Here is a 72,089-nt window from a genome sequence, read left to right as displayed (position 1 = left end):
CCCAATCCCAAAATGGGCAGAAGACCTAAATAGACATTTCTCCAAAGAAGACATACAGATGGCCAAGTGGCACATGAAAAGCTGCTCAACATTACTAATTACTGAAGAAATGCAAATCAAAACTACATTGAGGTATCACCTCACATGGGTCAGAATGGGCATTATCAGAAAATCTACAAACAGCAAATGCTGGAGAGGGTATGGAGAAAAGGGACTCTCTTGCACTGTTAGGGGGAATGTAAATTGATATAGCCACTATGGAGAACAGTATGAAGGTTCCTTAAATAACTAAAAATCGAATTACCATATGACTCAGCAATCCCACTATTGGGCATATACCCAGAGAAAACCATAATTCAAACAGATACATGCACCCCAATGTTCATTGCAGCACTATTTATAATAGCCAGGTCATGGAAGCAAACTATATGCCCCCCAACAGACTAATGTATAAAGAAGATGAGGTACATGGGCTTCCCTGGTGGCACAGTGGTTGAGAGTCTGCCTGCTGATGCAGGGGACACGGGTTTGTGCCCCAGTCCGGGAAGATCCCACATGCCGCGGGGCGGCTGGGCCCATGAGCCATGGCCGCTGAGCCTGCGCGTCCGGAGCCTGTGCTCCGCAGCAGTACATATGTACAATGGAATATTACTCAGTCATAAAAAGGAACGAAATTGGCTCATTTGTAGAGACATGGATGGACCTAGAGACTCTCATACAGAGTGAAGTAAGTAAGAAAGAGAAAAACAAATATCATATATTAACACATATATGTGGAATATAGAAAAATGGTACAGATGAACCGGTTTGCAAGGCAGAAATAGAGAAAAAGATATAGAAAACAAAAGTATGGACAAAAAGGAGGGAAAGTGGGGGGAGGGTTGTTGGTGGTGATGGGATGAATTGGGAGACTGGGAATGACATATATATACTTATATGTATAAAATAGATAACTAATAAGAACCTACTGTATAAAAAGTAAATTAATTAAATTACATTAAAAAAGAAAAATTGGGTTTTCTTTTTTAACTTTTAATTTTATATTGGAGTATAGTTGATTAACAATGTTGCATTAGTTTCAGGTGTACAACAAAGTGATTCAGTTACAAATATACATGTACTATTCTTTTTCAAATTCTTTTCCCAGTCAGGTAGTTACATAATATTGAGCAGGGTTCCCTGTGCTATACAGGTGGTCCTTGTTGGTTATCCATTTTAAATATAGATCAATGAATTCTTTTTCAGTAAGATCATCTCCCTGTTGCAGGGTGAGCTAATGTATGGGTTAATCCACCCATGAGCTCTGTGAATAGGCAGCACACCCTAAGGGGCTTTGTTCACCTGGATGTTCTTAACGATTAGAGAATCTACATCTAAACCATTAAATTCAGTATTATTCTGCGTTTTTAAGCAAGTGCAGCAAAAAGTCAGCACTCTTTTGGGGCCACGGATCCTGTGTCCAGACCCACTGTTTTGTCTGAGCAAACCTACCAACTCCACCACTGTAGTAATGGAATGGTGCACGCTTGCTTTTGTAAAGTGTCATCTTTCAGACACTTGGTGGCTATTCAGATACACATACGCTTGATGGCCTGCGCAGTTTCACAGGTGTTCTTAAAGTGCACACAAAGATTTAAAACTCTTGAAATGCATGATTTTGTGGGATTTTCTCAGTCAAGTGCATAGCAAACAGTTTTCAGATATCACCTTAGTCTACTTGCAGAAAGAGCAGGATGAAATATTTTTGAAAAATATACTTGTAGTATGTCATCAGAAAACTAAAGAAATGGTGTTCCGTTGAGAAGTCTTGGATAAAAATATGTTTGGTTGCCAGATCCTTGTGAGTCAAAATCCACAGATAATAATTGAGAACTATAACTTCCTTTAGATCAAATGAATATTGGGTATAGAATTTCTCAGACTTGTCTGTAAGCATGCTGATGTGGGATCTCTTTGTTGTGGTCTCTTTTCCTCTCCTCTGGGTCTCACACATATTTCATGGTTGGCTCCATACTTCCTGCTCAAATCTGTTCTCTCACCTATTTTTCCACTTTCATTGAAGTACATCAATCCATTCAATCCATTCAGCTAGGAAATTCTGTCATCCATCTCTCCCCATCCAACTGGCCAAGTCCTAGTGATTTTGCTTCTTTTTTAAATTTATTATTTTTAAAATTATTTTTATTTATTTATTTTTATTGAAGTATAGTTGATTTACAATGTTGTGTTAGTTTCAGGTGTATAGCAAAGTGATTCAGTTATGCACATATATATCTATCCTTTTTCAGATTCTTTCCTCTTAACAGGCTATTACAGAATATTGAGTAGAGTTCCCTGTGCTATACAGCAGATCCTTGTTGGTTATCTATTTTATACATAGTGGTGTGGATTCTGCTTCTTAAACCTCCCTCAACTCTTTCCTTTCATTTTTAGCCTCTCTATGATAGCTTTAGTTAGGCCCTCATTTCTCTCACTTAGATTTAGAAATTATGTTAGTTTATCTCTCTGCTTCAGTCTCTTTCTTTCCAATTCACCTTCCCTATTAGCATAAGTGTTTTCTTTCTCAACTACCTAAGTGATATGTCATTCCCTACTTAAAGACTCAAATACTTGTATGGCTCCTTATTGCCTGTGAGAGTGCTGTTTATATTTTTTAATGTTACAATATGCTGTAATAAGGGCTAGAGTTGACACATGCAAGATATATCAGTGTTGCAAAAGTGGGTAAGATCAACACTAATCTGTTATGATGCAAAACTTCCTTTATCTTTTTCACTACTCAAAGGAGAGATCACACCCTTGGAATAGGGGATGATTTACCAAAAAACTGGATATTTTTGTAAAATTAAGATACTTAATTTACTTTTCAGTAAATTAAGCTGAACCTAGAACACAGGTTTTGGAGTCAAATAGTCATAAATTCAATTTTCTGATATACCATATAGGAGATGTGTATTTGGGCAGGTCATTATACCTTTCTAAGTCCAGTTTTTCACCTGTGAATTGAGGATAATTATGCCTGTATGAGAGTTTCTGTGACAGTTCATTAAGGCAATTGATTTAATGCCCTGGACACAGTGCCTAGTACATAGTATGTAACCATAAGTGTTAGTTCTCATCCCTGTAAAGACATGTAGGGATACAAGAGAATGCCTCACTGTGAAAAGTTATTTCAAGCAGGAAAAAGCACACAAAATGGCCTGTCCATGGGGAACAGTGTGGCCTATTTGAGGAACTCTAAGTGACAAAGAGGCTTGAAAGAGAAAAAAAACAGAAGATGAGAAATGAGATAAAGTAGTGGCTTGTTCATAGAGGGCCTTATGTTCTATTTTACCTTCTGGGCTTTCTTCTCTTTGATCTCTTCAATCAAGCCTCTTCAGTTTTCTTGTCATTTTCATTACCTTCATAACTAAGCTTATGAACTTTGTAGACCATATTCACTGCTTCTTCTTCCTCAACCCACTTCAGTCTAGAATCTAGCCCTATCACTCCACTGACATTATCATCATCAATGTCACCAACAAATTCTTAATGGTCACATCAAATGGACACTTGTCAGTCTACAGTTTTCTTGAACTCTTGGCAAGATTTTGATATATTACTCGCCTTTTGGAAGGTCACTTCCTTCTTGACTTTGATTATTTTTTTCACTCTCATGGTTTTATTTTGATCGCTCTGTACCTTCCTTTTCCATCTCTTTCAAGAGATCTTAATCCTTTGCTATCTCTTAAATATGTGATTCTGTCCTTGGATCTTTTCTTTCTTCATTCTGGATTCTCTCATCCTCAAAAGTGACATCAGGTATCCACTAAGTACTTATTATTCTCAAATCTAAAATATATCTGTCATCCACACCTCTCTACTTATAACTTCCATCTCCCCACTAGACTAAGTTTTATAACAGCCAAAACCATATTTTCCTTGTTCACTCCTTTGAACAACTATCTGACTGTGGTAGACTGTACTTCTCTTCTCAGTTCTTTGTCCCTTGCTGTATTCACATCTATGTGCCTTTACATTCCCTCCTTTAGAGACAGCATACTTTCCCCCAACAAACTGATATAAGACTTGGCCAAATGACTTGCTTTGGTCAATGCAGTATGGGCAAAGTGACACTATGTCAGTTCCAAACCTACTCATAAGAAATGTCATGTCCATCATTAAAAAGTCCACAAACAATAAATGCTGGCGACGGTGTAGAAAAGGGAACCCTCTTACACTGCTGATAGAAATGTAAATTGCTTCAGCCACTATGGAGAACAGTATGGAGGTTTCTCAAAAAACTAAAAACAGAGCTACAATATGATCCTGCAATCCCACTCCTGGGCGTATATCCAGAAAAAAGCTATAATTTGAAGAGATACATGCACCCCTATGTTCATAGCAGCACTATTTACAATAGCCAAGACATGGAAACAACCTAAATGTCCATCGACAGATGAATGGATAAAGAAAATGTACATATGTACAATGGAATATTACTCAGCCATTAAAAAGAATGAAATAATGCCATGGGTGGACCTAGAGATTATCATACAAAGAGAAGTAAGTCAGAAAGAGAAAGACAAATACCATATGATATCACATATGTGAAATCTGCAATATGACACAAGTGAATTTATCTATGAAACTGAAACAGACTCACAGAGAACAGACCTGTGGTTGCCAAGCGGGAGAGAAAGATTAGGAATTTGGGATTAGTAGATGTGAACTATTATATATAGGAGGTATAAACAACAAGGTCCTACTGTATAGCACAGGGAACTATATTCAATATACTGTAATAAACCATAGTGGAAAAGAATATGAAAAAGAATATATATATAACAGAATCACTTTGCTGTACACCAGAAACAAACTCAACATATATATAACAGAATCACTTTGCTGTACACCAGAAACAAACTCAACATACATATAACAGAATCACTTTGCTGTACACCAGAAACAAACTCAACATTGTAAATCAACTATACTTCAATAAAATAAAGTTAAAAAGAAGTGTCATGTGTTCCCACCCTCCCTTCTGGGAGTTTTCAGACTCTGTTGTGAGAAGAGCTTTCTCTGGGAAACTGGTGCCCCTTCAGCCTGAAGCCCAGAGTGATTCTGATGGAACAGAACCATCCCAGCAATCCTTCAGGTGTGCAGAGTGAAGCAGAACAGCTCCAACCAACCCACAGTTTTGTGAATGAGATAATAAAGGAGTATTTTTTAAGCTGCTGAAATTGAGTGATTTGTTATGCAGTATCTTTGTAACTATAGCCAACAGAGACACTAGCTGCATTTCAACCCTTGTGATGGAAAGATAGGGAATATAGGAATAAATCAGATGGATTTATAGATTTAATGCTGTGGCATTGGAGTTTTTGCCTGATTACTTCTACTTCCTCCATGTAGAATGAGAAGACTCAGTTACTTGAGAAGTGGACTGGGTGCAGAAGGAAGGGTGAGAAGAAATTGAAATTATAAAATAAAAGTCTTAAAGCATGTGGAAATGGAGTATGGGAAAAGGAAAACTGTTGGTTCTTCAGGCAGTCTAGTACTTTTATTCATAAGTTTACTAGCTATACGAATTTTGACTTTTGTGACTCATTTTTTATGTTTTCTACTTATTTTTCAAAATCTGAGTCATAATTTTCTTTTGAATTTGTGTGAGTTTCTTCATGTACCAAGGTATTATGCTTTGGCATGTTTTTTATAAGTCTTTTTCCATTTGGGAGGTCGTCTTATATTTTTGCTCATAATTTTGGGCATAGAGAATATTTTATTTTATTTATATGGCTTAGAGAATATTTTATTTTATTTGAGTGGTAAAATCTATCAGTCACTTCCTTTGTTTTATTTTCCATGCTTCTAACGAAACTTCCATAAAAAGTTCAGGAAAATAAAGATTTTTTTTTTTTTTTTTTTTTAGCACTACAGAATTTTAGAGCTAGACGTCATCATTTTCACATGAGAATTTCATTGAGAAATATGTGGTTTAGAGAGGTTAGAAGACCTCGAAGCGGTACAGCCTAGGGCAGAAAGCAGTTCTCCCTAACTCCTGGGCAGTTTATGATACTAACCGATGATCCCAATCCCATCTCTTTTGATAATATCTAATATTCCAAAGCTAGGAAGCCTCAAATTTCACTTATGCTCATATGGCATAGAGATGATAACAGAAAGCTACTTTGTTCTCTGGATGGTCTAGAGCAGGGGTCCCCAACCCCTGGGCCATGGACCGTTACCGGTCCCCGGCCTGTTAGGACCCTGGCCGCAGAGCAGGAAGTGAGCGGTGGGCGAGCAAGCCAAGCTTCATCTGCCGCTCCCCATCGCTCCCCATCGTTCATATTACCACCTGAACCATTCCCCACAAAAAAGTCTGGAGACCGCTGGTCTAGAGAATTAGGCTTTTTGGGCTGTGCCTCTTTCCTGGTGCTGCCAGACTGCAATTCTCGTGTATGACACCTGTGCCTTGTTACTTTTTGTGTCTCTACGAAAGTGTCTCACGGATTCTTTTTAAGTTGAACCTCAAACTGGATCAAAGATACTCGGCTTTTGTTTGAACATGGGATGGAATTCAAATATTATTAAAAGTTTAAAGCATAACAATAGAGTGGGGTTATCTGCTGTAAACACAATTTTAATATTTTTGGCTGTATTAATGAAATTCTATGCAGTTTGTGCTTTTGGAGGGAATCTCCCCTATATAATAGTATTTTCCTTCAGTTGCTAGTGCAAAGAGGAAGAAAAAGGAAAATCATTTTTGAGAATTTCAGCATGTAAAAACTAGCACAGAGAGGTTGGAACATAGTCCTAGGAGCAAGGAGGCACTTTTATTTAGTTGTATGGATTTCAAAATAAAAATTTCCCCTCAAAATCTTTCCTAGATGAAAATTATTCAGATGTTAAGCAAAATTTCTAATTAACTAGTCACTTTGCAATGAGATCTTTAAGAGAACTGTTGAATCCGATGTTGTAAAGAAAAACTTTTGTATTCAAATTGGCACATCGAAAAGAGGAGGGGATCATTCTAAATATTCTCAGTTGTTATTTTCCACAAATCCACTCAATGCTAGTCAGAAAAATTTTGTTACAGCTGTTAATCCAGGCAGGCATAACTTTCTCCACATGATTATGTGAATATTTAAGTCTCTGTCCCACTAACAGGAGCACAATAACACTTTTACAAATAGCTAAAAACATTTTCAGTTGGCAGAAGTTCTTACCAGGCATGAAATTTTTACTAGTCCTGCTATGTACATTGTGATAATGATGACACATCTCTTAGCCATCAGTATCTGTATCTTGAGCATGCCCAGTAACATTCCCGTAGATTATTATTTACATTTTTATTAATACCCTTCTTGGAGAATTTGTCTTTTAGTAAAAGTAGCCTTAGTCTTTGCTAATTTGCGTAACAAGTTGTGTGTGGGTATCTGTGTGTTTGTATGCATGTGCATATCTGTGTGTTTTACTTAAAAACCTTTGGCCTAGGTGAGCTTTGTTCTCTGAGTCTCTGAGCAGCTTGTTTTCTCAGTTGTGTACATTTTCTTGAAAACAAGAGCCCTCAGCTGATGAGAAATATACAATATCTTAGAAAGGAGCAAGTCCCCATCTGCTAGGCTTTGTATTTTTTCTGATTTTCCATAGCAAGGGAGTATTTTGACTTTCTACCCCTGATATTGAGTAGGCCAGCTTGAATGCTACAGAAAGTACTTACGTAGCCAGTTAGAGGTGATGGGTGCAGGAGTAACTGCTACGTTGTGGATTGAGTCCTACCAGGTAACATGTAAAACAGTGAGTTTATGAATAGCTTAGCAGCATGTCTGCATCTATATTGTTGTATTTCTCAGTTGGAGTATGAATGACATTTCACGTAAACCAATTCTTTACTAGACTGGATTTCCACGAATACACAAAGGATATTTACGTCCTTGGTCACTGCCAACATAATGCAAGTAACACACCGCAGTCATTCTGATGATCCGAAATGCCCTCACACATTTTCAGATGCTTCAAAGAGTGATAGGTGACACCCCAGCTTGAGAACCATTAAATGAAAGATTTCATAAAGATATTATAGACACATTTAATAAAATGTTCCTGGCACCCCCAGCTAAGGAAACCAGCTCCTGATGCAGGGGACAGAGAGGGGAAATGACACGGATTTATTCTATGCTGAGGCTTCTGCAATGGTTCTATTTTAGATCTGAACTGACTCCTTGAACCAGGAGTGGGTTTTGTTTTTGTTTCTGTTTTGAAACTAACTCAATGTATCAAGTCCATAAACTTGTTCTATCTACCTCTACTTTTTCATGTGGGCAATGAACTGTACTTGGGTGACTTGAGAAATATAGGGAACCTGAAATTTTAGAAGAATATAAATGCATCTAATTAGATATCACAAAGGCCACATGAGATAGTATTCTTTAGTTTTATTAAACAGAACAAAGGTGGCTTTCTTTAGAAAGAAATAACTTAAAAAAATGTGAGTATAGAATTTTGATACACACACATGCATACACACACACACACACACACACACACACACACATACACACACACACACACACCCCTGCATGGAAACCCAAGAATATGAAGAAAATAAGTATAATGATTCATAGACCATCTTCTCTATGCCAAGCACTTTGCTAGGCAATGAACCTATAGAATCTTTAGTTCTGTAAAGGTTACAGATCACTAAAAGTAAGGTAGGTATATTTTACAAATGAGGAAACTGAAGTGGAGAGAGTTTGAATAACTTGGATATTGGACATGCAATATTTTATACAGCCAGGACTCCAACCTAGTGTGTGATTTCAAAATTTATAGATTTTAATATATTTTTCAGTGCATGTGGATTAGATTACAACAGGAGTAAAGGTGGCATTATTAATTTTATGGGAGTGATTTATCCCAGCTAAAGAAGAATGTTGATAGTACTGTTTTCAGATATTTCACAAAATTAAGAATGACTGAGAAATTATGGAGGACTTTGATTCTATAGATATCAACCATGAGTTCCTTAAATTATTGATAATACTGGAACGCTCAGAAGGTAGATGAAGACATAAGTGGACTACTGTGGACATCATTAAACAAATAAAGGACAGTTGATTAGTGAAAGAAAGTAATAGGAACTTTGCAAATAATCATGTAATTTTGAGTTTAAATTGGTAGGGACATTTATTTCAGAACTTTTCATGTGGTTAAAAATAAAAATTGGAAACTAGAATCTTCTCTTGTATGGAAAGTTGAACAAATTGTGATACATGAAAACCCTGGAAAATTACACAGTCATTCAAAAGAAAGCATTAGATCTATGTCAATTGTCTGGGACAGAGTCCATGATTATAGTGAGGGAGAAAAGCAAGATGCAGAGAGGAATACATAATGTGATCTGTTACTCAGGTTGGATTCTCCAGGAAGCAGAAACTGAGATGGAATTTAGACTGTAGGATAATTATTAGGAATATTTAAGAATCAACACCTATGGAAGGGAGGGGTAAAAAGCAAGACAGGGCAGAGGGTGAAACTGAACTGTGAAACAGGACTGATGAGAATCTTTGCTGACCCAGGGGGACGGTCTAGGACTAAAGTGGGCCATCAGAATAATGTCCCTGCACTGGGACAAAATGACCAGGAAGTCATACTCTGATCTGTATGAGGCACTTACTTGATGTGGGCTGCTCAGGAAATCGTGTGATCTTGGGTGAAGCAGCTCTCTGCAGCCAAGGCAATCCCTGAAGGAAATGAGAGCTGAAGGCATCTGCTGACAGCACCCCCATCTTCTAGTCCTTCATTGAGAGGAGATCTGGGTGGTGCCTCCACCCATCACAATACCTGAAGCAAATTATGCCCAAACTCAAAAGGTGCAAACATATTTGTAAGTGACCACATATGCACAGGGAGAAGTAGAATATAAACCTTGGTGATGGGGAAAACAATTGGGCTGAGGGTAGTACAAGTAATCAAAACAAAATAGAAGATAAAAATATTGATAACAAAAAAGATAAATCTTATTTAAGTAAAATAAAAAATGTATTTATGTAATGCTGAGAAAGAAATATTAAAGAATGGTCATCTGATAGTATTTCTCTGGGTTGTAACATTACCTGTCCATTGTGCTTCTCTATGCTATTTGAGTAAAAATTATTTAGATAATTTGAAAAATTATAAAGCTATTTAAAAATTAATAGCAAATTATGTAATCACTAGATATACTTAAAATACAGTCTTCAATAGATTTTAAGACATTTGGGTCACATAGTAAGATGGTCTAAAAGCTTTATTCAAATATTTCTTAAGTGTTTTCAATGAACCAGGATCTGTTCTAGGATGTTGGGTGATATCTGAAAAGAAAGCAAACAAAAATTCCCACTCTTATGGATCTCACATTCTATACGGAAGAAAGAGAAGATAAGTAAAAACAACAATAAATGAGTAAATTCTATGATAAGTTTAAAGTTGTTGAAGGCCAGCTGCCAGGGAAACAGACTATCAGATTCTGTAATTTGCATTCAGGAGTGTTTTGGAGAATGCTCTTGGGAAGAACAGCTAAGATGGGGGAAGGAAATAGGCACAAGTAGCCCCAAATGACCAATTGGTAGCCATAGTTTCAAGATGAAGGCACACTCACTGTGACTCCTGTTAGATGTGTTCATCTGGGAACAAGTCCACTAGCCTAGTAGAAGCTATAGTTAAGGTACCTTCAGACTATATATCTGGATTCAGGGCAGGAGAGTTATCACAGTGCTGGATCAAGACTGTGAAACTATACTATAGTCCATTTGAAGTGAATACAAATATATTCATGCTCTCTGTCCTGAAGAGGTGGAGAAAAAGCACTCTGGCCAGACCACTTACTCTATACCATGTAACCCGAGGAATTGTTAACCAGCTCTGGCAAAGATACCACATCTAGCAAAGCAACTACACTTGGGATTTCTAGGTTGAGTTTTCAGTCGGCAGTCCACTGTAAACCCAGGATCCATCTGAGTTTTGTACAGACATGACTAGTGAATTAAATGGAAATGTAAGATGGATCACTAATCCTGAATCCATTACGTCTTTAACAGAGGCCATAATATTTGCTCACTCCCTGGTTTCAATATAATATATCTGAAGGACAAGTTTCAGAGACTTTCCCACTTTGATGGTTCTTAACCTAAAAGCCAAGCAGCTGATATGGGGTATTTTCAAAAGCTAAATATGTCCATTTCAACTGTGCATTCAGAGACCAAGTAAGTCTGAAAACTCAGTGGTCCCAGTGAACACTCTGTGAGCCGCACCTGGGACTTGACTCCATTGATTAAGTACCCTGACTCCTGTGCCAAATAGAAGGATCATAATGATGCTTTGGTCCTCCAGGTAGCTATGTCAACTTGAACCCTGTGCAAGAGATCTTGAGAGGTTTGGACCTTCTCTCTGACTCTAGTGTAAAATTAGCCAAGTAAATGGCAAAGTCCACTTGGAAGGGACTGGGCTAATAATTACTGTGTGAGTACTGGGTACCCATTCCATGGTATTGCAGGTTTCTTCTTTCTAAAGTACAAGTCTCTCCTTCAATTAAAAATTTCTAGGTCTGAAAACTGGCTCATGTCTGGAATCTGGGTAAGAGATGGAAACATTTTTTTATTAGGGTAACTGCCTTTAGTCCCCTGATCATCCATCCTTTATTTTGATTGTACAGCTTGAGCAGAACCTTTTTTGGCTGCCCACGTATCTTGCTCTTAGAACCATCTCTGTAGCTCTCTGGAGGTCCTCTCCTGACCTCCACTCCAATGTTTCTGTTCATTATAGTAATTGCCCTAACTGGTTTCTGACAGTTTGGCACTGTCACCTTGCCTCTATTAACTAGAGAGCCTATGAGTCCCATTGCTGTCAGTGAGCCCAGTTATTAACAGTTATCTCCTACTGTTATCTCTACCCTCTAGAGAACATCTCAGTAATGCTCACATTCCTCTCACCAACACGTTGCGTATTCCTTTGGTAAGTGGAATTTTCTCTCCTGGAACTTAGTGGTCTGGTAGGTTTTCTGACCTATTTAGTGTATTCATTCAGGCATGCCTACCTCTGTGAGCTCTTTGATCCCTCTACAACTGTAAGGTACAGCAGTTCTAGCACTTCTGCCTCACAGAGTATAGTCCATCACTTTCTCTAAGCTTCTGGGAGCCATCCCAGCACCCCGTTTGCCCCTCTCCCAGGACTTTGCATGGGTTTTAAATCTTGTAACCTGAGAAAGTGCTCTCACATCAAAAAACCCTCTTTTATTCTACATCCTCAGAATGGAATCCCACGTATAGTCTCCTGGATCTAGCCAGTATATATTGATCAGTTCTTCCTTCAGCTTACAATCCTTTTGCTACTTTAGAAGATTCAGCACTACCCTAGATGACTTAGTTTGTGACTTAACCATAGTTGTTGGCTTAGGGCCTAGAAGAGAGGGAGAGGGAGAAGTGGAGGCATATACTGAGAAGAGCATATTTGGTCTTGCAGAGAAGACACCTCAAGCAATGGTAGTCTAGCCTATTAATTAACAAGGAGGAGTGTATCACTTTGACAGTCTCAGAGGGTTCAGGAGTATCTGGATATTTAACATGTGAAAGTTCTGCAACCCAGACAACCACATCCCAGTTTTCAGGGCTCTACTCCTTCCCAGTCTGGGAACTGACTTTGCCATAACAGACCTCCTGGAGTAGAGCATTCTACTTTCTAAAGAGCTCTACTCCTCTTTAGTTAAATACTGAGCTGCCAGCTTTCGTTCTTTGCTGACCACAGGGTCAATCATAGTGTTGATAATAGACTGTAGGAGAGAAGGAGGGAAGAAAAAGACCAGTCATGATGGTCTCTAGGTGAGAGATGCTGGCGGTATGAACCAGAGTGTTAGTAGTTGAGGTGGTAATATCTGATTCTTGATATATTTTGGTAATGGGGCAAATAGGATTTGCTAATGATTAGATGTGGACTGTGAAAGATAAAGAGTCAAGAATGACACCAACACTTCTGATATGAGTAAGTGGAGTGATGTAGTCACCATTAATTTAGGGTCAGTTTTGGTGGCATTAGGACGAGAAATGTTCAATTTTAAATAACTTAAATGGAATTTTCAAGTTGTTACATATAACAGTCCAGATAAGAGATCTACATATTGGAGTCTTTAGCATATAGGTGTAATTTAAAGCCATGAGATTGGATGAGAACTGCAGGGGAGTGAGTGTAGACAGATAAGAAAAAGGTTCAATGTCTAAACCTTGGATCACTTCAGTGTTAAGAGGTTAGCAAGGCAGGAGGTAAACCAGGAACATGGTTTCCTAAAAGCCATGTGAAGAAAATGTCAAATGCTGCTGATGGGTCAAATAAAAGGGAGACTTCAAAACTTTGTATTTAGCAAGGTACAAGTCATTGGAAATCTTCACAAGAACCCAACTGGAGTCAGTTCAATAGATAAAAAGGACATTGTGACATTGCATACACACCATTCTTTCAAGAAATTTTTCTGTCAAAGGAGAGAATCACTCTAGGTTGGGGGTGGGGAATGGAGTTAACTATATATATATATATATATATATATATATATATATATATATATATATATATCTCTCTTTGTATACTGATGGTATGATGGTAATGGTACATTTGAGAGAAATGTTGATAATTTGATGATGAAGAACACAGGAGAATTGCAGGAGTGAGGTTCCTGAGTGGGGACACAGCAAATGAGGTCTAGTGAAAATGTGGAGTTTGACTTTAAAAAGGAACATTTAGAGTTTATTCTAACAGGAGGAAAGGAAAAAATGTCTGTACAGACTCTAGAAGACGAGTAGATGTGATGATGGGAGTTTATAGAATTCTTATTCTCATGGTTTTCATGAATTCAGTGAAAGTAGAGAACTGAAATAACGAACAGGGAAGAGGTTTTGGAGGTTTGAGAAGAAATAGAAATAGAGAGGAAATAGAGAGGAAAGAGGAAAAGTAAAAGTAATACAATTATTCTGTATCATTAAATGCTCACTTGAGCAAACGCCACAAAGTTAAAGTGAGAAAGAGATTTGTAAACTTTTTTTTCCAGCCACATTTAGCAATTTGGGTACAGGAATGAAGGAGATATAGAGCTGTTTTTAACCAGAGTGAGGGTTTTGCTTAGCAAGTTTAGCCAAGTGAATTGAGATCTATGAAAGATGGTGTTCAAAATAATTGATCATGTAAAACTGAGAATGTTTGAAAGAGAATGTTTGTAATACTTGACTAAGGCGAGCATATAGGGAAGCAAAAGCATGACGGGTGAGGGGTGGTAGGATCGGTGGATTATAGGTCTGGTGGGAGGGGTTGCGTTGAATGATATTTGAGAGCCGAGGATTTGAGAAAGTGATCTGGAAAGACAGGATGTGATGAGTATACAGTGGGTCTAGATTGTGAACATAGTTTAGTGACTGAGTCAAGGTGGAAGAAACTATCATTGGAGGGAGATGGTCAAGGAGGCAAGACTACTGGAAGAATTTCATACCTAAATACTGAAATGACTCAGACTCAAGGAAAGAGTTGTGGTGGAGTAAGCTGGGAGCTAAAGCTAAATTTCAAAGATTGAGGAGAACCCCAAAGTCCTTGAGATGAATGAAACAAAAAACAGAAGTAGATGGTGTAGCGTGATGACATTTATGTTAGAGCAGGAAAGGCAGGTGTTGGGGAGCATAGAATAGTATGTAAGTGGCAATGAAGGGCAAGGATGAACTTTCCTTACCTTCACCATTTGAGATACAGGGCATGCAGGGCCTCTGAAGGAACCACATTTCAGCAAGAACAAGAAGATAAAGGGAACTTGCAGAGAAGCTGTTGAGGACAATGGGGGGGGGGGTTGCTAATGACAATCAGTTTCAGAATTCAGGGAGCTGGCTACTGAAAGGGAGAGAGCTGTATAGAGATGAGAATGCGGAAAATGAACTATGTTCTGGGAATCTAGGTTGTGACTGACAAAAGTAGTGATAAAGTTAATAAATAGATGAGTCCTGATGAGGAGGTGAGTGTTTGGAAATACGCAAAGTTTAGAATCTATGGACCTCTCTTCATCATCTTAATGGAGGTGTGGGGACTTCAATCAAGGGATGATCTAACTGCGTAGTTATCCATATAACCATAAAGTCTTTGACTTTTTTCTTTATGGCCAAAAGTCCTTACTGACAAATATGTTGGCTTCTCTAGGGGGCAAGCTCAAATACATAGCAGGCACCTCTAAGTTTCCATTTCCCCACCTAAAATAAATAATAAATTCCCATAAAATAAATTATAAAATAACCATAGTTTTGGCACATGAATGAGCAGAAGCCAATTGTGGAGTTGTACTCAGAGCAGTAATAGTAGTGGAAGTCGGCCATCTCTTCCCAAACCAATTAGTGGTGAAAATAAAACTGCTCTGAATACAACCCTAGGATTGCCCCTGGCAGCTTCTTTCAGGCCTTTCTGGATCTCTCAGCATCAATATTTCTTTGGACCACTCGGCAATTTAAGAATACCTTTCCTTTTGTGGGAATTTCTATCGCTATCTCCCTTTTTTTTTTTTTTTTTTTTTTTCGGTACGCGGGCCTCTCACTGTTGTGGCCTCTCCCGTTGCGGAGCACAGGCTCCGGACGCGCAGGCTCAGCGGCCATGGCTCACGGGCCCAGCCGCTCCGCAGCATGTGGGATCTTCCCGGACCGGGGCACGAACCCGCGTCCCCTGCATCGGCAGGCGGACTCTCAACCACTGCGCCACCAGGGAAGCCCATGATGACTCTTTCTTGAGTCACCTTCCTTGTCTTCTGAACCTCATCTGTCCCTTAAATAAACTGTCGGCATTCCTAAAATTTTCTACTTGTTCTCCTTCCTATTTTATTCTGTGGCAGGGATCTGGATCTTAAATGCCCTCAAGGGACAAAATGTCTCTCCTTCCGCCAAATCATCCTCTCCAATGTAAATGAGTGACTTTTTCAAAAACCAAAAACTGATAGTAAACATCCAGTACTCAAAACATTTAATGGCCTCTATTTACTACTAAGCAAGTCTTTTTTCCTTAGCTTAATGTTGAAGGTTATATGCAAATTTGACTCTGTTCTTCCTGGGTCTCATTTTCCATCACTTTTTCTCTTCTTAGGGGTCCCTTAACTGTCACATTTATCAACACACAAATTGTGGGTTCTGCTATACACTTGTGTTCCTTCAGTTTTTCTTACACTATTTCCTTTACCCCCAATATTCTTTCCCCTCTTCTCCATTTGTCAGTCAATCCAGTTCAAGGAAGACTTCTTTTGTGAGGTCTTTCGGAGGAGCATCTCAACTCTCCAAATTGCCCAATACTTCCTGTTTGCTATCATGACACTCTATTTACACTTGCAATATAGATGTTTTCAGAGTCTGCTTTTTGTTACACTTTACCTATTCATTTAAATTCTTCTTGTTAAAAAGAAGTGAGATAATTGTCATTAAATCTGCGTGTGTGTGTGTGTGTTTGTGTGTGTGTGTGTGTGTGTGTGTGTGTGTGTGTGTGTGTGTGTGTGTGTTTTCTCCTAGTCTGAGTACTCTCTATTAGATTATTAGTTTCTCCAGGGCAGTTTCTCATTCCCTCAGTACTTTATACTGTGCTGTGCATATAACTGGTGTTAAAGAAATGTTTATTCAATTAAAATATGACAGGGAATAATCGAGGCTGGCAAGGAAGAGTGAATGGCCATCAGCTAAATAAGGAGATGTCAGTAGAATGTGAGTTCCACAAAGATAGGGATTTTAAACTGCTTTGTCTTTTGGGAGTGCTGTAAAAATTCATTGAATGAAAAAGACTAATATAGGAGATTTCACACATATCTCAACACTTAACCTTGAACAACATACAGGAGTTATATGAAGGGTGAGGTTTGCTACATCCCAATTCAAGTGCACTTTTCAGAAATGATGTCTACTTTTCTCACAGTCAACCTCAAAAAAAAAAAAAATCTGAATATACATAAAGGAGAAAAATGTTTTCCCAAGCATAATATTACAATAAAAGAATTGTTCTTTTTACCAAACTTTTAGGTTTAAGGAATGCTCCTTAATTCTATTCAATTTTTTAAATCAATCACTCTTGTGCTGGATATTTTTAAATGAATATGGCACTTTTGCATGGATCCATAAATAAACAAAACGTGCACAGCTTTGTTTATGTTAGGAACCTTCTGCTAAGTGTTGCTTCTATTTATTTACTTTTAAATTATGCCAGATTTCTGCAAATTTGAGTCAGTTTGGGGATCAACTTGAAATTTTAAAGACTGGCTATATACTTTGCTTCTGATACCTTGCAAATATATTAAAGTAACAGTTTTAAGGGCCAGCAGAAGTTATAAGAGGAAATTATTCATGATGGACTTAATTATGGAAATAGATGTGTCATACTACAAAATTTTTACCATTCCTCTTAATTTAATTTATTTTAACTTCTTCCTTCTTTTTGTTTCCTCCTCTTATCCAGAGTTTTTAGTCCCATCTCTTATATCTTAAGGTCAGATGTTACCTGATTTGTGTAGCATAATATACAATTTTGAGAAGAACCTGAAGGATTCTATAAGGGTATGTTGATATATCAAAACTTTGCCCAGAAAGTCATGTTGCTAAAAACAAGCTCGACTTACAGACATTCATGGTTGAAATTATAATTCACTAATTCATTCATGATAAAGAGCTGGTGTCCATAAACTGACTCCCTCTTGTCATGTGTAATTTGGCATGAGTCATGAGATTTAGAGCTGGTTAGCTTTTCTCAGAGAGCAGAAATGAGAAGATGGAGTTGAATAAGGCAAAAATAGACACTGATACTTGTCTCACAAACATCCTTCTAATCCCCCTATCTGCTTCTTCCTCTCTCTTAACTGAACCACAATTATGTTCAGGTATTTCCTATCCTGCACACTGGCATGTGCTTTAAGATGATCTCATCTCTAGCTCCAGGGATAGTACATACTTATAAAACTAAGTCAATCTCATTGTCTTTGAGAGTGGTTGGTTTAGATGTGGGCATGTGACCTAATTTTGGCTAATGAGATCTTCGTTGAAGCCAACCTTAGTGCTTCTAGGAAATTTTATCTCTAGAGATATAGACACAAAAAACGATAGTCACTTTCTTTCCTTGAATGCTTTTTGTGCCTGCATATGTTGGCTGGAACTGCTGCAACAGTACCTGTGAGGGAAGCCTGCCTGAGGGAAGAGCCAAGATGATGGAGATGACAGAGCAAAAGAGTGGGAAGAACCTGCACCACCCATGACACATTGAAGCTTCAGATTGTTCCTGCCTGGAGCCTGTCCTACCTGGGACCTCCTCATTTAAGCCAGTTTGAGTCATTTTATCTTACTTGTAGTCAGTAGAAATCAGACAACTTTCCTTCTCGCTATGGTTAAAGAATAAATTTATATTATGTTTTGTATAATGAAAAGATACAGATACCTGGATTTCTTTTGGAAGTACATTAGTGACAGTAACATAGCTAGGGATTAGCTTTCAGTGGACAATGTTCAAATTTTGGACGCTTGAAATTTGGTAAGGAAAGAAGTGTAAATCAATTAGTGCTGCCATTGGGTAACAGAATTGTTTCTTTTTCACTAATATAAGGTAGCCGAAATTAAAGGAATAGAATCGTTTTCAAAACAAAAACACTCAAAAGGAAATGCTATCAAATCATCATGCATCCTAAAAGAGCCAAGTTACAAATAGGTAAAAACAACTGCTCTTTTAAGCAGTGCTACCATTATAAAATGTTAGCAGTTAGCAAGAGACTAGGGTGTGAACAGTGGCCTCCTCTTTTAAAGAGTGGTTTTTCCCAGACAAAGAAATATAACATTATTATGACTATCCAATATACATTACTGTTCTAGTCATTTTAATTTTCAATTAAATACAGCTCCGTTTCAGCTGCAATGAGTTAAAACAATTAAAATTTTCATATTATGTTCATCCTATTTGTAAAGTAGTTCATACTGGAATGTGTTTTAGGTGAAAAAGGGTCCACGACAAAAAGTGGGTAAGGATAAACTTGAATATGACTTTTAAGCTCAGTCTAGATATAGTGTTGTAGGATACAATTTCAAAAATTGTATGCCAGTTTTTCAATACTAATTAAGGTAGCTGTGACATTCACTGCTCTATTTAATTGACTTATAGCTGGGATACCGACCAGGCCATTTCTGGTCCCTAGAATGCCTTTATGCAAATGAGACCCACCAGAACATGGCTTGGCAAGCAGAGCAGTAGGCTGGATTCCAGCCCCTTCTTGTCCATTTGGCCAGGCATTGTTGTGTGGTGAACAGCCAGCACAAATGTACTCAGAGGCCCTGGGTTGCAAATTCCAGTGTTTAGGTGGACAAGTGTTAGATAATAGGGAGCGCTGAGAACGGGCAAGCTAGAGACCCCATCTAATCATGGCTCCAGCTACTGTTTTCAGGAGGGAATGTAGACACAGTGTTTTCACATCTCCCAATTTTTGAAAGAGGCTGGAAGTCTAATGCACTTTATTTAACACCATGGACACAAGCGAAAGGAGTGTGAGGCCCAAATTTAAATTGTGGACTGGATGCTTGTGACTCGGGCTTAAAGGAAGTGCATAGCCATAGCTGCTTACTCAGATACCGTGTTTATCCTGATCCTGTCGGGCTCAGGAATGTTTGAGCTCCTGGAGGTGATGGTGCAAGTGAGGGATGTGGGGCAGAAGCCATTTGTCATCCAAGGTAAGTCTCAAGTAGGAGAGACCATAGATATAGATATGGAGGGCAGGGGAAAAGGTAATAAATGTGATATTAACTGAAGAAGAAAGAAAAGGAGTGTATAAAATTAAGTACTATGTAGGGAGGAGGAAGTTGTGATTTTCAGGTAGTTTGCCTTTTATAGTACTATGCTACTAAATAGCTCCAACACTTTGCTAACATTAATTAAACCTCACAAACCCTTGAGATAGGTAATGACTATAATTAAACTGATATTCTGGATCCGTACAATGAGATTTAGAGTGCCCAAGGTCATAGCCAAGATTGTGTGGCCTAGTTTGGCAGACAAACTACATGTTCTTACAATGTATTACTCCTCTGGAGAGAGCTTTCTAGCTCTCTCTTTCAATCTCTCTCTCTCTCCATGTTTAGATTAAGAAGATATAATGATAGGATAAATAAACTTGATCACTGAGAAGTTAAACTGCAAGTTGATTAGGGAAGCTTAAAGACAATATGGAAATATAGCTAAACGAACAATCCATAGTTCTAAACATTTATAATATGCAAATTCCAATTAATTACATTTATTTAAAATATTTCCATTTAAATTGCTGGTTTAGCTAAATGCATCAAGAAATCAAGAAATCAGTGCATGTAAAGCTTTCTTTATACTATACAACAGTTTAGAAAAGACTGTCATTAGTTTGAAAAGAGAACACAACAGACAGACAGAAGGAACTCTTCTTGTTGCTATAACTACAGCATAACAAAGGTCAGCACTGGGGAAAATTAAAAAAAAAAAAAAAAAAACCTTCCTGGATTGAACGTTAACTACTGAGGGATATTATCCTGAATTTTTCCTCCCAATAGAGAAAGATAATAATCCTTTATACTGAGAACGGTTAATTGAAGATAAACCAAACAATGGTAACCTACATTTTTAAAAATCAAGCATAAAAAATTGGCTTTGATTTGAAATCTTGGGAGTAATATTAGAAAACTGTGCTCTTGCAAATAGGGGCATCCTGGTTACTTTGGAAATCAAAATCTAAGCACAGGAGAAAATAATAAAAATCACAAACATTTTATGAAAAATCTTTCTTGTATTTAAAATGGCAAATCAAAAAATTTCAATTAACATTATTTAATAGAAAATAGTTTATGATAAATTTAATTTCAGAGTTGTTTGACAGAGCTTAAAAAGTATGACTTTTATAAGCCAAATTTTATGTCTCTAAAAAGTAAATTTTAGAAATAACTTTATTATTAAAATTCTTTGAGTTTTTTTGTTTGTTTGTTTTGAATAATTGGGCAAGTCCTATCCGGTAATTTGAAGATTCAGTAGCCTATTTATAAAATGTCCAGCTTCTGCATATAGATTCAGTTTCCACCTTTGAGCTAAGGAGAACATTAGTTACTTGAGTTACTGGGTTTGAAGTTTTGACTGAAAATAAGGAGAGGGATTGAGAGGGGAGACTCTTGTCACTCGCTTTCCAGTGTTCTGTAAATCCTGTCAGATACAACTTGTGTGCAGGGAGAATGGCTGAAAGCACAAGGAATGATGCTGCCACATTCTGGACTGCTCTCTTGGAAACAGGGATGCTGTGACACTGAAAGCATGTTGACAGAGCTATAGGAAGTGTTTTCTGGTCAGCTCTTAATTGTCAATTTCATAAGATTCCCAAGCTTCGTATTACTTTATCATTATTGATCTATCTTAAGAGATATACTTTAAAGAAAGCATACAGGTGATTATATGCCTAAGGCAAATTTTCCTGTGAGAAAGGTCAATGAAGGGTGCCTTGATACTGTCAGGCAGAGGAAAGAGAGACCGAAAGGAACTTGGGGCTCAAACTGCAAATTTGTGTTTATATCTGTGAGTGTCTGGAAGCTACTCACCGTGACTTGGTGGTTTTGTTTTGTTTTGACCAAAATTGGCGCATTATTTCCTTCATGAGTAAATACTTTGAAAAAATCTGGAATGTTATTGCTTGGGTTTCCTAATAATCCAATGAACAAAATATACCGAATATTTATGGTAAAATACAAGGAAGCCCATATCTTATCAAAATCAAGCCAAATTAGGGAGCCTATAGAAGAAGTGTTCTTCTGGAGGCTTTTCATTTCTAGCCTATTGTTATTTCATTTGTATGGATTTCCGCATTTGGGGACAACTCCTATTATACTGCCATGGAGTATTAAAGATGTAGTTTTATAGAAACGAGAATTTGTGTAATAAGAAGGAGTGCCGTGAAGAAATAAGAAATGGCCTAGACCAAATTAGATCTTCCAAAGAACAATTCTAAAAATTAATGCTCAGGTTAGCATTTGGTAAATAGCGGTCTAGTGTCCAAATTGTATGTAAAAACAGATGAACGTATGTACTTGGTTAGCGTAGTTGATTTGAATACGGTGCTAATGAGGCCAAGGTAATGGGTTTAACCCTGTGAACCTATTATTTTCATTATCCTCAACAGTTACAGATTTTATCCCTAAGAGTGGTCAGCCATCCCATAAACGCATCCTGCTAGTCATTAGAAAGTCAAGGCAAGAGAGTGTACTAGCTTAAGACAAATTTGTTGTTGCTAGAAAACAGCTCAAAGCACATGACCTGCTGTTGGCAGGTTAAGAGTACCAGCTTCGAATATGAAGGTCAACACTGTGATAATGATGTATCGATATTTAATTAAAAGTGAAAGAAAATAACGGGTGTGAAGAATATTGATTTTAAGGACTAATTTAATCAAATTTCACTTTGTTGAGTCACTAGGAAAATCTCTGAAAATTTCCCTAAAATGTTCACTTAAGGGATTTAAAAATATTATTACATTATAAAAGAATAATTCATTATAAGCAAAAAGTCTCTTTTATGTAAATAATAATACCTTCATCTTAGCTTATGGTTCTTTATTAATTACTTTTTTTTAATCTGGTGATGGTAAGGTGATGGACATTTTCTCAGTAAAGTGGATCTGCTGGAGTAGAGAGTTCTTGCCAGGTGTAATAGGAGACGAGATTCAAAACATGGGGCCAATTGGAGAAGAGCTTTGAATGACATTTTACGAATTTTCCATTTTTATCCTAGGGACAATGGGGAACTTACTTCTACATTTTGTGTATGCTACTTTCTTCAATGAGCATGGCACAGAATGTTAGAACCTTCCATGTGTCAGGCAATGTATGAGGTGGGACACGAAGCTGAATAAGACACAATCCCTGATATCAAGGGTCTCCAGTTCTGGTAAAGAAGACAAATAAAAAATCCCAGATAGCTATAGTTAGCGAAGAATTGAAGACATTATTCTGCATTTGTCTTATTGGCATATTCCTCCTGCGAAGAGGGTAGTTATTGTATTATTATCTACAGCATGAATTACTATGGAAAGAGGCAGTCCTCAGATACTGTGAACAGGAATTGGGAAGCTGGATTCTAGGATGTTAGGTGAGAGAGCTTCACACACCTTTCCTAACCTGGACAGTGAGTAGTTTTTATGACTAACAGGGTACACATTATTGGTGGAGGGATTAAAGCTTACCTCTGGGTTTTGAAAACACCAGCAGACAAGCTGCTAATGCCTAAGATTTATCTCTAAGTCAGTTTATTTTAGATTTACGGTATTTCCTCTGCTTGTGTTACTTCTGCTTTCTTTATTCTTTAGTAAATTCTTGTTTGACTATTTTATCCATAGCTTGGCTGTCCTACAGGTATTTAAGGAAACATAGTTTGTTCAGAGTTGCCAAACTGTCCCCAAAGTCATTAAGACTGCTTTTAGTGGTAATCTCTAAGGGTGGTAATCAGCAAAAGTGTTCTCAAGGGAAGAGGATGCTTACAGTCGATTCATGGCTGTGTGGGCCAACTTAACCTCTCCAGCAGGTTATTCTCCTTCCAGTGTTACTCTTGGGGGAAAATGCCAGCTGTCCACCAAAACTCTCTACTACTCCACAGTAGTAGAGTTTGCATCTAGGAAGTAACTGCCCCGCCATCTTTGCAGCTAGTCATGGCATGTGACTGGTTCTTGACAATTGTCAGTGAGCCGTGGTGCTGTGGGTCACCTCGAGACCAAGTCTTTAAGAAGGGATCATGCCCCATTCATGCCCTTCTGGTCATTTGATGTAGTTGATGAGCAGTCCCTCAGGGATGGCAAGGTCCCAAAATGAATCCGTGGATCCATGAATGACTCATAGAGGAGAGCCATCCTCTGATCCGAAATTCCCACCCTGGACTGTGACATGAACAGCAAATATACTTCTATTTTTTGCACTGACACATTTTGAAGTCTATCTGTTACAACAGATAAACTACCTTTTTAGAGATTCTGGATAATGATGACAATATTGATCATGATCATGATGAAAGCAGCCATGCTTTAGAGATATTTCACAGCACAACACAAAATTTCTGCAGAGTGGGGACACTTCTTCAAGTGATACTCAAGTTGATCTTTTCCATGAAGGTATCAATGAAGCCCCTGTGCTCCTACTTCAGGTCACAAAATATACAGAGTAAAGCACAAACCATTTCCAGGGAATTGGAAGCTGTAGCAGGCATTTTGCAAAGAGAATGAACTTTAAGTTTTAGTACTTTGTAGAACTATGAATTCCGAAGTAGAGTTAATACAGGACTAAGTGTCCTCAACGATTTACCTAAAAAACCTGACACATCATTCTGGAGGACACAATGGAGAACGTGGAGTAATGTGAGACATGGTAGATATGCAAGTGGTAAAACTAGTATATATAAAAAAATAAAGGATATGAGGTATCCCAGACCAGAAGAGAGATGTTTCCCTTTATCACATTTGGCTAAGGATGTAATCAACTCCCTAGCAGAAAGGCAATGGACGTTATATCCGAGGTATGCAGTATATTGTCTAAAATATATTCTGTATGTCATATAAATGAGGGGCTTATGATCATAATTAAAGCTAAGGTTCTAGTATGCAGAGAGGGTTATTGATTAATTAATTGTTGATAGTAAGACTAGAGTAGAGGTTATAAGCATAAAGTTTTGGAGATGCTGGATTGGGTACAAACTTCAACCCTATTACATACTAACTTTTTGACCCATCTAAGTTATCTGATATCTATGGACCTATTATTTCCAGTGGAAATAATACTAACTACTTCATAGGGTTATTTCAAGGACAAAATACAAACTACCTGCAAATTACTTACTACAGTATCTGACACAGATGGGTCATTAATAGTTGCTCTTATTAATCATTAAGACTGAGTGTTCTGAGTTTTCCCTTTATCAACTGGAAAATAAAATTCTTTGGAATTTAGAGCTTATTTTCTCTCATTTGTTTAACGTTTCATCTTGAAAGTGAGCTTGAAGCATTCTGAAAAGAAAAGCAAGTTTGGCATAAGAAATCATGATATTTTTATTTGATTTTAAAAATTGTTTATTTACAAATTCAAAACCTCTAACATTGGACTACTTCAAATATTTTGAAAAGATGTTTAAGAATCTACCATCTTTCCAGTATAATGAGTGTAGGCGCTCATTAAAAGGTGCCTACATTTTGCTGATAAATTTCTTATGACGTTCAGCTCAAAAAAAAAAAATCCAATAGAAAATTCCTTTCTTTGCTTTCACAAAGCATTGACAAAAGTATAAACATATCTTACCAATGAACTTAAGTAATTATTAACCACCCAGTTTTTTGGCTATAGATGCCAAATAACTGATTTGATTGATTTTATAACCAACTTATTCTATTTTTTTTAATTACAAAACATGCATCTTAATCAATGAGTCACAAAACAATTTGCCCCCTATTTCAATAGTTGCCCACTCTTGGTACAGCACCTGCATTTATGCACACCACGGTTCCTAACATCTTATCAATAATCAGTCCTCCAGAGTTGGCAGAATCTTGATATGGTCAAGGTCGGTCTTTTGAAATTCAAAAACAAAATGATTCAAAATGTCTTTTCAGCGTGTTGTTATTATAAAAGAAACAACTCATTATTATACTTTTCTTCCCTCTCTGAAACTATATTATTGTATTATTCTAGAGTACAGTTTTAATTTTAATACAGAACTTTTACTTTGCTTTATAAGACCAATTTAAACAATCTGAATTTTTTTCCTTCCTACTTCGGTAGCTTATTATGAATCACTGTTTTTTTCTTTAAAATTATCCAAAAGATTCATATTTTTAAATATTTCAGATAACTATGAGCACACTTCATTTCAATAGTAGGATAGCATGTAGCCAGGAATATCTCATTTTCTTTAAGGCAGCAGTGAAGAAGTTAATTCATAGCTGCATTTATGAGTGAGTTTTATTTATTTTTGACCTGTGGTAAAAAGATTTATCTTTCAATTATGAAACTATTTTTCCCAAGTGTCAAGAAGTCATACTAGTATAAAATAGATTAATGTAGCTATAAAAGTAGTTTTTGTTTAAGTAAGTTTGTAATTAAAAATAGGGTAGTAAGTTAAAAATTATATTTAATCACTGGAACTACCAGATGGAATAGTAAAAGAATGGGGTTGGGGAAGCGGGTGGAGGAGAGAGAGGAGAGAGATTGAGATTGATTTTGAGATCGGTCAGACTACACACATCACCAATTTTTTTTTTGCATTCTGGCATAATAATATTTAAAAGATCCGGAGAAGCAGAACACCAATCCGTTTTCCCTTACTTTAAAGATCTAAATGATCATAATTTTTAAAAGTCTTCCTGGGTACATCAGGAGTATTATTTAAAAGCCATGCGGTAGGGTGTGAAATAAGAGTATTCTTCAAACAAACACGACCTTTTCTGTTTCTTGTACTGCTCTTCTCAACCCAGCCAAAAAACCCAGACAAGTTTATTTACACACACACCCGCACACGCACACACACACACACACACCCCACACGTAGAGAGAGCAGAGAGAGAGAGAGAGGGAGAGAGAGGCGGAAACGCCCTCTTTCCATCCCTTCCAAACAATTATCTCCGAGAGCAAAAGAAAATAATCAACAGCCCTCTGTGCTGGGCTGGGCGGCTGAGCCGGAGAGCGGGGCGCCAGGAGGGAGGGCGATCGGCAGGCGAGCCGGGAAACGTGGCTCCTCCGGCGAGGAGAGGATTTGTGAAGGGGAGCGCCGGCCCGCGTGCGCCTCTTGTTCCCCGTGTAATTTGCAGCCAATCATCAGTAGGTGTCCGCGTCGCTGCGTCCTCCTCACCTCGGCGCCGATCACCCCCCCGCCCCCGCCCCCGCCCCCAGCCTCCCACCTCCTCCCTCGCCTTTCTGTCTCTCCCTCCCCTCCCCCCGCAGCCGCACACACGCACACACACAAACAGAGAGAGAGAGAGAGAGAGAGAGAGAGAGAGAGAGAGAGAGAAGGGGGGCAGAGGGAGAGAGAAGAGACCGAGAGAGAGAGAGGAGAGGAGAGGGGGAGAGAGAGAGAGAGGAGAGACTCCCCGACTCCCTCCCACCCTCGCACACAGCGACTGGAGACGGACGGAGAGCAACGCGCTGGGAGAGGAGAGACCACCGAGAACAGCCCCGCGCTCTCACACATACACTCACACTCGGCTCTTTCCTCTCCCCCCACCTCCTCCTCCTTCCACCCCCACCACTAACACCATCTCCTCCTCCTTCTCTCTGCAACAAGAAAAAAAAAAGCCATTTACAGGTATTTTTTTTTGATCCGCATATTTATTTATTCCCCCGTCCCCAACAGTTTGTTTACAAGTATTAAAGTTGTAATTGGGAGCTGCCAAGACACATCTGGATTTGTGTTTCTTTGTGTTAGGGGGTGATGTGCAACTAATTAAAGGCAGACTGGCAGCGTCTGCAAATTCTAAGGCTCCCCAAATAAAAAGAGACTGGTAAGTGATTGTTCTTTCTCTTTCTCTGGCTTTTTGCTCTTAAATGTTTGCTGTCCGTTGGGATTGTAAAAGTAGATTATTAATGCTGGACTCCAGCGATAAAAGGCGTCGCTGTATTAATTTATTAATTAATCTGCACCCGCCCCTCCTCCTGAATGTTAAATATGACCTTTGATCTCTATGTCTCTGGTAGACCAGACATACAATATTAGGCATGTACAGTCACATTGTTTAAAGGCAAAACAGGATCATGAAGTATGGATGTCTAATTTAGCTTTGGAATAGGACTATAGTTATTTGTGTGTGTTTTATTTCGTTTTTTAAAGAAAATCCAAACAATAGCTGTGGTTTAGTACCTTTTTCATGCTCCAAGATGCATCGATTAAACAATAATGACCTGGATGCTGGGCACAATCATTTTCTACAGTTTCTGGTGGCATTAAACCTTGAGGAGGGAAGGGGGAGGTGATGGTAATAAGGAAAGCTTCTTTTTGGAGACACCACTCTGATACTTGGAAAAAGGGACATTAAATTATTTCTTTATTTGGAACAAGGTCAAAAGACTAAAATGTTGACATTTTTCCCTCCACTCAGTGAGCTGGTGTCTAATGCATGGTTGGCATAACTAGTTTTTACTGAGTAGTAGTTATTATGGTCTTGCAGTTACAATGTGATTCGCAGAAACTGAAGCTATATGCATATTCTTGCTGTGTCTTCCCCCACCCCCTTCCCAGCATCAAGAATATTTAGCCAGGAGCATTTTGGGGGCACCCTTTGTATTGCCTTCAGACCTCTGAAGGGAGCAGTTTTCCCTAATGCGAAACCACAGAGGTGGTTCCTGAATGATTAGGGACTTGCTGTGATTGAAAGATGCCTGCTAGCTTCTAATCCAGCCTGGGGTGAGGTTCCTTATCTTGATTTACTTTGCTTAATAGGGATTTGTTTACATAAACCCCTCTTTTTAGGGCACCTCATCATCAGGCCTTGAAGTTTTTGCACTTGGAGTTTGGGCATAAATGGTTCATTAATCTAATTATAAGCATAATTGCTATAATTGATATCCATTTTGAACTGAATATTTGAGACAGACTACTGGGCCCCCATTTAAAATTCCCTGAACTCCACATTCTAGACCAATATGTGGGCTTCAGAAGATGTCACAAAAAGAAATTCTGCCCCCCCCAAAAAATCTGGAAACAAAGAAACTGGTTTTTTAGGTTAATATACACTTTATGTTTTTGCTTTACTTCTCAAAAGGCTGTGATGTACCTCTCCCTCTGTGATAAACAACTAAAATACCTCTTCCTAAGCATAATAATGGCCTGTAAGCAAAGAGATGAATGCAAATACCCAGTTAACATTAAACTTTCCTGTAAAACAGAGCAAAAGAAAAAAAAATCATTTTAATGATTATTTCTTCATGGAACACCTTAAATGATTCCCCCCTACTTTTACTCAATGTAAAAAAATCAGTGACTGTGAGAGATCCTCAAAAAGTCCATGCTTTCTTCTTGTCTTGGGAATAGACTGGAGTCTCCATTAGGAATTATTGGGAATATTCTTACAGAGACTGCAGGCACTTGGTTTAAAACCTTTGACATTTTTCTGTATTATTAAAAAAAATTTTTAATCTAGTCCATCTTTCTTTTCTTTCTTTTAAACAAGTAGAACACCACCCTCTTACCCCCTCCAAGCCCCACCACCAAATGGCTTGTACAATTGAGACCCGTCCTTGGTCCATTGAATTAAGACCCTAACAGAGCCAGCTGTGCTGGGATTCAAACTAATGACCGCAGACACACAAGGACACTGTGGCAGCTGGTAGTTCTTTTCTCCCTGCCTCTTTAGTTCAGATTGTATGTGGGCAGTCTCTTAGCTCTCAGTTGTATTGTGTTTGCTTACAGTTTATACTCGGATGTATTGCAGACTTTCTCAGTACTTCATTTGCTAATTTCCTGTTCATTTTCCTCATAGGGCCATAGCAGTTTTCTACTTTAGAGCATTTGCATGCCCAGGCAGCACTTGTTCATACATTTCAAAATGTTTAAATGCCCTCTGCTTATAGGTAGTATCGCCCTCCCACCCCTGATTTGCATGTCTTTAAGCACTCCAATTGCCCTTTTCCCTCGGCATTTGTCACCCCTGTCTTTCCTCTTTCCCTGGGTATCCTGGCTATTAATACATTTTCTCAGGAGGGTTATAAGAATAGGGGGGAGGAGCCGTGGTGTGCTGTGGGGAGGGAGAGAGCGGGCCTGGGAGCGTGGGGGAAGGATGGGAATGGGGGGGGGGTCACGTCTTGATGATTGTTATGCAAACGACCTGACGAAGAATGTGGGAGCTTTCAGCGTCTGCGGTGGGGTGGTGAGGGAGGCTGTTTATTTATTTGTCCATCTTTTTCCTCGTGCTGCTTGTTGGAATGACTTTCTTTATTTTAGTTGTAACAGTTGGAGGATAATGCAAAGGAAGACGCTGCCTGGGAATTCACCGTCTGTGGAAATGCGCCCCAGAGAGGAATAAAGCAGTCCTCACCTTGCTCTCCCCACCCGGACCCACTTTCCCCTCCCGCCTCGGCCCCCACCCCGGCACCACCATCACCCCCTTCCCTCCCCCCCACCTTCCCCCCTTTCCCACCCAGGTGTCGGACCAGACGGTCCCCACTTCCACCCTGCACCCCTTCTTCCCCCCCTGTACCATGAACACCAATGTCTGCGTGGAGCCCGGGCCGAGCCCGGAGGCCCCGGGCTTGCCCAAGGAAAGCCACCTGCCCGAGGGGGCCCTGAACAGCCTTGTGGATTACAACTCGGAGATGGAGCGCTACCGCTCCTTTGCCACCTCCTTCTACAAGACCAACGGGGGCGCCTTCCCGCAGGCGGCCAAGATCGCGCGCATCACCACCCCCATCTTCCCCAGCAGCGCCGCCGCCGCCGCGGCCGCCGCGCGCATCGGCATGTCCCCCTGGAACTGCGACAACGCGGCCACCGCCGCCGCCGCCACCGCCATGCTCTGGGGCAGTGGCGGGGGCGGCGGAGGCGGAGGCGGCGGCGGCGGGGGCGGCGGCGGGGGCGGCGGGGGCAGCAGGAAATCCTCCTCCGCCGCCGCCTCCTCCTCCGCCGCCTCCTCGGCGATCCTCCCCACCGGCGGTGGCGGCGGCGGCGGTGGTGGCGGCGGCGGCGGCGGCGGCGGCGGCGGTGGCGGCGGCGGCGGCAGCAGGACCAGCATGCACCACCGAAACGACTCCCAGAGGCTGGGGAAAGCTGGCTGCCCGCCAGAGCCGTCGTTGCAAATGGCAAATACTAATTTCCTCTCCACCTTATCCCCCGAACACTGCAGACCTTTGGCGGGGGAATGCATGAACAAGCTCAAATGCGGCGCTGCTGAAGCAGAGATAATGAATCTCCCCGAGCGCGTGGGGACTTTTTCCGCTATCCCGGCTTTAGGGGGCATCTCATTACCTCCAGGGGTCATCGTCATGACAGCCCTTCACTCCCCCGCAGCAGCCTCAGCAGCCGTCACAGACAGTGCGTTTCAAATTGCCAATCTGGCAGACTGCCCGCAGAATCATTCCTCCTCCTCTTCGTCCTCCTCGGGGGGAGCTGGCGGAGCCAACCCGGCCAAGAAGAAGAGGAAAAGGTGTGGGGTCTGCGTGCCCTGCAAGAGGCTCATCAACTGTGGCGTCTGCAGCAGTTGCAGGAACCGCAAAACGGGACACCAGATCTGCAAATTTAGAAAATGTGAAGAGCTAAAGAAAAAACCTGGCACTTCGCTAGAGGTCAGAGGAGATGATTTCTTGTTTCCCAGTCTCCCCCCCTCCCTCCTCCCTCCCCTGTCCTCTCCCCTTCAGGGCTTCGTGTCTGGCTTCAAGATGCAGTACCCCTTTCCTGAAGCTTCATTCAGGTTGTAAGATACAGTTGTAGGTGGTTTGCGGAGGTCATGGCCTCTCCGCCACCCTCCCCAGCTGCACTTCGCCTGGAACCGCCCTCCATATGGGGAGGGCGCCCCTCCTTTTTAGCTCCGGGAGGAAAACTAATGTAATTGGTTTGAAAAATCAGAAGTTTCACATTCAATATGGTCAGAAATTTCCCTTGGTGGTTCAAAATGACCCCTCCCCCCTTATTATTTTTAAAAGCATCTCTGCCCAAAGGGTGGGACACATCACATTCTATATACTTTTATTGGGCGAGACTTACTAGTGGCCCAGTTGTAAAAGTGAGGACACAGTTTGTGGCACACAAGCCTACATTCCCATTAACACACACACACACACACACACACACACACACAGAGTAATCATTGAAACGGAAATACATTAATTCAAAAGGGGATTTTCTACCCTCTTCTAGGATAATTTTTCTCCTTACCATGACAAAATGTTTGTTTCCTCATTTTATTTTCTGCATACTTGGTATTTTTCCGGAAAGTGGATATAGTATAGAAAGCTGAACACCATTTGCAGTTTTTAAGGAGAGATGACTTAGAATAGATACAATTTGTAGCAGGTGATGGTAATTTTATTTAAGACTGTCTTACATAGCTTAGAAACAAATGATTCCTAAAACTCAGTTATAAAAAATATAAATTTGGGGTTCTGCATTTAGCAGATTAACCATTTTGTAGTCACAAAATTGTTCTATACACCAAGCACTGTTTTGTTGGACACCCTATTTGGTCAATAATAGTTTCTTTTTCCTATATGCCCTTAAAACAGACAACGTACAGATTATCACTAAATTACTTGTTAAATTAGGCTTTTAATTATGTTAAATACAAAGATTGATGTGTTTGGTGGAAATTTCATATGGTGACCTGATCAAAACAAAAGGGGAAAAAACGGAAAATCAGAGGTAAATGGGTTTGGTGGTATATTTAGTAAAGAAATATGAACAGGTAATCATATTTAGCCTCTTGATATAATTTACAGAGTAGATGGCTAAGTGTTCATATATAGGTGGTGGATGTAGCATTAGGGAATATTCAATGGGCTGGATTGTAGGCTGAGAGCGGTTCTCACAAGTTATCATCAGAGGGAAATCTGCACATTCTTTTAAAAAATTGTGAACGTGGCTTAAAGGAGTTTTCTCCAAGAAGGACTGGTCTTTAAAAGGAGAAGGGAAAAGCGTTAAAGATCTTTGCATGTTTGAACACAAGTAAGATACAGTTTGTTTTTTTTAAGTTGTATTAATATAAGTCAAAGCAAATAGCACTTTGGAATTCCCTCAAAATCAATTTATATTGATATCATTATTGATTATGATCAATTCCATCAAAATATTGCATTGATTCCTCTTTATAAAAGAACCCATCTCTGTTGAAAGTTTGACTTTACTCCAGGGTGGTTTATTACATTTCCTTTGGCAACTCTGCTTACGCAAAGATAACAGCAATTATAAAGGCGTAGGTCCATGTGTTTTCTTAGGTGGCAGAAACTAGTTTTTAGCTTTGAATGATCTTCTCTTTAATATAACTTCTCTAGGTCTCTAAGGCCCATAGGCAGTTAAAATTCAGTTCATACTAAAGCCTCCTGTTATTGCCCAGTTGATAGCACTACATAGCTTTTTTTTTTTTTCTCTCAAACTATAGTATCTAGGATTATAAAATCTAGAATTATAGATTTGGTGTTGCTAAGTGGCCTTCAACTTTTGCTAGACTAATGCACTGCCTTCATCCCAATTTAGGGTATGTAGTAGATAGCCACTGAATAATTCTCATTTATTTAGTAAGTAACCTCTCTGAACGAGTTTAATGTGAGTACCAAGAGGTTTTCTGCACAAGTTTCTATGCTGATTTATTAGTCTAAACAAATTTCATAAGTTTCCTTTTTTCTTCCTTTTGATAGTTTTCCCACAAACTTATCATGATCCTTAAGTTTCTTAGGCTTTTTGATCACAAAATTCCATAGTATTACTTTTTCTTCTCTTTTAAAATTCTGTTGATCTTCAGAAACTGGGGTGTGGATGGGAGGGGAAACACATTTCTCTCTTTGTAGAGCTCTCTGAAGATGTTCTCCTAGCTATACACCCCTTCCTACCAGAGAATTGTTCTTGGTTCAAAGCTAAGATTCTTAATGGAATGCAGTTTGGCAGAAAGAAAGAAAAAGTTTTGTTTTTTAAAAAATTTTAATTGGCTAACATTCTAACTAGGTCATTTTAAAGCGGCAAAGGCAGCATGATTGCCTCAAGCACATGTGTAACCACACAGTTATGGTTGTAGGAAACCAGCTGGATGCATGTCAGAGTGACAGGATTTACATGACTGAACCAAAGCTGGAGCAGTGGTTGTGGGATGGTGAAAAGTACCCCTGCTGACCTGCTTCCCTCTCTAATTTGGTTTCTGTAACTTATCATCATCTGTGGAGATGTTTTAGATGTCAGGTAGACTCCCTGGCTAAGGATAGTGATTTGGGGATTCATTATGGATATCACCTGTGGATTTCAGGTGTAAGTTCAGTAGCGAATATTTGTTGACTTTAAATTATGGACACCAATTAATATCTGGATCATAGTCATCACTACTATTCTTATTTATCACTTCAAGCCCCATGTGCTCTTCTTTCCCTTTGACTTATTCTCATGCCAATTACTGGAGGCGTAATCAGATTCTCAGGGTAAGTAAACTGAAATTAAGACAGATTCACATAGATGTGTTGGGATTCTTGCCCACATTTTTTAAAGCCTCCCCTCTGGCATTCCTTTTAAAACTGCTTTACTTATTTCCACGTTTTCCTGCTTAGCCTCATGTTAAGAGCATCTTAATTCCTTAAAAATATATTAATAAAATCACCCCTTTATAGTATTCCATATGATAACAATGCACATAAAACAAACTTAGTTTTCCTATGATACTGTGCACTGTATAGTTGCATATAAGACTATTCATTTAGTCAATTACTCTACTAAAAAAATGATCACTGGTTATTCAAAGCAGTCATTACAAATTCTGTATGCCCCTGTGCAACAAAACTTATCTTAAAAACTTGTATCCTCAATGATCAATATTAAGTTCCCATATATTTTAAGAAATGTGATTACATAGTATGATAATACATTATATGACAGGCCTTTGTCTCACACAAAGGTAATCTCATACAAAGGGAATCCTGTAGTTTTTATATTCACAGCAGTTACATTTCTGATACTAAGATCTAACTTTTTTTAAATCTCCCAACCTGATATGACTCAAGGGAGAAAATTGTCCCGTGGGTAACCCCAGCCTCGTAGTCCCTGAACATTGTTCAGGTGACATGATTGATCTCTGTGGGACAGCATTAGAGACCACACAGATCTGGTTTCTCTCCCATTAGCTGATTTATGGAATTACATTAGTAAGCAGTGCCTCGGGAGACTTCCCTGCCCCCGCTCTTGGCTCTCTACTGAGCGTACACACCGCTGCCACCCAGGCTTTCTCTGAGCTAGAGGCAGGAGTTGGAAGAACATTAGAGTGAAGAGACTGAGAAACTGGAAAGTCAGGAAAAAGGATAATCTCATCTTCTTTCTTTTCTCTCTTTTAAAAATTTATCTGCTGAATGAACGGGCCCCAAATAATTTTCCGCAAGTTAGGTTGAGGTCCTAAGAGGTCTCGTGGAAAGCATCCAGATATTGCCCCACTCTTGGTAACTGGATTTCGAAGAGTGTTCTAAGGGAGGAGGGACACATTTCCTATATATGACGTTAAGTTCTAAGAGCTTCAACCACACAAATGGCAATTGTAAAATTCTGGACAGAGCATTGTCTGCGATTTTTGCAGGAAGGTGGCACCTGCTTCCCCACCCTTTCATTTGTAGACCACACATGAAATAGGTGTGTCACTCAAACTCAGACTCTGTATGGTTAAATAACGAAACCGGTCAACAATTGAACATGTCATATAAGATTTGGAAGTTTGTGACAAAAAAAACCTACAGGTAAAATACAAATGTTTCGTATCTTAAACTGCAACATACAACAGTTTGTCATTTTATATCATAGTTCAAAAATGGGTTTTCAGTTTCAAGAATCAAAAACATCCCAGTATAAAAATACACATTTTTGTTTTAATCAAAAGGAAAGAGGAAACTTTTCAAGAAATTCAAACCAAATGATAGTAGATTAACACTAGAATGTAATATAGAAATAACATAGGGAAAAGAGTCTGAATTTCATAAATGCTAAGGAAAAAAGCTCAGAAAAGTTCAGCTTTGACTAAAGGCAGAAAGTAGATTTGTTGCCAAGACATCAAAGTGTAATGCAAGTCCAGTGAGATTCTTTCCATCACTAGATTTAATACAAGTTAGTCAAAGTTGTTTTTAAGAGAACCACACATTTTAAAATAATTCCTAAATGAAAATCATACCCCTTCTCATCCAAACATCATGCAAATTCTAACCAATCTTTTGGATGGCAATTAGGAATAGTAGAATAAAAGCAATTAAAAGCATTTGTAAATTATCCTATAAGAATGTTTGTTTGAAGTTCAGCCATCATTAAACAAAATAAAAATAAACAATCAAAAAGCCAGTAACAACAAACTTTAGACTTTAATCATATAAAAGTATTTGGATATTTTAAGTGAGAATGGAAAGTATATCTAGTGATGAAGGAAAGAAAAGTTACTTGATTTTTAAACTTTTTAATGAATTGATTACTGAAGCATTGCTGCATATTTTGGTTAGTTTTAGTCAACTGTTCTCCTGGGTGAATAATTAAGAATTTTGCGCAGTGCAGACTTACAGATTGACAAATACAGGACAATTTAGTAAAATAGTCTGTAAGACTAAAAACTTAAGGTGTTTAAAACGACATGGGCATTTCATCCATATTTGTTCTAGAGTACAAGGTTGGAGACTGAAGAACTATGTCAGGGTGATCCTGGAGACACTGGTAGAATATTCCCTCTGGATATAAACGTAAACCAAAAAACTACTGGAGTGTTCCCCAGGAACAGGTTGAAGTGTATCTTAAAAAAAAACTCATCTGAAGTAGTTGGTGCTCTTAGAACTTACTGTTCAATCTCAATTGGTCAGATTGAATATGTAGTTTACTTTTACCAGAAAACAATTCACTTTTTAATTTTGCTTTGGAAAATTGTAACAAAATGTCCTACTATCCAATAAGTTTCACAAGCCTGGATATGCTTCAGTCTCTTACATTTATTTTTATTCATATTTTACAAATATTAAAAATGAGCTCATTCATCATATAAAAATATCTACTTAAATTAGTAGGTTAAATTCAAGATTTATTGAAAGGCCCATGTAAATATGCAAGTTGGAGAAAGGACTACTTCTCTTTCAGTTTTCCTCTTTATTTTATTTTATTTTTTATTTTTCTATATTTTTATTTTTTTGCGGTACGTGGGCCTCTCACTGTTGTGGCCTCTCCCGTTGCGGAGCACAGGCTCCGGACGCACAGGCTCAGCGGCCATGGCTCACGGGCCCAGCCGCTCCGCGGCATGTGGGATCTTCCTGGACCAGGGCATGAACCCGTGTTCCCTGCATCGGCAGGCGGACTCTCAACCACTGTGCCACCAGGGAAGCCCTTCCTCTTATTTTTGGATTAGTTTTTTAAAAGCAAAAATGAGCCCAAAATAATGGTAAAATCTTTCATCTTTATAAGTGTGATTTTTCAGTCACCAATTAGAATGTCAGATGATCTTGGCTGGGGAAGTAGAGCACTCTAGATAATATCATTTTTTTTTTTTTTTTTTAACAAAAACCTGTTTTCAAGACAGTACTTTCTTTGGTGGGATCAGTGTAAATTTTGAGGATTTTGTGCATGCATAATTGTATTCCTTCATTTGTGCTGCAATGCTTCTGCTCATTCTTAACATACTTTTTCATCTAGCATTTATGCTATTATCCTTAGTAGTTTCAAAATATTGAGGGAGGGACACACAGGTGGTTTTATCCTTCAGTCATATCTTGTTCCATCACATGCAAACACCTGTCCTGAAATTGAATTATTCTGCAGGGTAATCGAAAAGTCTCCCTCTATTCAGCATCACATGTTTTCTGTTGTTTATTGAGTTATGTTGCAGCATACTTCAGATGCGACAGACATTTAATAATGTTGAAGACTTAGCTCTGCAGGGGCTAAAAGGATCCCAGCAGGCTTGTTAACTTCTACTCTAAAACATTATGAGAAATATTTTTTTCTCTGTGAAACTCCAAGGCTTTCTCTTAATTTATTTCAAGAACATAAGAATCCATAGCCAGGTATGAGAGCGAACCTGTGAAATTTTTTTGTTTTTCTATTTTTTTGATCTTTAACCTATCGATATCACGTTACATTTCTTACTCAGAAGACAGTGGCAAAGCAAACAACTGCTTTTCCAAAGAACTAATAGCTAAAGATGCATTTCTTTGGCTGATATAAAACCAAATATAAATTATATTTAGAAAACATAAACTACTAGTTTCTTGGCTTTTCACTTATTTTATAATTAAAAATAATATTTGGGCCCTTGTGGCTACATTTAGGTGATAGATTGTGGGAAGAGCCACTAGTTTCAAGTAACTTACCAGTTGAACAATATTAGCTACATCAGCATTACTTCTCTGAACTTTATTTCCTCAACTGTGAAACGGACATAGTAATACCAACCTTCACTACAACTTTTAATATTGTGTGTAGGTTCATGTTCTTTGTATACTGAAAGATGCTATACGATTTCTCATTCCTAATTTAAAGTCATCAATAAAAAGTAGAGGAGAAGACAATTACATTTACAGATAATTCAGTATACCAACAAGTTACTTATAGTTATCAGAAATTAAAGCCCATGTAGACTATTTTGTGGCTTTGAGTTTTCTGAATATTTGTCTTAATCATCCAGTTCACCAAAGATCTGGCATGATTTCACTTGGAAAGAGATAAACCTGATAAACAAATCCTCCTTCCTCACCAAAGGCACACCACTACCATAAATTTCTGTATCTTTTAGTAGATTTTGTGTGTGTGTGTGTGCATTTCAACTCAATACCTTTTTTTTGGCTACTATTTCCTTTATTTGGACAGACACAGGAGTTGTTCTAAATGTGCATTTGTGAGTTTAAGAAAATCATTGTAAGAAATGGTTAAATGCTTGTCACAGATTCTGGTTGGAGAACATATTTACAAACACTGGAAAATTGTAGAGTTACTCTTGTTTTCGAAGATGGGGTGTGTGTGTGTGTGTGAGTGAGTGTGTAGGAAGTTAAACAGGTAGATACACATTTTGAGATTAAAAAGTGAAGTGACTATGCAGAGCTTTTTCTTTTTAATAAGAAGAGAGTATTTATGAAATGAAGGACGTTAGTGAGCAATAATAGAAAATGCTGTTGGTTTTCTGGGAGAAAATAGTGATAAGCCCTAAAAGATTTGGAATACTAACCAAGAAAGCTTTAAAAATGAAGGAGAAAGAGATATTCAGGCCAGGGTGCAATGCAGTATCTAGAAGAAGTTCTGTCAGGATAGGGTATGGAAGTCTGCTTTGCTGACTATAACTGCTGAAGCAGTTATAGAAGTTTTGCAGAGAATGGAAACAATAAAGGGGGGAGATAATGTTTTCATGCTTGACTCAATACATTTGGTTAGGGAGTCAGAGCTGAGTCTAAAGTTCAGTGGAGTGGCCGCTGAATTAGAGACAAGGAAAAACAGATTGTGTTTTAGCTGATGTTATTATGTTTACTTATGCCTTTGAAACATTTGGTAGAATAACTCCCGAGTGTAACTGAATACTTCCAAGATGGGTGGAAGATGGGATTCCATTTAGGTGTCATATTCATCTAAACTCATGTTTCAGAGGACGTTCTGGAGCAAGTGAAGAAAAGTGTCAAACTATGGGGGAAACTGTGGTGAAAGTGCTGCTTCTTGCTCAAGGACTTAAAAAAAACCTCTGGATGATTGATAGTATCAAAAGGATAGAGATCAAGTAGGATGAGAGAAGAAAGGGATAAATGTTTATAGAGCAGGAAGAGTCATGGGCATTTCTGTGTATTTCAGCAAATCTGGCAAATTCTGGAGAAGATGTATTTTCTTTAAAACTTTACAGAGTGAAAAGAGATGAAATAAATTTTTAAAAGAATAATAGACTATATAGATTTAATTGGAAATGATGATTATGAGTGATGGTGAATCAGTGGCAGAAAAATAACTGTGCTGGGCAAAGACTTCTCTATGGGAAATGTTTGTAGGTTAAATGAGATCAGGGATGGTTTTAATGGAGTCGAGAATAAGGAAAAGAGATAAAATTCTCAGTTGTATGTAGATGAATGCAAAGTGAGATGTGGCATCTTCTCAGAAACACTCAGTGTGCTCTGTCAGTCATGAAAAACAAAATAGAGAACACTAGCCTTTAAAATGCCAAAGGATATACATATTGGTTCTTCTATGTAAGGCTGCTATCCATAGAGTTAAATGCGTTATGAAGTGGAGTGGTTTTGGATTTTCCTCATGTGATGCTTTTCACATGTACATGTTATTTGTATGGTGTGAAGCTGTGTTTTGCAAACTGCAGGTGACAACACATTAGTGGTCCATGAAAACCAATGTGTTGGCTTATCGCCAGGATTTTTAGAACATAGAATAGAACGGAATGGAGCAGAAAATATACGTGTATCACATGTAGTAAGAGTACATATTGTTAAACTTTTGTTTCGGTTATGTATGTACACATAAATGTATGTGTATGCATGTACTAGGCTGCTATGTAGAATGTATTTCCAACTGTTGATTGCAGTCAAAAAAGCTTGAAAAACACTAGTTTAGTGACAGCCACAACACTATTGAACAAATCTGTAGTGAGGAAAGAAATTACATTTGTAAATGGAACAATGTTACCAAGATAAAGAGTAAAATGTAAATGTGTTTCCATAAGCAGTGTGTCTTTACTTCTCCTAGGCAGGTCTGTACCTAGAAGGTATATTCATGAATTCATGGTATATGCTAAACACATGGTAAACCCTTGATCAATTCAATTCAACATATCTTTAGGTAGGAACTGTTATTTTCTGAGATTTGTAGTAAGTGCTGTGGATACATACACACATCTTCGCTTAAGGAACTCAAACTTTTCCTTATTCCTAACTGCCTTTTTAAAATACCTATGTCATTCCCTAATTCTACATCTTAATCTTTCATCCAAGATAATTAGCTCCCTACTTACATTCTTAATTCTCAGCCCCCCAAAATGGACGCATTTCAAGTGATATAATTGTAACTTTAGAAAACTCTGAAAGCAATCTCACACCTATTTAAAAGCCTTGGGATTCCTTAATTCATCCTTGGCCTAGTTGTTCCCAGATCTAGATAAGAAACACATACTGCTATCTGTGATTTCTGCTTGGCTACCTCATGTGGTTATGTTGTGTAGTATTAAGTTTTCTATTAGTACTCCAGAATTTTTCAAGGAATAAGAAAAGAAAAAGGAATTCTTGCCTTGAACATACTGAGAATCTACAGTGTGACTTGTTATATCAAGCATATTTTACAGAGTACTGGAAACCCTTGTATGACCTGAATAAGAGAAAGAGCTATATTGAAAGAAAGAAATAAAGGAAGGAAGAAAAGAAGAAAGGGAGGGAGGGAGAGAGGGAAGACAGGCAGACTGTAGTGTTATAGATTAAAGAGAAATGAGAAAGGAGCATGTTGGCAGAAAGGATTGTCATGTTCAAGGTCATCTTTTTGAGTCTGGTTTAGATAAGAAATTAGTAGAAATGGTTAATGCCTCAAATTTTATTTGAAAGATGCCATGAGTCTGGGTTTAGATTCACTAGAACCACTCAGCATTTTTTCTTTTCATTTACCATAGTGGATAAAATAGTTTCATGTAAACTAACTAGATTTTTTTTCCTCCTAATTTCTCTTTAAGAGTAATTTGCTCAAGTCTGTAATTAGAAACATAGAAATGCCAAGATGGGAAAACTGATGCTAAAAATTGATGATGGTGTTTAGGGAGATAGAGGCCATCAGCATCTATAAACAACTAACTGTTCAAAAATATCAGTGTAATTTTTAAGGGGTTATACAGAGAATTTCCTGGAAAATACAGAATTGCACATATAGAAAAGAGTCCAGAAAAATGATGAAAAGAATATTAATCACTACAGCTTATAAATCCTGTGCCTGAAAAAGGTTAGGCTTATTAATTTACTCTACTAGTTAGTTAACTATGCGATTGTGACTCTGTTTGCATGAAGATGGAGTACATGATACACATAGAAAAAGAAGTAGTACATGGAAATTCCCTGAGGAGAAATTTGACTCTTAAATTAAGGACTTGCTCTAGAACAAGATATGGTGATACCATGTTAATGCAGACTGCTTCACAGTGTATGCCCTCTTAATGAGGGAGATTAACCAAAATACATTTCTAAAGAGCCAAGTAACATGTAATAACTTGATTAAATTAAAATTGTTGACTATATACCTTTTAATTTTATTATTTAAACAGAAAATTAAGGGAAGAAACCAAGAAGTCAGCATGACTGTGAATTTAAACATTCAGTGTAATGGCAATTGCGGTTATTAAAAAGTTTTTTTTTTTTAAAGAAATACTCCAAGCAACATGTGATTCTCAGAAGTATAGTTTTAATCAAGTACATTATTTTGCTGATAATATCTAATGACTGTGAAATGTTTGGAATTTTCTCTAAGTTCCTCCAAGCAATTAATGGACATAAAACATGCTTTGGTTTCTAGGCTGGGTCTATCTCAGTGGTTGGCTTTTTGTCATAGAAGATACTGAACCAAATGAAGTTCAGTGACTACATTCAAAATATTATAGAACTTAGCCCAAGAGGAATTTTCTATTAAACTTATTTTCACTTTTTATGTAATATAGAAAAAAATGAATATTTCTCAAACTCCCACATCTCTAATAATCAAAAAGAAGCACCATAATTTGAATTTCTTATAGAGATTAGGTGTAACTATTGTATTTTATTTGAACAGAAGTTAGAGGCTGTCCAAATCATGGCTTTGATGGTTTTAAAAATCACCTCAAAAAAAAAAAACAACCTCAAGTTTTTTAACTGACCTCCCATTTCTTCACATTTTATGTGAATATTTCTTCTCTTCAATAAAAGGTGACAGTTCACTGTCTGCTTTAAAAAAATAACCAAAATTTAAAAAAATTGTCCAACAACTTGGTCATGAAAAGAATGCTGGTGGTGTTTTCAATAGCTAATTAGCAATGATCTCACCTAAAGGTATTGTTGTAGTCAACAGGAATCAGTAGAGTGACTTTGAGGGGAGATAGAATTATTTAACTTGTGTCTGCCATATATATATATATATATATATATATATATGAATTCATACATTCATATATATGTATGTCTATTCAGATTCATTATCATATAACCATATATTTTTTCATAAAGATTTAAACATATTGGCATATATAAATAAAATTAACTCTAGATATTTTAATCATTCTTGACAGTATTGATTTTATTAACCTGATTTTTGCTTTTTTAATATCAATTTTACTTTTAATTTCCTTTCACACTTCCTCTTATACATAGGTTAAAAATAATATATAAAATATTTTTTCAAAAGCATCTTTTAAATTTATGGATTGTTGAAAATTTTTTCTCTTTCTGCTTATCCTGGTACCATCCCTATTATAGTTTATTTTTATAAATCCAGGACTATTTTAATCACTAAACTACCCATGTGTAACACAATAAATTTGCTTATTGTTGGAAGGATGTGGTTTGAAGTGTTTTTACCAAAAGCAATTGAAATATAATCCTATATAGCATTAATCAAGACACTTGCCTAAATCAAGTAGTTACATTAGATACTGAGGCCAAAAGTGGGTGCCTTTTTTGGCCACTTCTGGACCAGTGGGAATTTTGGTGTCAACCTGTTACTTCTCTTCCTATCAACCCACTCCTTCCCCATATACACACACACCCACCTTTGGACAGTTGTTTTCCGTACTGGCTCTACCACCATATTGACTTGATTTAGCACCTTTCCAACATAGTATATAATCTCATCTTTCCATTTACAAAAGTTAGCTAAGTTTAAAGTCATGCCATCACAGTGGTGATGGGGAGGGTGGTGGTATTCTCATAGGAGGGGGGAAGAGGAAGAGCCCTCATATTTGCAAGGCAGAAGAAGTAGCAGGAGCAATAGCCCACAGGGAATCAATCCTAATGAAAGAGCCATCTCTAGTTCCACCATTAATCAGAGAAATCCTGGCCCCAAATGTCAGTTTGGAAACCAGAAAAGTGGAATGCTCCTTATAATCATATTTAAGACCTCCAAAAATGTGGGTCATAAAAGTTATGCAGTTACTTATTTGGTGCTTTCTCCCTTTTAAAGAGGGGTCTAATATTCCCATTAGTGGTATTTGATAGGTGTTTTTAGTTTACATCTGGATCATGGCCAAAATAAGGTGTGAGTATACCAAAGACTTGTACAGTTATATGATGAATGAATCTGAATTATGAGAAAAATTAATCTGGTAGACAGCACATATATGATACATGTAAATTACAACAGGACAGAATGAGAAAGTAAGTTAGGTGTACTTTGAAAAGGGGAAACAGTGTATACTTATATTAATCCATATATTTTAAAAGATTGGAATTGTTAAAATATGAAGTTATTTTTTATTATAATAACAGTAAATTATTGGGCTGTGAGTTTATCATTTATCATAAATTAATTGTTCTCTCAAACTTACTGAACTATGCTATACCTGTGCTTGCTAATAATTCTACTATAGTTATTGGATTATGGTTTTTAAAATATACTATTTGTAAATAGGATATAGAAAAATATTTTTGCCTAAAACATCTTGGGGAGTCTCTAACATTTACTAGGTATAATTTTAGACCATAACTACTGATCATCCAAATTTGTAATAATGTGCATGTGTGTGTGTCTTCACATTCACAATATTGTACAGTATATGTAATACAATTTTCCATTTCTCCAATTAGGTTTTGAAATTTTGTTGGTACAAAAATTAAGAACCTATATAACTTGATATTTTAGCATTTTTTGTGAATCAAATCAGAAAAAAAGTAGTTTTTTTTTTAACCATGAGGAATCCTTTTCCTTTTGTTCAGCCACAATACCCCAAAGTTTGAAAGTTTCATATGAAGCCAAAACAAATATAATCAAATGTCTAAAGGCAAACAATGATTCCTGCTATTCTTTTTTTGTCATATTTATTCATGTACTTCCTGTTGCAGAATTTCAGTGATTCATTAAGGTTTTCAAGTTCTAGTGCAAAGAGGTAAATCAAATGCGGTGAGGGGTTCCAATTTCAAGGACTTAGATGCTCAGAAGTCTAAGAAACTTATAGTGGAGCTTCTCACAGTGAAAACAAAAGTTTTTATTTGAAATATATGTATTACAAAAGAGTTTATAAGAAGCTGTATTGGCTAACTACAATTCGAAATTGCTTTGCTTTTGGTTGGAAAAAGCATACTTCCCATAATTATATGGGGATCGGAAAATGATTGGTGTTTATGTTTCTTTAATTAATAAATAAATGGGGAAACAGGAAATTATTTTTTGATTAATCTAAGAATAATGGTATCCCAAAATACTGACTTCAGCTTGGGAAGTATTGTATTAGAGCCATCCTGTTTCACAGTAGAATTCTGAAGGCCTATGTGAATCACTGAGACTTTTGGATTAGAAACTACATGAATAAATATTGGAAAGATATAGTTAACTTTAGTTACAGAATTTGCTAATGTCTTAATTATTATCTCAATTTATAACTTTTATGCATTCTGAAGTGAATTTCAGCATCGAGTTGTCTTTTATTTGCTCTTTAAAAACTCATGTCTAGCTTTATTAAAAATGATTAGTTTTGTTTGGTGTCCTGAATACTGCAACATTTTACATATTGTATCTAGCTAGACGTGAATAGCCAATCCCATATAAATTCATATGTAGGAAAGTATAGATACCCAATTTCAGTTTTTAGGAGATGAGTTTTTATTAGGCTTGACATATTTTAAACAAGAGTATGTAGGTGCATGCCCGACCTAAAGATACCACAGTTCACATGACTGCCTACCAAGCACCAAAAGAGAAAGTTATGCTCAAATTCTTAAGGTAGCGGATTTGGGGATGTTTACTGATTTTAGGTCATTTAATTATTTTTTCATTGCTGATTTAATGAAAATCAAGCTGAAATACATTTCTGCCAGAGACATATTGATAATTTTTGTATTCATTTTTTAAAGAAGTAAATGTAAAACGTACTTAGATTTGGATTATATAATTATTTTATTCAATAATTTGCCCTTTAAAGTTATTTAGGAGGAAAACAGAAGGCATTCCTTTAAACTTGAAGGTCATTCTGGGTCTGGCTCTTGTAGGGGTGAATTCCCTGGAACACCATGCTTTACAGCAGTACCAGGAGAACTGGGGGCTGCAGGTTTCTCCCCAGGCCTCCTGGGAGCAAGGCTGCTGTTTGCCAGTGTTTGCACCGGTGTGAGCGGTGAAGACTGCCTTAAACAATGCTGATCAACTCAATTCTATTCTTTACCTCCCCACCCCCTTCTCTTCCTGGGGAATCTGGCTTCCCTGTCACTCAGGATAACGATTTCCTGCAAGCATCACTGAGATCCAGAAAGTCACTGTAATCTCATCAAGAATGTGATTCCCCAGCTGGGACTCTTGAATTTATATAACCTGAAAGTAGCTGGTTAGGGTGCTTAATCCACCACATTGGTGTGGTGAAGCCCCCCAACCATTTAAAATAGAAGGCCTCTTACAAAGACGACCTCATTAGAGAAGATATGTCCCCAAATTAGGACAGACTTAATTAGAAGCCATAATTTAACCCAATGGTTTACATATGAAAACAGTGTTGCTACCCCCATTCTGGCTTAAAAGAATCAATCCAGGCCTTAAGGAAATTTCCAGTGAGCCCAGTGAAAATTGGGCAGGAGATTGGATATACATCTGTTTTGTGTGGCCTGTGGGATGCTGAAGCGTTTTGTTTCTTTTTTTAACCCTGGAATAAAACTTAGAGAATCCTCACTTCAAGTTTCTGGTGAATGCCTTGAAGATTTGTTCCAATTAATGCACCAGTGATTTTCCTAAATCTTCTCACATATTTTAGGTGATTTTCCAACTAATCATTTTTAGGGTTCAACCTCAAAGATCTTAATATAAGGGAGAAATAATTTTTAATAGGTGCATCCCTGCTTACCTTCTCCCTTTCCCTGTAGCAATAAATTGTCTGTATCCTTATTTTTGGAGATACATACTGGTCTCAAAATTGTATACATACTAATATGTACACATCACAGTGCAATTTTGTGACAGGTCATGACAGTAAAGAAAACTAGCTCTCTGCTTCTCTCATATCGGCATTATCTAATTACTATTTAGTGCTAACAAGCATTGAGAAGCGATTATCTTTTTCCTCACAACAATGACCTTTGATCTCGGGTGGCATTTTATAAAGCTTGCTTTTCCTAAATATTGCAGATGAAATTGAGTGGTGGAAAGGGGCACAGGAAGAGCCAAGAATTGGAAGAGAGATTTAAAAATGAAACTAAGACATAAGGAGTTCATCTCATTTAAAAAATGTGCTCCATATATTTCTTCTGTTTATCTTCATAAACATATATGTTTATCAGGATACAAGATATATAAGTATATACTTACAGTCTTATTTCCAGTTGGCATCTGAGAGTAAGTTGGCATCTCTTTGTCACATACTGTACACATAAATGTGAATATATATGGATATATATGCACATGTTTATTTTTCATGTGTGATTCTGCAATGCATGGATATGCTTAGATCTAACTTATCTTGTTAAAAATGACTACATTTATATAAGTATGCATACTTATATAAAATTTATTCTTAGTTGGCATCAAGCAGCAAGTTAGCATCTGGTGTAAACTAAGTTTTCATTTACTGCTTATATATATATGTGTGTGTGTGTAAAGCACGAATATTAAGATGAATGAATATATTTTCTTATTATTTCATACAGTACTTTTAATAATGATTAAATAAGTGTAATGAGCATATATAATTATATATATCATTTAAAAGTTACTTTTTTAGAAGTAGTAAAGGGGTTTTTCTCACCAACCAAGTCAAATGATGGGGATCCAGGTATGCGTAGTGAACTGGCGAGAAGAAGACAGATTAACCCATGAGGAGTAGGGAGTACAATATTAGTAAGTACTATTTTTATGGGAATAATGGAACTTTTTGTTTGTGATTTTAGAAAATATTCACAAGTTTTAATATTTTTTGTATACCTATATGTAAATTTGAATTAGACAGCGTTAGTTTGTTCTTAACACATTCATTGTGAAATATATCATGTTGACTATGAGCACAGTTTTTTTAAACTTCTATTTAAAGAGATAAGCCAAAATGGTTATTTTATTCATTTAAATTTCATTTGACCTCTCAATTAACACAGTTTTATTTTTAGATGACATTGCTACAGTAGGACGGTGTCAACCAAATAAGTCATATATGAGAAAGTAAATAAAAGCTAACCTCAATTATTAAAGAGTGTTTGTAGTAGAATTTTTCATGTATTTCCTGAAAATTCAAGTGCTGTTAACACTGTCTTAAGATGTGTTTACAAGGGATGTGTGTGTGTGTGTGTGTGTGTGTGTGCTTTTATACCTACTCAGTATTTTGGTAATATTCAACATCCCAATTTACATACTTACTAATCTATAGCAGCTGTTTTATAGGCTACACAGGCCTGTTGGACAGGTCTAAGGAAGAAAATCAACTTCTTTTTGCCCTCCAGGAAAATTTACTCTTAGCTTGTTTTTCCTCATGTATCATCAATATGTACTCATGTGATTCTGTTTTATAAAGAAGAGTATGGCATGATGAATGACTGTAACATTAATATATAAAGGAAAATTTGATAGCTTAACTACTGTTTATCCAACGAAAAACCCCACAGTAACTGTAAGCTTCTCGTTAAAAGGATTGCTCATACATTTAGTGCTGGCTTATTACTCCTTTGGAAAACTATAGTATTTTTCTGGTGCAAAAGGATCATTATGCTCCACTGAGTATCATTGGTTAGTTACAAGTTTGTCTCATATGTATGACATTAATTTGTTGCAAATGCAGACATTTTAAAATAGTGGTATATTTTGTCCGTATAGTTCTCATTCCATTATATGTAGGAATGTTTAGCATTAGTAGTTATTAAATATAGACGTAATATTGATGTTATATTTGTTGTCCTGTCGTAAAAGAAATTCTCCAGAATAAATAAATTACTTCACTGAATTCTGAACATCAGCCTTACATAGGCTGCATATGTATGTAGCAGATACAGATTTTAAGTATGCTTGCTGGCTCTAGCAAGCATACTTAAAATGCAGCCTATGTAAGGCTGATGTAAGTATATACTGTATCTGGTCTTCCTACTATTGGCTAATAGTTTGAACCTCCCCCTTTCTTCTGATTGCCATCCATGTTCTAGGCTGTGTGTCCTATATTTTTTAGACCAATATGTTTTAATCATTATATTTAGTAAATTATCATTAAATTCAATATTCTAATTTTTGTAATATTCTAAGATTAAACATTTGTTTTTTATTAAATGTTGAAATATACAAGTCATTATGTTGTGTATAGCTGACTGAAAATATTACTGAAGTGTAAAGGAGAAAAATCTAATTTTATATTGACATAGAAAGAAAGCTTAACTTGTTTTCTTGCTCTTTTTTTATAGAGAACACCTGTTCCCAGCGCTGAAGCATTCCGATGGTTCTTTTAAAGCAGTAGTATATCTTATTTTCAAGGCATTTGGAAGTGAAAGGCAAACTAAATGTCTTGTTTTAAGAAACTGCTTAGTCCACCACTGAAGAAAATATCCAGATATTATTTTCATTTTATGTATAGGGGTTTCTTCAAAAAAAAAAAAAAGGAAAAGAAAAGAAAAAAGACATATAAAAATAATCTGGGAGCTTGGGGAATTGGCCAGTCTATTTACTTTCAATACCCTGATTCTTTCTTTGATGTAATTTAGCTATCCTAGTGAAGTTGTTGTCTATTTTGAAAGTGGCTGTAAAAAATAAGTTTGGGTAAGCCCCTGCTGTAAAATCATGTATCTTTGCAAAGTACATATCTATACTTCATTTTCAAATATATGTGTTTCAGTACTGTAAACTGTACAGATAGCAGCTTGTATTTTGTGTGTTTAGACACAAGGAGACAATCATCTCTGAGCATCTATGGAGATTAACAGTTTGTACACAACAGTCTGGTTCTGCGAGTTAAATCTGGAGCAATAAATTTTAGCTTTAAATATTTTTTGCCAGTTGTTTCTAGGAGCAGCAACAGCAGTGGCATGTTTTGCCATGCATCTTTCCGTAGAGACTTGATGCCAAGTTTTATGAGACTAAAAGATGATGATGCATCCAGCAATTACCTTCAGTTGTATTGTTCTAAGAGGGGAAGATGTTAGGAAAGTTTCAATTAATCTTTTGAGCACTATATTAGAGTAGTGGTTATGCACTTGCATTGCTTACAAACGAGCTGTACAGAAGGGTATACCTCCCAAATCCTTAGTGTAGTTGACTTGTCTCGGGTGGCACTGTAAGGCGGAGTACTCAGAGTAGTTGGAACATGCAGAATCAGTTGTATAATTTTTTTTTTCTTTAAACTGTTTTCTAGGATACAGGATAAAGTATCATATCTTAGGGGAGAAATTTATGACTCACTTTATTTTTCCCCAGCCCAACATGGGTGGTATGTATTTTTTTGTTTGTCTGTTTTTTGCTCTTTTTCTTTTTTGGTAGAAAAAAAATAAACACTTAATAAAATGTACCCAAATGTTTAAATTCCATGTATGATATTAAAAGGGTAGTTTTGTTTTAAAATTTGAATACGTAAAGGCCTCCTGCATGAGGCATGGCAGGTACATTTTTAAATTCAAAAGAATGAGGTACATTCATGAAAGTGAGGCTGTTAAATCGCTTTTTATCTCCCTTTCTCACAGCCTCCTGGTTGCAGTGGTGGCCTTCCCCTAGGCCCTCAGTGGAATGTTCCATTGCTTGCATTCCCATTTTTGTCACTGGATGCTTTCATTCCTGAGAAGGCAGGACCACAGTCTGTGGAATTCCATAAATGCAAACAGCCCCTAAACAAAAGGAGCTAATGCTTCATAGGACCCGTGCTACCTTTTCAGGTAGTGTTTGGTTTTCTTCTGGCAGTCAGGGTTCTTAAGGCTGTCCCATTAGGACAAATGTTTGAGATGACATGATCCCTAAGAGTTTTCTTCCTTTCTTTCTTTCTTTTTTTTTTTTGTTTTTTCTTCTGCCAGATTAGAAAGACTATTTTCAGCTTCAGGAATAAAACAGAGTTTAGCAAAAACACATGGAGTATCCAAGTTGCCATGTTACTGTAACTTTTGTCCTCTAGTCACTAGCCACCTATTGTAGCCCGTGACATCCATAAGCCTGCTGAAAAGTTAGCAACGTGGATCATGTGAAGAAAAATAACTTGAGAAGAGAAAGGGTGATGAAAAGGACTGTAAAGTTTTAGAAAAACTAACAGATGAATAATTTTAAAAGGCTAGTTGTAGTTTTGAATGGGAAATAATACGGACAGAGGAGATTTTTTTAAACTCAGAAAGAGCACTTCATCGTTGGGTGTGGAGAAGGCACTTACAAACACCAGTGTGAAAAACAATGTGACTTAACTTGCCTAGGGTCTGAATGCAAGGTCTACAGTTACTGTCAAGTAGCCTTGCTGAAGAAAATTCATTATGTATTACACTTATCCATGTTTAGAGAAGAGAATTATCACAAATTCAAACGTGATGTATATTAATTTTGAGATAGCTTTCTACTTGATGTATATTCCTTTGAAGGTTCTAGTTGGAATTTCTATATCTGCTGTGGGACCAATGAGAGCTGTATGAGTTCTTTCTTGTTCCATTTTTTATTTTATTTGACTTTTTTTTTAACCAATTTGCTAATGAATTACAAGTAAGTGGAAACTTACTTTCACATTTGAATGGTAAGGTTGCCTGGCTTTTTGGAAAATGATGATGGTTATTACAGAATTGAAACAAACTTTTATTCAGGCTGCATTAGGCATACGGTAACATATAAAGATCTCATAGCAATGTACTGTGAGTCTAAAATACATGCTAGTATTGCATGTCTGATGTGTTTTTGTTTGTTTTCTTAAAGAATTAATGAATCTGTATATTGTAAAATGTGATGTTTTTACATGTCAATTCAATTTTTTAATGAAAGAAAATCTGTTGAGTATTGATATGGAGAAGTGCAGCTTTTCCTGAATTCTCTTATGTGTTTTTATTCTTGACATTGTTCTTTTTTAAACCGCCCATTTTTTTATGCTTTTGGTTAAACTGTATTTATATAATGTAGGGTGCATATATGGTTCTCTTTGGTGATGTTGAAAGATATTACTCTTCCAGCCTCCCCTCAGTTATCTCCCCTGTAAGTCAATGTATCGAGAACTTGTAAAGCATATCATTACAGCCCTGAGGGATTGAAAGATTTACATTTTTCGTGATTCTAAAATACCAATGAAATGTAACTTTTAAAAGTTCCTCACTGTATGTTTCATATTCAGTATCAAGAAAATTCAGAAGATAGCAATCAGATGTAGATCTGATTAAAAATTACATCTTACAAATTACATATCAGATAAGCCAAATAAAAAAACTATGTACGAGAGGTCTATCTGTGTACACAGGAGTCTTGCCTTCTCTAGGTGTAGATGAGGAGATGCCATATTCTGTCAGGATTTGGGGAGACCATGGAAAGTATTTGGGGTGTTGGCATGTAGTACAGTGGACCCATTCCTTTGTCAGCTGTCACTCAGCACCCTAACATCACAAGAACATCAGAGTGCAAATCTTTCTCCTTCCAGGCCTTCAACCCAGAGTGGCTTTCTGATGGATTCTGCCTGTCTGTGCATAAGTAGAGGCATATTTACAAGTAGAAATGTGTCCATCCTTGGGAGAAAAAACAGTAATAGTCTTCCCCCAGGGTAAGAGTGTATAAAAATGCCTCCTGGTTGCTTAATTCCCAACACCCAACTTTCTTCTTCTAAATACATTTATAGGGAGCAAGAGATGGTAGGCTTCCTATGAATTAATATGAAGCGATCACTACAAGAAAGGAATATTCCCTTCCTTTCATTCAGAACCCCTGGCATGTAAGTTGTATAATTAATACTAAAGCAAATAAAGTCTTTAAGCTGGTAGTATCTGTAATCAAATAATGAAAAAAGGAAAGCAGTTAAATGAGCACACTATTCAGGGTCAAATATGTTCAGCAAAAAGCTGTAGTGGGTCTTTGATCATGGCTAGATTCACAGTGATATCAAACAGTTGGTTCTCATGTACAGCTAAATGTTTCAGATTTTGTTTTTATTAAATTTGGCAGTTTCACACTGAGATCTGTATTCCTAGTGAATAAAAGACAGCTACTTTGTTAGGAGGGATTCCATTTTCACAACTGTGAGGAAGTCAGAGATATTTCAGGAACATGGGCCACAAAATGTACTCCTTTCACAGTGTTCTCCTATTCTGAACTGTGCAGTTATCTATTAAATTTTCTAATAGATATTTGTGTAAGGTGTATGTATGCTTGTGCAATTATTAAAAAAGCAGTTTTGGAAAACAGTGTATTTATTAAAGAAAATTACTTACGGGGCATGTACAAAACTGTAAAAAAAAAAAAAAAAAAACTTAAAAAAAAAAACACATTCAATTTGCCCAGTAAAGTTGTTTTTGTGAAATTTCTGTGTTGTTGAATAAAGGACTTTAGTATTCAAAAGATCTCTTTTTCCATGAACAAATTTTTATTTGTGAGATTTTAAGTAATCGGCATATGATCCTGAGATCCTGAAAGTCTAATTTTTTTATGATAAAACCATTTTTAATTCTACACTTGCCCTTATGTCAGCAGAATGAATACTGTATATAAATTTTTCATAAAATATTCCAGTTTTGTTCATCTTTTTTCTTCATATATTTTGTCTTTCTTATATATTTTTTAAAAAGGAAAAAAGAACATGATGCTTTTCATATTTCTAAATGATATATTTTTGTTGAAAGCTTTAAAAAGTCCCCTTAACAGAAGAAGAAATGAACGTATCTAAACTTTTTTCCTTCCTTCTTCGTAAGCGTGCCAGGAGAAAGCATCCCATGAATTCCTTGTGCTGTGAATGAAAAGTCCTGGTGATAATACTTGAAAGCATTAAGATGCATGAAGAAATGTGCAACACTGGAATTCTATCTTCAGCCACTCCCAGAAATACTCTGAGTTACTTTTTTTATTGTGGAATATTGCGGTCCACCCATGCTGCTTATTAACACTTTTTTGATGCTTCATAAACTACAGGAAACGTAGAACACAGTATTATATCTTGGTAATCATTAATATGGTTGCAAACATGGAACATTAAACAATTGAAAGAGTTCGTGTTCACAGAAAAAAGACCACATTAGAAGATTTTTGTAAATTTTATAAATTTCAGGATGTGCTCTGTTAGAATAATATCACTAATATAAAATATCTTGGCCATGGCAACAGAATTGGATTACATAGTGTGAGAAAAATGAATTAGGAAACTTGAAACTTGAGAGTTTCTGGATACTCAGCAATTTTGCAGGTGAGTTGCTATGCTTCTTTGTTATATTTTGGTGTAAGCAACAATATGGCAAAAATATAAAACTGGATTTTCAAAGATAATACTTTCCTTACTTGACATCTTCAAGGACACAAATACTTGGAGGTTTATATGTAATGATAAGAGAATAATTCTTCAAAATAGTTTGAATTAACCAAAAAGGGAGGAGAGGGGAGTTCTATAACTTATTTAGACATTGAACCAGATAATAATTTCATATGGTTTCTGGAAAATCATGCATTTTTTTCAAGTATGTTTATTGGTAGCAGTTGTTTTAGTTGACATGTTTTATGCAGAGGTTATTCCCCATTTTGTTTCCACTCTTTTTTTAATGGAGAAAGAATGTTATTTGCAGTAAACACAGTGAACACAAATTGAAGGTTTTATTTGCGTACACTCCATAAGTATCATAGCTATGTAGGACATTTTTGCTTATTTGGAAATTTTGTTTCTAATCTTTTATTCTAATATCTTGGCTTAAGATCTATCTTCGTGTCCTATGCAATTCAGTTTTTTTTTTGCCAGTTTTTAAGTCAATATTTCTTATTTTCCGTGTATTTATATAAAATGAAATGTCAACTATCTTTTTAGTCTAAGTCTGTGCTTTGTTTATAGTATGTTCCTTATGACAAAAATCATTCTGGTTAACAGGTGTTGTAATTTCACAAATTGGAAGCAGTGTCCATGTCTCTTTCCAAGAACAACACTTTTAAAAGCTATTCTAATTATGTAAAGACTACATGTAAAGCATTTTTAATACAGGACTGAGTTACTGACTTCTTTGATAGTTAGAAGTTAGGAAAATCTGGTTGCCTGGTTTGAATTATGATCTTCTGCTTATGACTTTTCTGAAAAACGATCTTCTATTTAAAATTATATGGCTTCAGGAAAACTGCACAGTTGGAAGGGAGGTTGGAAAAGAACAACATTTAAATGGCACTGTTTAACCTTTGATGCCATCATAAAACATATGTAGCTGAAAATTCTTATTCATTGTAGCCTTCAAGAACTTTTCTCACCTTTCCATGAATTACCATATAATTTTATTTATAATTTTTTATTTATATTTATAATTCTATTAATATTGAATTAACATGTGGGGGGGTGGAGACAGATAGATTAAACTGTGTGTGCATATGTGTGTGTTGCTTTTAGTTGATAGAGTTTAATTCATGCCCCCAGTAGCTAAGGATCACTGTAGGTTATTAAACATCTTTCGTGTAAAAGATTCTGCCACCATTGTACAGTTGCAGTTGAATTTAGTGACTCAGCATCTTCTAATACGTAACCTCTTCTCTGGGAATCAGGGAATTTGGGGAAGCTACATGGAATCTTTTGAGCATTTTAGGGGCTCTTTTAATAAGTTAATAACACTTCACTCTGTCTTACTTGCAGTCATTTAAAGGACTGTTTTGAAAATTATGTATACGATTTGCTCCCCAAATGTATTAATTTTCTTCATATAATTTGAACATTTTAGCTATATTTACATATTACTGAGATGTCTATTTATATATATGTATATTTGAGCTTCAAGTGTACGTCCAAGCACTAATAGATGACTTGATCTATAGCTTATATAGTTTGACCATATGGAAAAGGCCTTTATCTCTCCAAAATGTGTGATGTCTACAGAGCAGCAGCAGGAAGAACATCATGAATAACTTGTGTTGGCAAACCAGCAATTGCTTTAATTTCTCATTTATTCAATAAGTATTATTGTTATTTTCAATGTGCCAACTGCTGGGGATATCAAAATGAATAAAACATTGTTCCTGACACATTTACCATCACCATGGAACTCAACCAAGTAGTTGAAATAAATACACAAATAAATAAAAACAGTGGAAAATGTTTGTTGTGAATGGAGCAGGCATCATGTGAAGGAGTGGCAAGAGATGGTGGAGTGAAGCTCTTTAATGTCAAAGTCTTCCCAGCTGAGAGAAGAGGGCAAGACTCTTACACCCCTAGGTTGTAAAATCTGAGGGTAAAATAGTGAACCAAAAAGACTGGAATGGCAGAAGAGAAAAACAGGAAGGTTCAAAAGACCTGAGACATGCCACCACCCTAGTCCAAGTTGCCATCATTTCTCATGGGAGTCACTTTAGCTACCACAGTATTCTCTTTCCATCCATTCCTATCTATCTTAAAACATTTTCTATGCTGCAGCCTGAGCAGTTCTTTTAAAACACACACACACACACACACACACACACACACACACAAAGCTCATGTGATTCCATGCTTATTGTCAGTGATTTCCCATCACTCTTAGAATAAAACCCTAAATGTGGTTGCAAGGATCTTGTGGTCTGGCTCTGCAGTCCCATCCCATATCATGTCATCCCTTTCTCTCTGTTCCAGCCACTTTTAGACTTTCTTCCAGTCCTTACACTTGCAAGATGGGTTTTGCCTCTCACCTTAGGACATTTTGTTCATTTTGCTATTAATACTTGGAATCTTCTTGCCTTCTCTATTTTCTTGGAAAATTCCTCTTTATTCTTCAGAACTTAGCTAATGCTTCGTACTTTAAAGGACTTCTACAACTTTGTCAAATTCACCTATTATGGGCTCTCAGAGTAACTTGTACCTCTTCATAGCATTTATTAATGAATTAATTTATTCAATAAAAAGATATTACACATTTATCATGTGCTCTTCATTCATCTAGGCAACCAGAATATATTCACAAGCAAATAAGACAAAAATCCCTGCCCTCATACAGTTCACATTCTAGTGGAAAGAAAAAAGTCATAAACAAGTAAATAAATATAAATGTCACATGGTAATATATAATATGGGTAAAATTAAGGAGGGAAAATGAGATTACAAATGCCAAGTGGGGTGAGAGGATGAGGAAAAGAGTTGGAATTTTAAATGGGTATTTAGGGAAAGCCTGACGGAGAAGTTAACATTTGAGGTGTGTCCTGAAGGAGGCAAGTAAGTAAGCGATGTGGCTATGTTGGAACCAGCCTACCTGGCAAAGGGAGCAAGTACAAAGACCTTGTGACAAGAGTGGGCCTGCAGTTTTCAAGGACCAGCAGGAAGCCCACTGTGTCTGGAAGCAATGGTAAGAGAGAGAAGAGTAGGCAATATGGTTAGAGAAGGAAGAGAGATACGACTGTGCCGTGTCATGTTAAGGACTTTGACCTTTACTCAGAGTGAGAAGGGAAATATTTGGAGTGTTTGACTGGAGGGGGACATGATCCAACTTATATTATAAAAGGACTACTTTGGCTACCGTGTTGAGAAAAGACTACAGAAAGTCAACAATGGAGGAAGGGAGACCAGTCTGGGGAGGTCATTGCCGTATCCAAATGAAAGAAGATGGTGGAAACAGAATGGTAGCAGTGGAGGTAGCGAGAGAGAGAGGCATGGACATATATACACTACCAGACGTAAGGTAGATAGCTAGTGGGAAGCGGCGCATAGCACAGGGAGGTCAGCTCGGTGCTTTGTGACCGCCTGGAGGGGTGGGATAGGGAGGGTGGGAGGGAGGGAGACGCAAGAGGGAAGAGATATGGGAACATATGTATATGTATAACTGATTCACTTTGTTATAAAGCAGAAACTAACACACCATTGTAAAGCAATTATACTCCAATAAAGATGTTAAAAAAAAAAAAGAGGTTGAATTCAGCACATAGTTGGAAATAAAGGAAATAATTTGCATGGATAGGTAGGGCTTTAGGTATGTAAGAAAGAGAAATTAATAATAACCCCAGGGCCTTTGATGTGAATAACTGGAGAAGTGAAGTTGTCCTTTCCTTAACTGAGAAAGGGAAGACTGAATTTTGGGTTTAGATGTACTAAGTTTAAGCTGCTTCTCAGACATTCAAGTAAAGATGTCAAGCACACAATTGGATATATGGACTTGGAGTTCAAGGGAGATTTATAGGCTGGGGATATACATTGTATTTTTTTAAAATGAGCCTAGATGAGATTACCAAAAGAGTGAGTGTGGATAGATAAAGGAGAGGAAGGGCAAGGACTGAGATCTGGGACTCACCTACAGCAGTTGTATTTTCACCTTCATTCTAAGCATTATTTGATTAGTACCCATCTCCCACACTGACCAGGGTAAAGAAGAAATGGAAACCCAAGCAAAACTTTTACAGGTGAATTCTTCCATTTTCCCCTCTTCCCAGTGACCCATATTTTTTTTGGCCTTTAGTTACCCCAGCCCCTACCTTTCATCCACAGGTGACTGACTATTCATCCCCCTCAATTTATCCCATCTTCACTGCATGCAAAAACTTACACTTATTATTTATGTTTATCATAAACATTCTAATGCAGCAATTACATATGGCAATCTTTTCTCCTAACACAAATATAAACACATTAAGTTCAAAGTTTGATGCTGACCAGAATTAGTGCACTAAAAATATTAAGCATAATTCTGTACCTGCTATAACACAACGTATCTGTCCATTTTTATATTCTTTGTGAGCAATTTCATCAAAGGAGATAAAATCATTCTCTCTTTTTTAACATCTCTGGGAACCGAAATGTTTGAGCAGAAAATGGATAGATGTTAAAATTACAAATCGAGAATTGAGATTGTTTAGTTGACTCCCAGTCACAAAAGGAATAATAAGGTTTTCAGACTTGTCTAAACTTTCCTTCATGAGGAACAACTTGACTCATGACTATAAAAATATGAGAGTACAAATTTCTTAATATTTATTGTTTTTCTTCTTTACACTTGATTCTTTACAGAGATAGCCATGCCCATTTTCATTAATAGCCTAAATGCATCCCAGAGAGCATGGTTAGAAGTGTTTCTTCTTTATTGTATTATTGTATTATTGTATACAAGAGAAAGCATTTTGTACAAGAATTTCCTGAGACCCGAGTTTCAGTTTCAAACCTACCGTTTGACAGAAATCTCTACATACCACAAGTTCCCCCATTGAATCCTTACCACCAGAGTTCTGAGGACTAAACAATGAGCAGTTCCAAATCTGAAAGAAACGAATGATAATTATTTCAGTCCATTAAAATCCCAAGGACCCGCAATATATCCGGAACAAGAAAACAAGCAATGACTACAACAAAAACTGAAATGCTTGATTTCACAGTTTGATAGAAAATGTTGAGACTCTTATGAAATGTCAAGAATAAAAAAATTGAGTTGAAAAGAATTTAGCAATAAAACTACAATCTACACGTTCTTTGGGAACTTGGGCACATTGTCCCCATGGATGGCTGTAGAACTTCTGAAGTTTATCAACAGATTAATCATTAAGAAAAACATCACATAAGTATCCACCATCCTCTATCTGCTGCATCAAGGAAGGGTTAATTTACACACTGAATTATTAAATGCATTCTCACACCATGACAGAATTGTGAACCTGAGAAGATGTAGTACTTTCCAGTTTTATAAATTCTGGCAGAGACTTTCTTAAATGGCTAATTTAAAGGAAGCTGGCACACAATTTAAAGATGTAATTTGAGTCACGGCTGATGATATACTTTTACTTGTTTAGCCTTTTATGCAGCATGTTTGCATTACTTGAACAGATTTGCTGTTTCTATTCTAACTGCATTGTGTATGGCCTGAGGAATGCTGATTAATTCTTGTCGGTAATCATCACACACGCTGCCAATGTTGAACGTTTATATCCTCTATTACATAATGTATGTATGCATTCCTTATGTTATTAGTGGAAGTAACATGTAATAGGTAAATAAACCTGTTCTAGATTTAGATTAAAAATCTCTGTGGATCCTTTTCTATCTTTAAAAGACAGAAACTGCATTAGATGGAGGAATCTGGCATAGGGTTTATCCACTTTAAGTAGCTTTAATTAGACTTCTTTAATTGTCCCTACAGCTGCCACCAATAGTAAACTCTAAAATATCAATTGTAATTGGAAGATAAATTTGCATTTCATTCATGACATAAAGTTAATATGTCTTACTTTGTGAACTTTGAAACAGTGAGGCTATTCACTGCCTCTGGAGTATCTCTGAATAGCTCTTTTGATCATTTTGATCCTTATATTGTAGGTGGCTCTCTCATCTACTTACTTTTGAAAAGAGAATTAAGTAAACAACGACTTCTAGGTGAGCCTCATTTAACAGACTACTTACTGGTTTATTCAGAGACTAGTGGGTAAACAGGTTTTTAAATGATGGGTTATAGTTTGAAAGAGACATTTCACTAGAAGTCCTAAAGCATTTAAAAGGAAGTAAAGTGTGTCACTCCTTACTTTATGCTTGTAGTCAAATTAGGACTTACAGCAGAGTTGTATAGAGAAAGGATGAAAAAATAAAAATCAGATAATATAAAAAATCTAGTGTATCCATATCCTCATAACCGTAGTCCCAACTTTCTCAGGCTTTTTCTGAGTTGCTAAGTTGGAAACACAGATCAGATGGTTAGATTCAATATCATTAGTATTCCTGTTTTCTAGAAGAGTAAATGAAGTGCTGGTTTCTATAAAAATGGCTCTAGTCAGAACTTTTTATGTCAGTAAGTCATTCACACCTTAAAGAAGGTAAAAAGTGTAACTACTCACAATGGTGTAAACAATGAAAGGAATTTATTATTTCAGATAACTGAAAAGTCCTGAGGAAAGACTAAAGCAAGGATCACACTATTTTATGTTATTCTCTCTGTCTCTATAGTACTCTCAGTTGGCTTTATTCTGAGGCCTTATTTGTTTATGTTGTGGCCACTAGCGCCTCTAAATATTTATTTTCCGTTGCTAGGAATGCTTTTATAGGGAAAATTTTTCTTTCCTGACAAGTTCAGCAAAAATCACAGAACAAATCCTTGGCCTATATTGGATTATGTGCCCAACACATTAACTAGTCACTGTAAAGAGGGAAGCTTTGGTTTATCTTACACAAATGCAAAATGCAAAATTTTGTTTAATCTTAACCTACCCTTAAGATCGGGGTGGAGATGAGCCTCTCCCTACCACATTTACTGAGAATGAAAGAATAGTAATCCAGGGAAAATCAGGGTATGATAGAATCAAAAAAGGAAATTGATACTGGGCAGGAAAAAAAAGAATTACAGGAAGGAAAAGAAGCAAGAAAAGATTGAAGAAGGGAAAAGAGAAGAAGGAGAGAAAGTAAGAGAGAGAAAGGAGGGATAAGAGAAGGAAGGAAGGAAGAGAGGGAAGAAGGGAGGGAGAGAGAGAGAGAAGGAGGGAAGAGGGAAGAAAGAAGGAAGGGGATCTGATGATAAATACCTACTACACTATGTTTTATTGAAGGGTTAATGAGCTAGGAAGCAGCAGGAGGGAGGAGACAGAAACATCTTCACTGGAATTCCAATAGGATAATTAATTTCTGTGTAATTGTATGATAACTCTATTTGGTTAACTTGAAAGGTCCATTTTTATTAATTAGTCATGTAGATGCGTAAACACACACACAACACACAAGTGCACACAATACCATTATGTCTCTGATTGGATCTACATGAGCACAACACTGCTGAGGTAAAGAAGACACTTTACAATGAGTTTGATAGACTTACCAGCAAAATTCCATTCCTTATAATTACCCCATTACTTTATAGAAGTGGGTACAAATGTTGATTGTGCAGAAGATTAGCTATAGGATTATACATGAGAGGATTTGTTTCAGGGAACTAAGACAAGATCACAAAATTTCAAAATACGATCCAGATTTTTGCCACCAACTCTAATGTGCATTTTGCACAGATTCTTCAAGTTGTATTTGCTGCCTCATTGTTGAACCTTCATTTCACTGGATTGGACCCAATGAGAAGGATTGAAGCCAAAGGTTTACTAGTTTCAGCACACTTAATGTTTTCATCTTGGACTCAATTACTTTATGCTCATGAGAAAATTCTTATTTGTTATTCTTAGGACCAGCAAAGTTATATTTCCCACTTTATGGTATTATCTTATCAAATAATAAAACTACATGTAATAAAATACTTAAATGATTATAACAACATTACTCTGAAGACAAAGATGGCACAATTGAAGAAGCTGAACCATGGGTGGTAGTGATGCTTAGTATGTTTGTTGAAAAGGAAAGTCTAATTCCTGTACACCGGACTTCCACTTAGAAATATAGAGAGCTAGAAAATGTATCACTCTCAACTGTACTGAGGGGAGTGGAGGATCAGTGTAGGAGGAAAAGAGAAGTCAAAAACCATGGTAAGGGGAAGTAGATGCAGTGCAGGCAAACGCAGTAACTGTCCACTGCATAGGGAAATGGACACCCTCATCATTGCCAGCAGTTAAATCTCTTAGCTAGAGAAGAAAGAAGTAAGTGGGGCCTGGGATATTGTTGGAGAGACATGGTAGTATTCCCAAGTGTTTGAATCTGTACTCAATTTGGGGCCAACATGAGAGAGACCTTTCTCTCCTCTCTGTCCCTGTGGTTCAGGTAGACTGATTTCACACCCTTAACATTAAGGGGGAGGAGGGAGCCCACGAGCCCATTTAGATCAATAAATGTGTGGACCAGTGATTCAGGGATGAGTACAAGCCAAACCAGATTAAAATACATATGTATAAAAGTAAAACACCTAAAATAGGTAATGCTAAGAAAGAATAATTTGTAAAATCCTGAGTTAAGATTCTCTTTATATTTGAATAGTAAGAGACAACTTTTTGATTGAAATAGACCTTTATTACAGATATCAACATGAAAAGTCTGATCCAGGGACACTGCTGTGAAATCTAAGAAGTATGACACTTAAGTATGCTTATAGGAAATTTAATTATGCTCATAAGAAAATGCTGGCTTTTATTTATGACAATGAATGCTTTCAATCGAATTGGAATACCTTATTTAAAATAAATGGTTAGACTTCATAGTGACTCTCTATCCATATTTATGAATTTTCAATTTATTTGTCATTCCTGAGTCATTAGTAGAATGTATACACATACGTATTAACAGTGATTTTTAAAAAGCAGATGGTAGTCATTCTAAAAACAAGACATTTATGCTTACAACATTGATAACATTGATAAATTCACATATATAAAAGCCTAAATGATAGTTGACATAAAGAATTCTTATATAATTTGATATTAGACAATTCGTATATAATTACTGCTACTTTTATTTTTCTGTAATGTTTCACACAAGTTATTGTTCAATTACTTATTTGCATGTCTCTTCTTCAGGATGAGGAAGTCAACTAAGTGGATCCAGTGCTCTGTTCAGTCCTAAAAAGGTAGCTTCTTAGAGTTAATGTCACAAATAGCTCACGAACTTATATAATTACATGAATATTATATTTCTCAAAAGCTTCCACTAAAACAAGTATACAGTTAAAACTAGATACCAAACAGACATACGTTTTAATAAGCCTCATCTACATTTGATGTCCATATCAGCATGACATTAATTTTAGTTTATTTTGCTTTTTTAAAGGAATGATTGATATCCTTCTATATCATTTTCTATTTTGTAAGCAAGAACATATTTCAAGAAATGGAAAGTACTGAAAAAAATCACTAAACAAACTTTAGCAACTTTAAAAGAAGCTGCCTCTGTTGAGGTCTCCCTCCTACCCCACCTTCAGCCCTGAAAACCCTCTTTCATCCAATGACAAATAGTCCCGTCTTAATTACTACTTAATGATTTTTTTTTCTATCAGACATCAACACATGTGTGGTGATTAATTTTTAAATGAAATAATTCATTCTTAAATGTATTAACCTTTCATATACAATTAGGTACACTTTCTCAAATGGATGCTGCCCCATCTCTTACTTCACCAGAGCTCTGCTAAGGGTGAATGAAAGGGCCTCCTAACTGGGCCTTGGGGTTTGGCGACTGCTCCAAGGCAAATTGAAAAAGGGGATTACTGACCTCCTATTATTTCCCATTGGTTAGTCAATCATTTAAACATAACTATATTACTTATCTATGCCAAGGTATATGCATTACTACCTCAAGTTTTGAAAAAGTTTATATGATTTTCAAATGTCTGATTCCTAATCCCTTTTTCTTTTCTCACCCTGACTCCTCAATTATTATATTCCCAGCAACCTTTGTTTATGTTAAATACTTGCTATAAATCACCAGTTCTCACTAAAACACATCACTGAGGGGTGAAGACATGCTTTTAAGGTGAATGACCAGATCTGGACCTTAGTTTCCAGCCTCATTTCCTATTTTTGCTCCTATAAAACCTTTGGCTGACTGTGTTTACTTTTTGTGTTAGTATAGGTTCACCTAGAAGCACACAATAATACAGGATGAAAGCACAAGAAATTTATTCCGGGAAGGATCAGGAGAAGGTGGGGAGAACCTTTAGAACACAAGGGATGTGTGACTTGTATAAGGAAAGTGCAGGATTAAAAACTGGGTAGCATGAGTATTGGCATGTAGTGCAGTTTCAAGAAAGATCTGCTTAAGCTGATGCATGCAAGCAGTGAATTTGCCCATTCCCTGAGGGCCTGTGTCAGGATGCTAAACCTGGAGAAGGTTGAATCTGGAGAAAGTGCCCCTTCCCTCCAAGTCAATGAATTCTTCCTTATCCAGTCTTACATTCTGGCCCTCTTGATTAAGCACTTTGTAGATGCAACCCCAGGGCTACTTTCCAGGCTCTTGCTGGTACAGGCTAGCTAATTCTTAACAAATACATTGAAATATAATCTCTGTGCTCCCTTATCAAGCCCAGAAACACCCAGCTGGATAATTCTGGGATTGAACTTTAGTTAAGGTCCTGGAAGCCAGGAGAGGAGGTAGGGGTAGGTCCTTTAGGGGATACCCATTACCATGCAGAATTGTGGTCTCTGAAGCATCTTCTAACATGGGGTGGAGGGAGTGAAGCTGTAGGCCACCTTTGCAAGTTCTGAGGGGTCAGTGCAGAGCAAACATCCTCAGCGGCAACTGTCTGCATGTCCGCATCCCATATTTCAAGATCCCAGGTTTCCCAAATAGAGTCCTGAGTTTAGTGTAACAGCTCTTCCTCTTCCGAGCATACTACAGTCTGTGGTACTGTGTGACTTAACAGATCTTTGGTCTGCTACTTAGCTGATCTGCTCTTCCATTCTAGGAGACAGAGGCTTTTTGTAGGTTACTAAGAGTCCCTCTAGTTCTTATACTTATTAACTACTTATAATGGCTCTTAGTGTCTCACTCTCTGTAGGGTGTCAATATCAGTACAATTTAGCAGTAATCAGCCAACTCCACCCTATTTTAAATGTCTGAACCATTAGAGTTGAAAGGCAAATCATCAACCACAGTGAAATCTTTAGCACTTGGGCCTTGTGCCAGGGACTTTCTGCAACACTCCTTCTACTCAGAATGGGTGGTTAGTGAGACATAACCAAATTCCCATATTACCACTTGTTTTCTCAGACCGCACTTTGTACCACGTGCCTTAGTTGGGGCTCACAGAAAAGCAAATGCCAAAAGAGGGTTAGACATGGAAGAGGTTTATTGGGGGAAGAAGCAACAGAAGGTGAGGGCAAGGTTCAGATCATGATATAGGTTTGACAGCTGTGGTAGAGGCAAGGAAGGGGAATTAGGTAGAGTCTCAGACTGTAACACAGTTCGCATGAAGATTTGGTTAGGCCAGTGGGAATCCTTGACCCAAAATCCCCACTGGGGGAGCTCCATATGTAGCTTTGCCATGCTCAGTCATTTCATGGGAGCAACTAGTAAGAAGTGTAGCATTAAAATGAATGCAGAGGTGGACCTAACAGGACAGTAGTCATGTTGGGGCATCAGTCAATCACGTTGCCCACAGGAGATGTAAGCAGTGCATTAGCATGGATACCACAGTTGCCATTTCCTGTAAAAAGATGGCATAGTGACTGGGAACATGGATTTGGGAGTCAGATTGCCTGAGTTCAAAGACAACTGGGCCACCTACTCACTTTGGTAGCTTGGCCAAGTTAATATATATGATCTTCCAGGTTTTCATATTTAAATTTATAATTATAATTGTGCTCATAGAGCCATTGGAAGATTTGAAGGAGATCATTCACATAAAAGCTCTCATTATTATGGAGATTATGTCCACAATTCAGTCATGCAAAAAAATGTAATTTTCTTTTTCTACAACTGCACTTGTTTTCATGTTGACCCCTAAACCTAGCTGGGGTTAGAATCTAAGTCTCAGGTAGCACAGTGTGTCTTCTTTAGATAGCACAAAATGATTATGAGCCCTATTTAGAATCAGACTACAGATTCAAATACCAACTCTGCCATTTCTAATGGAATGACTTTGGATAAATTACTTAACCTCTCTGTAAACTACTTGTATCATCTATAACATGGGAATACTATAATGGTCAGTCCCTCAAAATCTAGTTATGACTCAAAATTTGGTGAGAATAGTGCCTGGCCCTATTAACTGCTTAATCAAGGCTGGCCCTTATTGTTCTTATTTTTGGGTTTGAATTAGTCCCACCTGTTTTTTGGTATCTCAAGCCTAAAGGTTTAATTATACCTTCCAAAGTTAAGGTAGGGCAGAGGGCAGGGTCCTTTTCAGGAATCTAACAATATCTAAGCCCTAGCTTCCTCCTGGGTTATCTTCCATTTTTTTCAGTCTGTGGAATATTTATGTAATCTGAATGGGGAGGTACGGTTCTTTATTCCTTGTTTACGGCATAAACTTTATACCTTGAATGGTTCAGGGCTTAGTTTCTTTCACTGCAAAAGCCTTGCCTTTTGAGATTTAAAAGCTTTAGTTTTTGAAAATCAAAAGCTTTTTCTTTGTATATAGTGATATTCTGTCTTTCCCCTAATGTGAGAGAAGGAATACAGGGCAAAGAGTAAAAGGAAATACATTACAAGTGGCAAATCTCAGTTAATATCTCAAAATATTATTCCTCTACAATGTTTCTATTTAGGCTCCTCTCTGTTCTTGAAATTCCTTTTTGTTACCGATTAGAATCCTATATATTCAAGTTGCAATTTGGATGCCTTCTCTCCTTAGAAGCACTCTTTAATCACTCCAGTCCAAAGTGTTTCTTTTTATAATTTTATTAATGCAGTCGTTGTCACATACATTTGAAATGGTGTGGTACATACTCTATTTTCCCCACTATACTATGTGCTACTTGTGATCTGGGAATAAACCCTATTCATTTTTTATACCTATACTCTCTTTAGTACCTAACACATAGAACTACTTAAAAATGTTAATACAATTAAACAAATTATAAGAAGCTTTTATAGCAAGGGCTTACATTCCTGCCTGAATCTCTACCTATGTTTTCTTGGTCTTTTGAACAGGCCTACGTGCTACGGATCATTGATACCTATATAACTGTTGCAGGAAGGGGGACCCCTTTCAGGGCCCCAGAGTGGAGTCTCGTCTAACACAGGGAAACGAATTGTCCGAGGAGACACGTGCTGACGAAGCAAAAGACTTCATTGGAAAGGGGCGCCCAGAGAGCGAACCGGGGAGAAGGAACCCAGGAGAACTGCTCTGCCACTTGACTCGCAGTGGCAGGGTTTATGGTAATGGAGTTAGCTTTCTGGGTTGTCTCTGGCCAATCATCTTGCTCGGCCCATATTTGGTCTGACCTCAGGATCCTTCCTGCTGGCAAGCCCATCTCTCAGCCAAGATCGATTCCAGTGTGAGCGTTTCTGGGAGGTCAGCAGGACAGGTGGGCCGGTGTCTCCTCCCTCCTCTTATTGGCCCCTCCCAAATTCTTCTCCATTAGCTTAGAAGACATATTATGGGCTGGCGTCTCCTCCCACCTTTTGGCCCCTCCCAAAGTCTTCCGGGTTAGCTTACAAGCCATATTATGGGCTGGCGTCTCCTCCCTCCTTTTGGCCCCTCCGGAATTCTCCCTGTTAGTTTTTCTCAGCAGCACCGTGTTCAGGATCTCCTGTTCTTAGACAACTCAGGCAAGTGGTTGTTATCGTGATTGGCCAAGGCAGGAGGTTTTTGTCAGAGGTTCCCTAACAAAACTAGATATAACGTATTCATCTATATTTCAGTTAAAAAAAATATTAAGTGCACTATGTGCCAGCCATTTTACCAGACTCAGGAGATGAAAAATTAAATAAGGCTTGCCATCAAAGATAGAGGTTCTCAAAACAAGACATTTAAATGACACATATACCTAGCACAGAACCTGACACATGGTAGCTCTGAGAACGTTATTGGAGAGGGAATGAATACAAAACTGATGGAGTTACGCATGGGTTTACTTGGGAGCACACAGCAGATAACTTTTGTTCATCCCAAGGAAGTCTTTTTTTTTTTTTTTAACATCTTTATTGGGGTATAATTGCTTTACAATGGTGTGTTAGTTTCTGCTTTATAACAAAGTGAATCAGTTATACATATACATATGTTCCCATATCTCTTCCCTCTTGCATCTCCCTCCCTCCCACCCTCCCTATCCCACCCCTCCAGGCAGTCACAAAGCACCGAGTTGATATCCCTGTGCTATGTGGCTGCTTCCCACTAGCTATCTACTTTACGTTTGGTAGTGTATATATGTCCATGCCAGTCTCTCACTTTGTCACAGCTCACCCTTCCCCCTCCCCATATCCTCAAGTCCATTCTCCAGTAGGTTTGTGTCTTTATTCCTGTCTTACCCCTAGGTTCTTCATGACATTTATTTTTTTTTCTTAAATTCCATATATATGTGTTAGCATACGGTATTTGTCTTTCTCTTTCTGACTTACTTCACTCTGTATGACAGACTCTAGGTCCATCCACTTCATTACAAATAGCTCAATTTCGTTTCCTTTTATGGCTGAGTAATATTCCATTGTATATATGTGCCACATCTTCTTTATCCATTCATCTGATGATGGACACTTAGGTTGTTTCCATTTCCTGGCTATTGTAAATAGAGCTTCAATGAATATTTTGGTACATGTCTCTTTTTGAATTATGGTTTTCTCAGGGTATATGCCCAGTCGTGGGATTGTTGGGTCATATGGGAGTTCTATTTGTAGTTTTTTAAGGAACCTCCATACTGTTCTCCATAGTGGCTGAACCAATTCACATGCCCACAAGCAGTGCAAGAGTGTTCCCTTTTCTCCATACCCTCTCCAGCATTTATTGTTTCTAGATTTTTTGATGATGGCCATTCTGACTGGTATGAGATGATATCTCATTGTAGTTTGATTTGCATTTCTCTAATGATTAATGATGTTGAGCATTCTTTCATGTGCTTGTTGGCAGTCTGTATATCTTCTTTGAAGAAATGTCTATTTAGGTCTTCTGCCCATTTTTGGATTGGGTTGTTTTTTTTTTTTGTTATTGAGCTGTATGAGCTGCTTGTAAATTTTGGAAATTAATCTTTTGTCAGTTGCTTCATTTGCAAATATTTTCTCCCATTCTGAGGGTTGTCTTTTTGTCTTGTTTATGGTTTCCTTTGCTGTGCAAAAGCTTTGAAGTTTCATTAGGTCCCATTTGTTTATTTTTGTTTTTATTTCCATTTCTCTAGGAGGTGGGTCATAAAGGATCTTGCTGTGATTTATGTCATGGAGTGTTCTACCTATGTTTTCCTCTAAGAGTTTGATAGCTTCTGGCCTTAATTTAGGTCTTTAATCCATTTTGAGATTATTTTGTGTATGATGTTAGGGAGTGATCTAATCTCATACATTTACATGTACCTGTCCAGTTTTCCCAGCACCACTTATTGAAGAGGCTGTCCTTTCTCCACTGTACATTCCTGCCTCCTTTATCAAAGATAAGGTGACCATATGTGTGGGGGTTTATCTCTGGGCTTTCTATCCTGTTCCATTTATCTATATTTCTGTTTTTGTGCCAGTACCATACTGTCTTGATTACTGTAGCTTTGTAGTATAGTCTGAAGTCAGGGAGCCTGATTCCTCCAGCTCCATTTTTCGTTCTCAAGATTGCTTTGGCTATTCGGGATCTTTTGTGTTTCCATACAAATTGTCAAATTTTTTGTTCTAGTTCTGTGAAAAATGCCAGTGGTAGTTTGATAGGGATTGCATTGAATCTGTAGATTGCTTTGGGTAGTAGAGTCATTTGCACAATGTCAATTCTTCCAATCCAAAAACATGGTAAAATCTCCATCTATTTGTATCATCTTTAATTTCTTTCATCAGTGTCTTATAATTTTCTGCATACAGGTCTTTTGTCTCCTTAGGTAGGTTTATTCCTAGATATTTTATTCTTTTTGTTGCAATGGTAAATGGAAGTGTTTTCTGGATTTCACTTTCAGATTTTTCATCATTAGTGTATAGGAATGCAAGAGATTTCTGTGCATTAATTTTGTATCCTGAAACTTTACCAAATTCATTGATTAGCTCTAGTAGTTTTCTGGTAGCATCTTTAGGATTCTGTATGTATAGTATCATGTCATCTGCAAACAGTGACAGCTTTACTTCTTCTTTTCTGATTTGGATTCCTTTTATTTCCTTTTCTTCTCTGATTGCTGTGGCTACAACTTCCAAAACTATATTGAATAAGAGTGGTGAGAGTGGGCAACCTTGTCTTGTTCCTGATCTTAGTGGAAATGCTTTCAGTTTTTCATCATTGAGGATGATGTTGGCTGTGGGTTTGTCATATATGGCCTTTATTATGTTGAGGTAAGTTCCCTCTATGCCTACTTTCTGCAGGGTTTTTATCATAAATCGGTGTTGAATTTTGTCAAAAGCTTTCTCTGCATCTATTGAGATAATCATATGGTCTTTCCCCTTCAATTTGTTAATATGGTTTATCACATTGATAGATTTGCATATATTGAAGAATCCTTGCATTCCTGGAATAAACCCCACTTGATCATGGTGTATGATCCTTTTAATGTGCTGTTGGATTCTTTTTGCTAGTATTTTGTTGAGGATTTTTGCATCTATGTTCATCAGTGATATTGGCCTGTAGTTTTCTTTCTTTGTGACATCCTTGTCTGGTTTTGGAATCAAGGTGATGGTGGCCTCGTAGCAGGAATTTGGGAGTGTTCCTCCCTCTGCTATATTTTGGCAGAGTTTGAGAAGGATAGGTGTTAGCTATTCTCTAAATGTTTGATAGAATTTGCCTGTGAAGCCATCTGGTCCTGGGCTTTTGTTTGTTGGAAGATTTTTAATCACAGTTTCAATGTCAGTGCTTGTGATTGGTCTGTTCATATTTTCTATTTCTACCTGATTCAGTCTTGGCATATTGTGCATTTCTAAGAATTTGTCCATTTCTTCCAGGTTGTCCATTTTATTGGCATAGAGTTGCTTGTAGTAATCTCTCATGATCTTTTGTATTTCTGCAGTGGCAGTTGTTACTTCTCCTTTTTCATTTCTAATTCTATTGATTTGAATCTTCTCCCTTTTTTTCTTGATGAGTCTGGCTAATGGTTTATCAATTTTCTTTATCTTCTCAAAGAAGAGTGGTTTTAGTTTTATTGATCTCTGCTATTGTTTCCTTCATTTCTTTTTCATTTATTTCTGATCTGATTTTTATGATTTCTTTCCTTCTGCTAACTTTGGGGTTTTTTTGTTCTTCTTTATCTAATTGCTTTAGGTGCAAGGTTAGGTTGTTTATTTGAGATGTTTCTTGTTTCTTAAGGTGGATTTGTATTGCTATAAACTTCCCTCTTAGAACTGCTTTTGCTGCATCCCATAGGTTTTGGGTCATCGTGTCTCCATTGTCATTTGTTTCTAGGTATTTTTTTTTAATTTTCTCTTTGATTTCTTCAGTGATCACTTCGTTATTAAGTATTGTATTGTTTAGCCTCCATGTGTTTGTATTTTTCACAGATCTTTTCCTGTAATTGATATCTAGTCTCATGGCACTGTGGTCGGAAGATACTTGATACAATTTCAATTTTCTTAAATTTATCAAGGCTTGATTTGTGACCCAAGATATGATCTATCCTGGAGAATGTTCCATGAGCACTTGAGAAAAATGTGTATTCTGTTGTTTTTGCATGGAGTGTCCTATAAATATCAATTAAGTCCATCTTGTTTAATGTGTCATTTAAAGCTTGTGTTTCCTTATTTATTTTCATTTTGGATGATCTGTCCAGTGGTGAAAGTGGGGTGTTCAAGTCCCCTACTATGAATG

At 37.2% G+C, this 72,089-nt stretch overlaps 1 protein-coding gene across 1 annotated transcript; it reads left to right on the top strand.

Moving 5' to 3' along the window:
* The first annotated feature begins 30,203 nt into the window (after positions 1-30,203).
* CXXC4 (CXXC finger protein 4) lies at positions 30,204-49,310 on the top strand. The gene is made up of 2 exons (XM_060011821.1): positions 30,204-31,280; positions 49,185-49,310. The coding sequence occupies exons 1-2, from the start codon at positions 30,204-30,206 to the stop codon at positions 49,227-49,229; spliced, it is 1,122 nt and encodes a 373-aa protein (XP_059867804.1). The 3' UTR covers positions 49,230-49,310.
* The last annotated feature ends 22,779 nt before the right edge of the window (positions 49,311-72,089 follow it).

Source organism: Delphinus delphis, chromosome 5, assembly GCF_949987515.2.
Source record: "Delphinus delphis chromosome 5, mDelDel1.2, whole genome shotgun sequence".
Classification (NCBI taxonomy): domain Eukaryota; kingdom Metazoa; phylum Chordata; class Mammalia; order Artiodactyla; family Delphinidae; genus Delphinus; species Delphinus delphis.
Note: the sequence above shows the minus strand (reverse complement) of the source record. Positions and strands in the feature narration are given on the sequence as shown.

Bases quoted from the DNA above. Each gene is read 5' to 3' on its own strand.
- CXXC4 (XM_060011821.1), top strand. From the start codon at position 30,204: ATGAACACCAATGTCTGCGTGGAGCCCGGGCCGAGCCCGGAGGCCCCG. The intron at 31,281-49,184 runs GTCAGAGGAGAT...CTTTTTTTATAG, and splicing joins AACCTGGCACTTCGCTAGAG to AGAACACCTGTTCCCAGCGC.